This window comes from Podarcis raffonei, chromosome 5, assembly GCF_027172205.1.
Source record: "Podarcis raffonei isolate rPodRaf1 chromosome 5, rPodRaf1.pri, whole genome shotgun sequence".
NCBI classification, from domain to species: domain Eukaryota; kingdom Metazoa; phylum Chordata; class Lepidosauria; order Squamata; family Lacertidae; genus Podarcis; species Podarcis raffonei.
Window position 1 is genome coordinate 49,603,803 of NC_070606.1, and position 72,089 is coordinate 49,675,891.

The 72,089-nt window shown below is 41.0% G+C and overlaps 1 protein-coding gene across 2 annotated transcripts; it reads left to right on the top strand.

Moving 5' to 3' along the window:
• The first annotated feature begins 29,039 nt into the window (after nucleotides 1-29,039).
• FAM204A (family with sequence similarity 204 member A) lies at nucleotides 29,040-53,165 on the top strand. Of its 2 annotated transcripts, none has more exons than XM_053389066.1 (8): nucleotides 29,040-29,157; nucleotides 32,137-32,402; nucleotides 33,553-33,643; nucleotides 36,392-36,428; nucleotides 36,822-36,921; nucleotides 38,822-38,911; nucleotides 52,389-52,495; nucleotides 52,816-53,165. In XM_053389066.1, the coding sequence occupies exons 2-8, from the start codon at nucleotides 32,139-32,141 to the stop codon at nucleotides 52,865-52,867; spliced, it is 741 nt and encodes a 246-aa protein (XP_053245041.1). In that variant the 5' UTR covers nucleotides 29,040-29,157; nucleotides 32,137-32,138; the 3' UTR covers nucleotides 52,868-53,165. The 2 variants fall into 2 exon arrangements, with proteins under 2 accessions (XP_053245041.1, XP_053245040.1); XM_053389065.1 differs by lacking the exon at nucleotides 29,040-29,157 and adding an exon at nucleotides 29,442-29,565.
• The last annotated feature ends 18,924 nt before the right edge of the window (nucleotides 53,166-72,089 follow it).

Below are 72,089 nucleotides of genomic sequence, written 5' to 3' on the forward strand. Positions count from 1 at the left end.
CCAATTGTTAAATATATTCCTTGTCTTCGTGCATCTTTTTTAAAAAAACAAAAAACTTTACGGAAATCCATTAGTGTAACCAATTTGTGTAATCCAGTTGCTGCTCCTTTTCTGTAAGTAATCTAAAAATGTTCTTAAAGCAGCTGATATAGTTCTGTCTCTGACACTTGAAAAGCTTGGCTAGTACCCAGATGGAAGATTGCCTGGGAACCTCATATATGCCTCTCTGAAGTTCTTGAAGGCAAAGCAGGTCATGAGCATGATGAGGGGGAAATAAAGGCAACTTTAGTCTACAACAGGGGCGGACAGACTATGGTCCTCCAGATGCTGTTAGACTACAACCCCCATCATCCCTGACCATTTGCCATGCTGGAATTGTTTTTGTCAAATGGGACCCAATGGTACACTATGGCCATGGGCAGTTTCTAGTTCTTGGGCCAGGTCTGGACACAAAGCAATTTGGTCTGGCCCAGGTATCCCCAACACAAATGTCTTCAGGTGAAAATAAACAGAATCACAGAATCATAGAATCATACAATTGTAGAGTTGATATGGACCCCGAGGATCATGTAGTCCAACCCCAGCAATTCAGGAATCTCAACGAAAGCATCCATGACAGTTGGCCATCCAACCTCTGCTTAAAAGTCTGCAAGGAAGGAGAGTCAACATTCCAAGGGAGTCTGCTCCATTGCTGAACAGCTCTTGCTGTCAGAAAGTTTTTCCTGATGTTTAGTTGGAATCTCCTTTTTCGTAACTTGAAACCATTGATTCAGGTACTACCCTCCAGAGCAGGAGAAATCAAGCTTGCTCCATCTTCCATGTGACAGGTGGCCATTTGAAGATGGCTACAATAATTCCTCTCAGTCTCCTCTACCAGGCTGAACACCTTCAACCGTTCCTCATAAGGCTTGGTTTCCAGACCTTTGACCATCTTGGATCCTACAGGTAATGTTACATCTGATCTGGGTGCTCTATTTATTTGTTTAACACAATGTATATACCGCTTGATTGCAATCAAACTTCTAAGCAGCATGTGACGTACTGAAGCTTGTGCTAGGGGGCATCAGCGTTCTTTCAGAGCCGACCATTGCTGTAATCCAGATCTCAGTCTGGTGGGCTAGGTGGCCCTTGAGTTTAAATAAGGTGACCGTCTCATCCCTGACCGCTGCCCATGCTCACTAGGGCTGATGTGATTTGTAGGCTGAAACATCTGGAGGGTGCCAGGTTGGGAAAAGCTGCAGTAGGATATCTTTGCATGATATTGTAATCTCAAGTATGGGTCGATTCTGTTCTATATTAATAGCCTGTGCTGGAGCAGCAAAACCAGACTCTTTCATCTGCCCCACCTGCAATGAAGCATGTCTTATCCCGTATCAGTATCTATAACCACTGGAGGCACTGTAACTCTCTCCAATGGTTTGATTTTATCTTCCATTCTCTCTTGAGACAGACAAATGCCAACAAACCGGAGCTGCAATTAATATATCGTTGGAACACTGACATATGACACAGATTGGTTGGTTGATTTCATTTATAGCCCACCTTTTTTCTCCAAGGATGGATCTGGCTGAGTGGAGATTTGAATGCAAGTCTTTCAGGTCCTGGTCTGACAATCTAACTACTACACCACACTGGCTTACAGTGTTAACAGAGGGATGTAAAAATTTAGTACCACCCAGATTTGCATTTGACTTCCAAGTGTGAGAAAAGTTTCTTTACTTATAGCTGTTTGGATTGGATTTTTCACTGATAAACAAACTTCTGTTTAGCCTCGAACTAAGCAGCTGAAATTTCGACTGACACCATGCATGAAAATCACATTAGCCTGCTTGTACAAAAAAATCCTGCTCTGGCTACCTCTAAAGTCCTAGTTATTAACTTACAAGATCTTAAATTGACTTGCTTTCTGAATACCTCAGAGACATTATGGGACCTTATACATCCTCGGCCATTTTCCTTTGGCCTCGGTCAATTGGATTAGTTCTTTCTGGCTGAAGACATTGAGCCACAGGGCACTTTAAGCTTTTGCTTGCACCTTATGAAATTCATTAACCACGGAGGTCAGGGTGGCTGACTTTCTGATATGCTCTCAATCGGAGATCAAGTGGTACCTTTTCTGGGTTGCTATGCAGCATCTGCAAACCTTATGTGAGCTTTCATTTAGATTTCTGTATCACTTTTTCCCTGTCAGGGTTCAGTCAGGCTAGAAATGTATTTATTTACTGATTTAAGAGCTGCTTCTCATCCCACTGTATCTTTTTGAACATACATTGTATTGAAAAATGATCCAGATGTCACATCTTAAAGGAATGAGACCCACAATGTTCAACTTTACCTTCATGAAGAGGACATTGTCACCAATAAAGATGCTTGGCCCTCACACTAGTACTACCTAGGCATTGATCACCTGAAAGGCTAAAGCAGGAATGAGGACCTTTGGGCCTGAGGGCCTTTTTGGCTCTCCAGGTCTCTCTATCCAGCCCATGGCACTTTCCCCAGACAATCCCTCCCCATCACCAGCTCTGCTTCACACCCTCTTTGTCTGGAATGTGTCCTTGAACTCTGATGGTGTTTCTTGTGTAGAGGATAGAGAGTGGCATGTGACTGCATACAGAAATTAGCCTAGTGTACAGAGGTAAAATTTGCCTTTGTTGCTTCACCCACTTTTTCTCCTGGCTCTGCCCACCAATGGCATGTGGCCCCCAAAGGTTGCTGAGAAGGGAAGGCAGTCCTTGGGGTACTGGGAAAAAAGGTCCCCCCAACCTTGGGCTAAAGTATGACTGGGCCCTGGCCCTGTAACCATGCAAGGCTCCTAGTTGTATGGAGGAGTCTATGTGGGGCAGCTGTCTCCTCTTCAGACCTGAACATAGCTGTCAACGTTTTCCTTTTTTGAAGGGAAATTCCCTTATTCTGAATAGGATTCCTTGCAAGAAAAGAGAAAAGTTGACAGCTATGGACCTGAACCACCTTTGCAGAGGCCAGAGTGACTACATACAACATCAGGACCAAGGCCAACAATGTTCCCTCTCTCTCCCATTCATGTGTTTGTAAAGCTCAGCAATTGGGTACATATATTATACGCTCACTGAATGTTGCATGTAAATGGCTGTACAAGTGCACCGCTCAGCTATCCGCACACATAGATTCACCCTAAATGTGATGTGTTACATCATGCATTTAGTGCATTATTGGACCTGAAACTAGCAAGAACTGAGGCCTGCAACTAAATATTGCAGTGTGGGGTGATGTTTTTCAGCTAGATACGTTCTTCCTGATGTTTAATAGGAATCTGGGTAGTACCAAAATGGTTGGTACCACCCCTGGAGCAGGGGCAGTGAGATTACTTAAATGTGCGCTAAGAGGAAAGGGGGTGGCAGAGGACACTGGAAGTGTAAATGACTACCAGACTTCGAAAAGCCAGTATACTGGATCAAGTTCATCAATTTTGCTTAATTACACTAAATGGTTTTGCTTATTACACTAAATAGTTTTAACAGGATTCCGAATAAATGTGCAATTAATTGTTACTGTTTTGAATTCTTTTTTGTTATCGTCTTCCTTAGCAAACCACTAATCTGAATAATGCTTTTTATAGGGTAGGATACAGGGCACTGGGGATGAGTTTATGGAACCAGTGGAGTAGTGACCTGAAAAAGTTTGAGAACCACTGAGCCAAACAGTCATTCCCTTTTCCATGACACTCCATTCCATCACCTCCCCTCTTGCTGCTCAGCTCCGAACTTTCCATGCTCGCTGATCTTCCCTGGTTCTCATTGGATTCTGTTTATCTGAGGGGGGTAACTCCTTTGGGTTCCTCCAAGTCTCTTTGTACTTCTGCAAACTTTAAGGTACAGTGGTACCTCGGGTTACATATGCTTCAGGTTACAGACTCCACTAACCCAGAAATAATACCTCAGGTTACATACGCTTCAGGTTACAGACTCTGCTAACCCAGAAATAATACCTCGGGTTAAGAACTTTGCTTCAGGATGAGAACAGAAATCATGCTCCGGCGGCGCGGCAGCAGCAGGAGGCCCCATTAGCTAAAGTGGTGCTTCGGGTTAAGAACAGTTTCAGGTTAAGAACGGACCTCCAGAACAAATTAAGTACTTAACCTGAGGTACCACTGTACTCTCCACACCTGCTCATACCTCCCTCTAGTGTGTGGATTTTGCTGACAGCAGGATCCGCACTCAGAGAATGAGTTCACCATTGGTATAGAAAGAATGTATTTGTCAGAGGCAAATGCTGGGAAGTTCTCCACACACGCTGAGAATAATCTGCATTGTTCACGCACAGCATTACTCAACTCATAGAATAAAAGAGGGCAGCTTCCATGTGAACCCCAGAACTGCAAGACATATGGTGGGTGTAGAATTTCACTTTCAGTCTGCAAGATACACTGGCACATTGCGTTAGGGAGACTTTCAAATTAGTAAGTGGCTATACAATCGAGATGTCATGCCTAGAGTGAAGCACTTAAAAATTAAGTTAAAACGTTAGCGTCACCTCCAGAGACATGTAAGACACATGCAGGTTTTCTGGTTTGAATTATTTTGAGTGGTTCATGATGGAGAAAAGAGGGGGAAGACATTTTAATAAAAAATGACCCAATGTGGTCTCCCCTGCCCAGCCAACTTTTCACAGAACAGGTTGACAGGGCATTACGAGTTCTTTTGTGACTTACTGTACACGGAAAGGGTCACAACATCTAGATTTAGTAGCATCCTAAATAGGTACAGTAATTTATTCTGGTTATTCCATTACATTCCCTCTCACTGGGAATGCTAGTATTTCTGAATGGCTTCCACACAAATGGAAACCAGCTGAAAAGCTGACCACGACCAAGATGTAATTTAAGATGGCATTTAAGTCCCTTTGTCTTCCCCGTCTCTGGAGATATCATCATCAAATAAAGAATTCATCAGGTAATGTTTTTTCTTCATTATTCAACAGCACAATTCTGAAGTGGGAAAGATAATTAGACATACAGTACTGTCGACACAAAGTTTATGGGGAGATTCTGATTAATTAGCTATGGTAAAAAGGGTTTTATAGAGTCATAATTAATTTATATTTCAGAAAAGGAAGGCCAATGCATTTTAAAAAAAATTCCTCCTAGCAACAGGTATCTCAAAGTGTGCTGATTTTCTGATTATCTGCTCTTTGGAGGAATTGCACAGGTGTACTTCTTTTCAAAGAAGCAAATGCAGCTTAATCAGTACAGCTCTGTTGGTTTCATGAAGAATAGGTCTATTGACTCCTATGAGCAATGATGTCCCAGAACATGGGACTTCTGCATACCAGATGCCAGAGCCAGTCTACCCATGAGGCAGGGTGAATGAGCTGCCTCAGGTAGTGGAAGTGCGAGAGGTGATGCCCCTCCCACTCCTCCACTGCCATTGTGACCCAAACCCCACTCTTCTTGCCCCAGGGTTGGAGAAGATGAGCACCGAAGCCTTGTGGAATGCCCACCACCACCACCAAGTTCAGCAAGAGGGAGTCATTCCAGCACACAATGTTGCCACTTATCCTTCATACTCCTGGTGCCAAGTCCTTGTGGAATGCCCCCCATCACAAAATTGATGAGAGGAGGGTGCTCTAGTGGCAGCAGAAGTGGCGGTGCAGGTGGAACATGCGATGGGTAGGGCTGTCCCTGCCAGATGCTATGGAACAGGAAAGGACTACTGCATCCTTTGGGTCTTGCTCTACGGTGTGAAGAAATTGGGCAGCCAGGATTTATTCTCCCTCTTCCATAATACTAGAGCTAAGGGTAACCCAACAGGAACAAGTCAGGTCAATCCAATCAGCTCAGTATTGTCTACTCTAATGGGTTGCCAGTGGGGTGCCACCCAGATGTTGTGGACTACAACTCCCAGCATCCTTGATGGTTGGCCATGCTGGCTGATGGAAATTGGAGTCCAACAACTTTGGCTGCCTTTGGTCTATACTGATTCATAGTGGCCCTCCAGGGTTTCAGACAGGAGTATTTCCCAGGGATGCCGGAGATTGAATCAGGGCCTTTTTTGAATGCAAAACATGTGCTTTTCCAGCCCATCCCCAATGAAATTGGTTGCCAGTCGATTCAGGACAGGCAAAACTAAACTACTTCTTTGTACAATGTGTCATTAATTTCCATAATTTACTATTACAAGAAACGGTGACAGCCATTGGCTGAGATGGTTTTCAAAGGAAACTAGATACAAAGTATTGGAGACTTTTGTCGGAATCCATCTGTCTCGGGAGACAATGGAGGACTGTGCCTTAGGGGGTGAAGTCAAACTGTTGGAGAGTTACAGCGCCTGCTGTGGTTGTAGAGACCAATACGGGAGAGCCATGTTTTGTTGCAGCTGGCTTATAAGGCTCACCAAAATCATAATATGGAATCCAAATGGCCAAAGTACTGGGAAATTATAGAACAGGAGGAGGGAAAAGTGAAATTGCAGAGCTATGAGAAACTGAAGTCAAAAGTAAGAGACTGGCTTCACTACTATCAGATAAATGAAGTCTTCAAACAGGACAGGAAAATTGGCTTCCAGGTGGAGAGGTCAAAATTAGAAACAGAGCTATTGGAACCCAATACTAAGAACTTGTCAAGAATGTATAACCTGCTGTTGAAATGGAATACACAGGATGAGACGGTTAAATCAGCTATGATTAAATGGGCACAAGACATTGGTCATAACATTATGTTTGCTGACTGGGAACAGTTATGGACCACCGGTATAAAGTTTACGGCATGTAATGCCTTGAGAGAGAACATTATGAAAATGATTTATAGGTGGTACATGACCCCAGTCAAGCTTGCAAAAATTTATCACATGCCCGATAATAAATGTTGGAAATGTAAGGAAACTGAAGGTACTTTCTACCACCTTTGGTGGACGTGCCCAAGGATCAAGGTATTCTGGGAAATGATTTATAATGAAATGAAAAAGGTGCTTAAATGCACGTTTGTGAAGAAACCAGAAGCCTTCCTCCTGGGCATGGTAGGCCAATTGGTGTCAAGGAAAGATAGGACGTTTTTCATGTACGCTACAACAGCAGCAAGAGTACTATTAGCGAAGTATTGGAAGACACAAGAACTACCCACACTGGAAGAATGGCAGACTAAGGTAATAGACTATATGGGACTGGCTGAGATGACCGGCAGAATCCGTGACCAAGGGAAAGAGACGGTGGAAGAAGATTGGAAGAAGTTTAAAATTTATCTCAAGAACTGTTGTAAAATTAATGAATGCTAAAATGTTTTGGGTAATGCAAAAAAGAATTGCAGTGATTAGCAATTGGATATGAGAAATAAGATCTAAAGAAAGTATTATATTGAAATTAGGGGATGCTGAAAAGATTGATAACAGGGATGCAGAAAGGGGAGGTATGGGGAAGTCGCTGAAAGAAGGCTTAAGAAATGAAAGGTTAAGAAATTATACGTGTTTATATGTTTGTATGTCTTGTATTGTGTTGTATTGTCTTGTATTATGTGTGGAAAAAACCAATAAAAATTTATAAAAAAAAATAAAATATAAGGCTCACCAAAATCAAAAGCAGTATGCCCAGAATGCTAGTTGCTGGGGAGCAAAAAGTGCAGGAGGTTAGCTTGCAAGCCTATCCAAATATACAGAATGTTGAGATATATATATATATACACACACACCGTATTTTTCGCCCTATAGGATGCACTTTTCCCCCTCCAAAAATGAAGGGGAAATGTGTGTGCATCCTATGGGGCGAATGCAGGCTTTTGCTGAAGCCTTGAGAGGGAGAGGGATCGGTGCGCACCGACCCCTCTCGCTCTCCAGGTTTCAGGAAGCTATCCGCAAGCCTTGCGAGCCGGTCTCCCAAGGCTTGCGGAGAGCTGCCTGCATCCCGAAGCCTGGGGTGCGCTGAAATTATTTCTTTATTCCCCCCCCCCCAAAAACCCTAGGTGCGCCCTATGGGCCGGTGCGCCCTATGGGGCGAAAAATACGGTATATATATATCTCTTAACCCTCTGTGCATTCTTGCATTTGTGGGAGTTCTCACCTCCACATGAGAATATATATGTGTACAATACATGTCACAACATTGAAAGTTGATTCAGCTTTTCACCTACTTAATGTTGTGGGAACCAAACATACATGGTGTGCAAGGAACTTGCACTTAACATATCCTTTTCCCATGTATTACAGCAGCTACCACAATCTGAACAGTCTACTGAAATACTGGTTGTTGTCTTAAAACAAAGGAAGCTGCCTAATATCAAGTAAAATTATGGTGAAGCAGAAGGGAATATTCATAAAGAGTGCCAAAGACTTGCTTCTATTTCTGAGCTAAGGTAATAAAGACTAGCAAAGAAAAAGAAATTAAGCTGCAGAGCTATTAATATTGCCCATTCAATAACTGGTGGTGCATATTGGAGATGTGTAGCATTACGCAAAATGGTTTGGAGCTATGAAAGAAAAAAAGCCCTGCAATGCTCAAGATTCCTGAATAAATAATTCTCAATTAAATGTTAGCACCTAATTATGTTAACTTACAGTAATTACCGATGCAATTATGAAATTGAAGATTAACCTGAAAATGTAGGCTAACTAATTTATTTTTATGATAGCTGGAACTTTAATGGGATGTGTAAGGCTTCTGCCATTCCAGGTATAGTGAGGTTACTTTAACATGTAATTTAAAGAGACTAATGAAGGTCCAGAGCATCCTACACTCTAGCAAACTTTCTCAGCAAGTGTATTCTCATTGCATCAAACATTATTTATCCTAGTATTTCTTCATAAATCCCGTAAAGCAGCAAGTTGCCTTGTATCAAGTCAGACCATGGGCCCATCTAGCTCAGAATTGCTAACACTGGTAGTGACTCTCCAGAGTCTCAAGCATACCTGGAGAAGCTGGAGATTGAATCTAGACCCCTAGGGGCCTGGATGGCTGCATTTGGCCTCCAGGCCTGGGGTTCCCCCTCTCTGATTTACACAATCACACCAGAGATCAGGGGAAGGGATTTCAAATCAGAGGTCTGTGTTTCCAGGTAGCCCCGTGGCCCAGCACCTGCATTTCTGTAAGTAAGCATGGCACGTGCTAAGAGCAAAGCAGCCTTAAACTTAAAGCAATTGGAAGAAGCAAATGGACCCATCAGAACACACTTTAACACATATTGCCAAACCGGGGCTTGAACCCACTTGTGGATTGCTGGGTCAGAAACTTGGCTGGCATTGTTATCAACTTAAAGCACATGTGGCAAGTGCAAACTGGGTAGTGTGTGCTGGCATTTGTTTTAATTAGGTATATTGATAACACTGATGTTTGCTTTTTCTGTTGTAGAGCTGCATGCTTATTAAAACAAAATGTTAAGACTATAGTATCTGCAAAAGTCATTGCCGAGTAGGTTTCAGAGAAAGGCAGGCAGCATGCAGAATATCGTTTTTGTATCTTTTTAGAAGGCTGATACTGATTATCAAGAATGAGCTATATAGGGTGGTTTTGGCTTTTTGCTATTGTACCTAAACAGCTGATGCAATTGAAGGCATCACTTGGATCATTCTGGATTCTACTTGTTTCTGAAAACAACTCTTGCTTATCGCTCTGCCAGTGAATCATGGAGCTGACTTGCTGACTTGCATGCCCTGTGACCCCCTCGCCCCCGATATATAGTAAATAACCAGAAAGGACAAGTGTAAGTGAGGCCTGGACAGGCCTTCTATTTATTCCCCAGGCATGGACCCAAGTGATACCTGCTGGTACAGTTGGCCCCATGGAGGTCCTGCACAGTAGCCTGCCTGACATTGGCCAATTTACAGTCAGACTATGATCTGACTAGGCCTCCCATCATGGGATTGTGAAGGGGGGATGGTGCCAAGCCACAATGTCACCTGCCCAATGAAGCGGTAAGCTGACATGGAAACAGACCATGTGTCTGATAGATCATTGATCTGTGATCTCAGTTTGAGGTCAAATGCATCTGAACTGGAATCAAGCCTGGCTGACCCACCAAAAGCAGCCAGTCTCCACAGCAGCCCCTGATCCCCCCTAGGCCCCAGAAAAAAGAGCCCATGTAGGTTGTGGATGGAGCTGGGAAGGAATTTTGCCATATATAGATACTGTGTGTGTATGTTGGGCATTTAACATTTCAGAAGATTTGACAATGTCATAACTTGTGATTGGTGACAAAGTGGGGGGGGGGAGGCTACCCACAAACTCTTGTGCTTCCAATAGTTGGGAACCATTCTTCACTGGAGAATGGCTACAAGACAGAGCCCAAAATTGGGAGCTATGGAAATCATAAGCAACTCATGACTTCCAGCTTCATTCCTAGTTTTCCCAGCAGGCCAGTTGGCCTGGTTTCCATCATCAGCAATGCAGCTATTGCTAACATCACAGTGTTTCTGTACAATGTGTGCCAAAGTTATGGAATCTGTATACAAACTCAATGAAGTTGGGATCCATCGTTGGTGTGTGTCTCCCTTTCTCCATTGTACAAGAACATATTCAACAAATGTCTTCATGAAGACATCCAGAGGATGAAAAAAATTGAAAGCACTTTTGCTTTGGTTTACCTAGTTTATTATTTCAGACTTTGGATTTTGATTAAAACCATAGAATTTGGTTTGATTGCATGCAGCCTAAATGCAAATGTCTTTCACTCATTAAAGATAGATTTTTTAAAGAACAAAATGTAGTCTACAACAAGCCGGAAAGAACGATGCAGTTTGACCGTGGATTTAGTTGAGTAGAAGCCTGAAAATTCAGGGAATGGATTAATAGTCAGCAAAATAAATGGAAGTAACATTCTTTCCTTTCCAATATGGCTTTACATGTGAACCTGCTCAACTAGACATGCTGAAGTCGAAAAGAGAGCAGAATGCAAGCAGTAAGCCAAACAGGAAATTGCATGCCCAATTTTGCAATCCCTCATCATCCACAAAGTCTCTTGGAAGTCAATGCTGTTGAAGCCCGATGTAATCATTTTATTTACTCCCTTATTTTTCAATGAATATGAATGCTCTAAACCTAGCAACAATGCCAAGTTTCAGTTGTGCATGGTATCTGCAGTATATCCTTGAAGTAACAAAGCACCAGAGATTACTTCACGTGTACAGATTATGCATTATTTGTGAGGTTGTCACTTGCACTGCTCTTTCTTTTGCAAGTGAAAGCATAAAACCATGTGATTAGCCATGACACACTATGTGTTGGGTTTTACCCAGATAAACGTCAGATTTAGATAATCCTACAGAATCTACGCCACATACTCTTAGGAACATGACTCTCTGAAGTTTAAGAACAAAAGAGTTTTCTCCCTTCCAAATTTTTACAGTGGTGCAACAGCATTACAGGATCAGGCAAAAGTTTAAGAACTTTCTAAGGTTTGCACCCCAAATTACTGGAGATTAAGATAAGAGCAAGTGGATTATGTTCAGTATGGAAAACTCTATTGAGCCATTTGAGAATACCGGTTTCTTGCTGTACTCATCTCAATGACAGCACATTACAGACTCAAGTGAAGAAAATATATTTATACCATGTTGGTTGAGACATCTGGATGAGCCGCTAGTAAAAAAAAAAAAGAACTGTGCTAGGGAAATGTGGGTTTTTAGTATTCATTGATAATATATTAATAACTGATGAGCTATTCATCATAAGTGCTTACTGTTTAAAAAAATCATTTTAATAGGCACCCCAGCATATCTGCTGGTGAATCTTCTACTTCTTCCACCCAAGAGGTGAAACCAAGCTGATGTCCAAAGTGATGGTCCAGTAGATGAATCAGCTCCCACCCTAGTGAGGTTTGCTTAGAAGATATATTAATATTAATACGAAAAAGATGAAATAGTTAATATGCAGCCTGAACATTATACTCAACTTTTGGAGGGTTGTTTCTAGGTGATTCAGCTACAATTGGATTATTGATCCTTCAAACTGAAGATACCAGCAGACATTGGCATGGTTTTTGGCTCTAGCAATCTGCCAGGCATTGGAAAGACAACTTTAATCCACCCAGTTTAGGATGGAAATGTGAGAGTAGAACAAAGAACGCCGTATCGTCCTTTGCCTTATACATCCAGCACTTTCTGATGACCCAGAATTTCTTTTCATTTACTTTTGACCAGTTGATCATTTAACCAGTCAAATTCTATATTTTAATTTTGTTTTCAAACTGATTCCCTCTGCCCCACATGGAATAGGTTTTCTCATCTGCTCTACAATATGTGTAACTCAGATTTCTAGATGTTTATTAGTACTTTTAACATCATTCATTTAATGTTTGCTGACATTTCTCTTTGTGCTATTTCTATTGTTCAAACATTGAATTTTGTTTTAAATGTAAAAATTGCATTTAGAGGAGCAGGGGGATGATGAATTTATTTAGGATGCTTTGTAATGATTTTAAAAGAAAAATAAAACCAATTATGATTCAGGCATGAGAAAGTGAGTTCTGAACATTTTCATTCGTAATGATTACACATTCGATCCCGTAGCAATTTTACAGCAAAGCAAGCTGAATGTGGTTCTGACAATATGCAAAGGAGCTTGAGTTTAATGCATGCTGGACTAGTGGATGGGACTGTGAATCCACTCCCCCACTTTATACTTAATTTCGAGTTATCAAATGTCCTAAAATATTGTGACTCCCTTTCCCATAGCTATATTGAAGGTTATTCAAAATTTAATATGTGTGATATACAAATGTGAAATGAAATAATTGCTGTATTTGAATGCCATGTTAGACTGTATGACACTTCAATCGTCTGATTTACCTAATGCTCTGTGTATCATACAGACAGAAGAAGCTGCTTTATATCAGCTCAGATCCTCAGCCCATCTAAATCATCATTGTCTACTCTGGCTGGCAGCAGTTGGAGGGAAAATGCATCACACAGCATTATTTGGCAATAAACTACAGGATAACATCATGTATACAGAGTCAAAAGACAGGGATAGGAGTGCACTGGAACCAGAGTAATGTGCAGATTTAGGGCAGTGCAGGCAGTTCCCATCCGGAGGGTGCTGAGCTGAGGGGGACACAAAATAATAATAAATAAATAAGGAATAATTTGAAAATAAGAAGTATTGGGGGCGGGGGGAGGACATGCCGACCTTCTCCTTTAATTCCTCATGGAACAATGCTACAATTTCCTTGGGTAATAAAAATGGTGGTCACCAGCCAGCAGGCACTGGGGAAAGCTCTATTGCAACCGCTGTGAAATTAGTGATAGTGGGGGGGAAAGGTAAACCAGGAAAAAGGTTTCCATCCCTTTCCCTCCCCTCTGAAAAGTTCCCATTGGAAAACGTCTGCTGGGCATGGAACATTCTGTGAAAAAGCACTCCGGCTGAAGAACACAGTAAAACAGAGCACAGCATGTGCATTAGTTTTCCTGATCCTGACGATTGGTCCAGTTGTTCTGATTAAGGATGCATGCATCTGTCAATTTGGCAAATTGATCAGATGTGTGGACTACCCAGCCTCTTACCCATTTTGACTAACAGGCGTAAGTCAGTCACAGAGGTTTCATCCAAGAATTGGTCTCTGATCTCCCCATACCTCCAAGTGACAACTGCAGGGTTAGAATTGCAGCTGCTGTTTGCACGGCAAGACCCACAATATCAGTTAGCCTTGGTAAGTGGCAGTGGCAGAGGAAGGGGGTGCGGTAGGGGCAGGTTGCCCCGGGTGTCACCACTGGGGGGGTGTGAAAAAATGCCGGGCTGCACTCACCGCGGGGCCAGCAGTGCACCTGAACCACGTGTCTCTCCTGAGAAGCAGTGGCTTAGGCATGCGCAGGTTCTGTGATGCCCAAACGCTCTGCCCGCTGCTTTCCCCTCAGCTGTAGGGTGGCTGAGTGGGAGGAGGCAGGCATGCTGGCTCCTTGGAGGTCCTGCAGAGTGCCCTGCCCCGGCTTGCCCCGCCCCGCAGGTGGCTGGCCCCACCTGCCACCCCAGGTGCCTGATTGGCTTGCTCCACTGCTGGTAAGTGGCCTGGGAGGGGAGAAGGTGCTGGCCTGATTGGCTCCTGCCCTCTTTAAGAAGGGTTGGATTTGCAACAATCAGCAGGTAAAACTTTTTGTGGCAAAGAATTAAACATTATTACCACCTAATTAATTGCTGCAGATCTAATGAAGGCTGATCGCCGAAGAATTGGTGCTTTGGAATTATGGTGCTGGAGGAGACTCTTGAGAGTCCCATGGACTGCAAGAAGATCAAACCTATCCATTCTGAAGGAAATCAGCCCTGAGTGCTCACTGGAAGGACAGATCCTGAAGCTGTGGCTCCAATACTTTGGCCACCTCATGAGAAGAGAAGACTCCCTGGAAAAAGACCCTGATTTTGGGAAAGATTGAAGGCACAAGGAGAAGGGGACGACAGAGGGCGAGATGGTTGGATAGTGCTCTTGAAGCTACCAACATAAGTTTGACCAAACTGCGGGAGGCAGCGGAAGACAGGAGTGCCTGGCGTGCTCTGGTCCATGGGGTCATGAAGAGTCAGACACGACTAAACGACTAAACAACAACAATGTTAAAAGTTCAGCATTGGAGGTGACTGCTTTGAGTCCACCCCCACCCCCCGTATTACTGCAATGCAGCTGTATTATTAATTATTGTTATTCCCTCCTCTCCTCTGAACAGAACCTTTCAAGAGTCCACATTTGGGGAACATGAATACTTTTCCCCATGGCTGCTGTTGAGACTCAGACGGCTGCAATGAAGAGTTTAAAACAAAAAACCCCAGTGATTTCACATCCTTAAGATGGAATGTTCCTAAGATGTGAAATGTGACAGGCATGGCTTTTCATTCTCAGGGACCCTCGGTTTATTCTTTTCAAAAAAGAAAAAGAAAAGAAAGAAGCTTACCTCTTTTGAGGTTGGATTACGCTCCTTGAAAGCATAATCTATATCAAGTAGTAGTGTGTGGGCACATCATCCTCAGAGAAGCAACCAGGACAATTTTTTTAAAAAGTCATAGAGGAAACCACATATGGATCTGTTCCCAATGATGATCTCATTCATAGTTTTAAAAAGTGAATTTAGCTAATGTGCATGATGTTAAATGATGCCAGAAAGACTCTCAAACTTTGTGCCATGCAACTCTGTACATTAAGGGGGGAAAGGCTTGAGCCTCCTTAAGGTTACAGTAGCCATCTCTCAACCCAAATCTAGGAACAGAAAGATAAAAGGTGAGAAAGATTATATTAGTATTAGTATGCCCAGGTTGAAATCTTGCTGAGCCATGATGACTTGGACTTGTAGTGACTGTTTCTTCGCCTAACTTTTGGTTGTATTTCCTTGAGCCTTGAAAACATAAACTGTATCAAGCTACACTGAATGATACTGCTACATACCCAGTCTGGGTTTGGAACAGTTGCAAAATGTGTGGTAAAGTCTACAAAAGTGTAATGCACATTTTAGATGTGTATTCTAAAGTAGTATCATGTGTTCTGTGTTCAATACTACTGTTTTATATATGAACACTATGGAGGAGGGAACTTAATGTCTCTGAAATTTGCAGATTTCCTTTTGATTCCCATATACTGTACCTATTACGGAATTTTCCAATGCAAGCGTAAGAGGATTTTGAAGGTTCACCACTAGTCACACAGAGTTTTTATAGATTATTGCAACCATGAGTATCTTCTATCAATAAGAACATTAAATATGATACCAGTTTTTATTGTGGAATTAGAAAAAGCTGGTCAGCTACACTGCTGCATTCATAGGTTCAACAGGAAGGGGCATGAGAACAAGAGCCATTGCCTTGTGAATGGCAATTCCCGCCCCCTCCAAAAAAGTACACTATCCTTCTTTTCTTCTTCCTTATTTTCCACTCACTCTTTTGTTCACTTCAGTAATTGTGGGTCATCATGGCTACCCAAATTTGGCTGCTACTATTGGTAAAGTAAAACGGTTTAACTGCCAATACTCCCAGCTGCAAGTGTGCTATGGCTGATTGCTGCAGCCATCTGTAGAAAAGAAAACCTTAGCCAGTTCAGGAAGAAATTCATAGCTCTCAAGAAATAGCATTACATCTGGATAGTCAACAAGATCATATGCCAACATCTATCGGTGAAATTATGTCTGGAGGTTGGGGGTGGGGGAGTAGCCAAAGAATAAGTGCTGAATTTCTCAGATGACATTAGGAGCGGCTTTTAGGGATATAGGTAAGAAATGCATCATTTTTGAGTTAGTGTAACTAAGGCAAATACCATTGTTCAAGTCCAGAGAAATAGTATAATGTAGACTAGAGAGTCATCAAGAAGTGTTGTCCCACTGAATTATTGAGATAGAAGGCATCCAATTCCCACTAAGTCATGAAACATATGAGGTAACCAATCTATCTCAGGCAAACCTACCTGGCACGGATGTTGTGGTGATGAAATAGGAGGGGGCAGAGATCCATGCACATGAAAATGATGCATATTGGGGCAAACCACCACCAACAACCATATATGTTAATGCAGTCTGAGCTGGTGGTGATTGATCAGGAAAGAGATCTTAGGATTGTGGTAGACAGCATGAAGAAAATGTTGGCCCAGTGTGTGGCAGCTGTGAAAATGAATTCCATGTTAGGAATCATTAGGAGACAGACTGAAAATGAAACTACCAATATCAGAATGCCTTTGTATAAATCTATGGCAGGAGTGTCAGCTCCTGGGGACCAAGTCCTTTTGGCGTGCCCCCCAATATCCAAATATTCATGTCCAAGAAGCACGGAGGTGAAGCACAGAGCTTTAAAATGTGTGTGGGCAGGTTTGTGGTGGAGAAGGCTACAAATGCTTAGTAGTCATGATGGCTATATTATTGTCAGCATTGGAGGCAGTGTGCCTCAGAGGCTGGCAATCACCTGTGGGAAGAGTGCTGTTGCGCTCATGTCCTGATTGTGGGTCTTTCCATAGGCATCTGGTTGGCCACTATGGGAACAGCTTGCTGCAACAGATGTTAGATGGGTCTTTATTCTGATATACACTGCTTTAACCTCCTCTGAGAAAATGGTGGGATATAAATGTTCTTTATTGTTGGCATCCATCTGTCTCAAGAGACAATGAAAGAGTGTGCCGTCAGAGTTAAAGTCAAACTGTCGGAGAGTTTCAATACCTGCTGTGGCTGCAAAGACTAATATGGGAGAGACATGGTTTGTTGCAGCTGGGGCCGATAAAAGCGCCCAGTTTTGTTGGTGCAGATGCACCATGGTGTCCATTCATAGATGAGTCTTAACAAAGCGGGTATCTCTGTTCCATGAAGCTTCCTGGTTTCCTGGAAGTGAAAATGTCAACCTTCCTTCTCCTCCTCTGTCTTTATTATACCCATGTTTCCACCACAAGGGCAAGATTCAAATCTGACATTGACAAGGCACAGGGTTTATTATGACAATGTGGTGGCTAGAACTTGCAGGGCCATTATTTCACTGCCTACTGTATTTTTTAATTTTCCTGTGATAGAAGAAACTATTCATTTTGGTGGGTTATGGGAGAAAGAGAGAGGGAGGAGGGACGGAGAGAGAGAGAGACTGGATTGTTCCAAAAATGTAAAGCAGGATCAGCAGTGAAAGATGTTGAAGTGGCAGCATTTCCCTGAGAAGCAGCCAACTTAGAAGTGGGATGTGAGATTAGTGTCATCAGGAGCTGCTGAAAGAGCTGCGGAGGCAGCTTCTGATGGGGCACTTTCCCTTTTAGTGCAGCCTGGGAAGAAGAAGAAGAAGAAGAAAAAAAAGAGTGCAGCAGAATTGTTTAGAAAACTCCCTTTGAAATGTTTCCCATCTGTGTCCCTACAATATGGTTTTGCTCCTAAATCTTCTCTATATGTTCAAGTGACAGGAAGATTATTACATGCAAAATGTTCTCTCTCTCTCTCTCTTTTACACCACTGAGTGTTGTTCTTAGGGCTGAAACATTAGTGGTGCAGTCCAATGCATGCCTGCTTAGAAAGAAACCAAACCAAGTTCAAGAGGACTTACTTCCAAGTAAGGGCATAAAGGATTGCAGCCTCATCTAACAGCCTTGCCTCTGAACCCACTTGCCATTGGCTGATCTTGCAGGCAGACTAATTCAAATGATTCAGCCAGAGGGAGAGAGCTACAAGGTCTCCCTCTGCCTGGAATTTCTGGCTGTTGTGGCTACTGTGGTGGCCGGCTGGCTCCATCCTGCCAAGCCATCGACTGATGAGGAAAGTGGTACTCTTTGGGCCTGTTCTGGGGGGTCCCTCAACTCTCTCAAGGTGTTTTTGCAGAAGATGCTGGGTGATGCCGTGGGGAGGGGATAGTGGCAAAAAATGCCTGCCATCCTCTTCCTTTAGCAGATGCCTCTGCTGAATCAAAAGCATAACAGGCATAACAGGATGACACCCAACAATCTCGTGTTCTGCAGCAGCCTATGTTTTTGTTCCTTTCCCATTTGTGTTTAACATTTAAAGCACAATTAATCAATCCGCAAAGCATACAGCTATCTTTTGTGCTCCCAATACACTATAAAAATGCCAGGAAGAGTTCACGGTGTTGGCCTTTGAACATTTATGGCCAAGTGTGTGATTACCTGGAAAGTCTCATTCATAATGAGCTCCTCTGACACTTAGAAAGCATTTGTACAGCATCATAAGAAATGTGCAATACTTTCTCTTTTACTAAGTAATTATTAATGCATAGTTTCTTTCAAAGGATCAAGGAGTTACATTCCTTCTTTTTCCTTTAGATGATATAGACCAAGGTTTAATTATGTTCACCAATTCTTGATAATCACTATCTCCCTTGGAATGCACATATTCAAAGGGGAGGAGTGAAATAATCCAAATGTATTCTTATGAAAAGAAAAGGAGCTTTCCCCCTTGCTGAGGAACTGGAGTGATTTTAAATAGTCTTGCATGTTAAAAAAACATGTTTCTTTTATGACTGCATTCTGTCCAATCTGCAACTGAACGCCACAAATGCTCTCCTCATGCTACTATAAGGAATTATCGAGGCAAACATTTTAAAGTTCAACTACTCAAGTTAAGTCAATCCCACTGCATTCCCACCTCACTTCTTGATGAACTGTTTACTGAGCATTCATCCCAATTTGTTTGAGGGGAGATTATCCAGTCTAGTCAAGCAAATGTTGCCCAACACTTTCATGTAGGCATTTGGAGGTCCAACATGCTGGTAAAGTTTAAGGTTTAAGGTGGCCCTCACAATCCATTCTCCATCAAAAACAAAGCCATGTCCCCCACACTCATAATATTCTTAGGTGTGTTCCTTCTCCAGTCTTCAGTGAGTGACTGCAAGTGGGAAAACAGAAAAAGGTTCTCCTTTTCCTTCCACTCTGCAAACACACACACACACACCCTTCCACAGATCATAGAATCATAGAAACATAGAGCTGGAAAGGACCCAAAAGTCATCTAGTCCAACCCCGTGCAATTTAGGAATCTTAGCTAAAGCATCCATGACAGATGGCCATCCAACCTCTGCTTGAAAACCTCCAAGGAAGGAGATCACACAGATCCTTCTGGTGCCACCTTAACTGAAGAGGATGCAAACAGTAGCAGCAAGCCCAACAACCAGGCAGAAGCTGATTGGCTTTGCATTTTGCTTTGCTTCTCAGATTTTCCCAAGACCGAAGAAATCTGAATCCATGCTACCAAAATGGAGGATGGATTCTGCTTGAGGGTAACATCATGTGAACGATGCCTAGAGATCTTGAACTCAAACATCCTCAAACTCAAACAGTATAGCCCAGTGTGGACAAACCCTTAGGAGCTTCAAAAGAGGAATCAATGAATTTATGGAGGAGAAGGCTTTTGATGGCTGCTTGTCAGGGTGATGATACACTATGTCTAGGATCAGAGGAAGCATGCCTATGGATATCAGTTGCTAGTCCACAGAAGCAAGAGTGGACTACTACCGTCATGTGCTGCTTTTGAACTTTCCAAGGGTATCTAGTTTGCCGCTATGAAAATTAGATCTGGCAGGGTTCTTCTTAACAGCATTCCAGCACTGTACCCTGCCAGAATGCAGTTGGGACCTTCCATGTCTGAATGTTCCTCATTAAAAACAACAATCTATGTGCAACATAAACTAGCCAATCAAGGAGAAAGCTAGGGTCCCTCACACTGCTTATAGGGAGTTATTGTTTACGTATGCTACTATGTTATGTATTTTTGTGTTTGTACATTTGGACTGCCCTGTGGTCCTTGGATGCAGGGCAGTATAGATATGAAATGAATAAATTTCTAAGCAGAGAGGTTTGGCTCAACAAGGATGTTTGAGTGCGCCCAAGACATGGTCTGAAGGTACCTTCAGGTATAGGGTGGTATATAAATTCAATTAATAATAATAATAATACATGATGCAGCGATCTTGCTGAAACTTAACAAGTTTTTTGTCTGGTTAAAGCCTAGATGAGTATCTAGAAACTTAGGGTTTGCCACCATGAGCTGTGTCATGGAAGTACAGATAGGTAATGGATTAATGAGGGCTACATTAGTTCAAAGCAGTGTTTGAAGTACAGTGGTACCTCGGGTTACATATGCTTCAGGTTACATACGCTTCAGGTTACAGACTCCACTGACCCAGAACAGAAATTGTGCTCCGGCAGTGCAGCAGCAGCAGGAGGCCCCATTGGCTAAAGTGGTGCTTCAGGTTAAGAGCAGTTTCAGGTTAAGTACGGACCTCTGGAACAAATTAAGTACTTAACCCGAGGTACCACTGTATTAGGCACCAAAAATATGGAAGACCGCCTCCATCCCTACTGACTCTTTTGGGTGTTAAGATCAGCAGAGGGGACCTTCTTGCTAGTTTAACCACCCTCAGATGTTTGGGGAGTGATGACTCAGGAGAGAGCATTTTCTGTGGCAGTCCATAAACCATGGAATTCCTTCCCCACATCTGGCATCTTCACTGTATAGTTTTTGTCTTATGCTGAAGGCAAACCTTTTCAGTATGACCTTCGACAGCCTCTTCTTCTGATTTTAAATTATTTTAACTTCTTTCAGTATTGCATTTTTATATTGTTGTAACCTGCCCCAAGACCTTAACAGTGAAGGGTAACAGTGAAGGTTAAGAAATCAAATAAATACAATAAATAGATTCATATCCAAGGTTTCTTGCCGGCATATGGGGCGGAATAACAAAAAAAGAGTGTAGATAATATTGTGTGAGGATTTGAGAGTTGGTAGTTTTGATTCTGAACTCAGATACATGACAACATTGTCCTCATATTGGACGATTTATTCGTGTAGTTAGCAAATTAATCCATCAAGTCAAAATAAATGTTAACTCTATGGTTCCCCATTCACTTCAGAGGAGAGAGTTAGTTAGCCTATGAAACTGAATGGAGGACACCATAGTTGAATATGGTGACAAAAATCAGAGTTTAGATACGTTAACCAACTATCACTGCAAATATATATATATATGTATGTATGTATGTATTTATGTATGTATGCATATATATATATATGTTTACTTATATTTAGTAGTGCCAAGCTCCTTAAACAATTTAGAGTTAGGTATCTAAAGAGAAGGTTGGGATTTAAGATTCGTTTTTCATTCAAACTTACCTAATTTGCACTTTCAGAAACCATGCAAGACTTGAAACACAACCATCTTTCAAAATTCGCACTTCTCCAATTTTTGCAGTGCAGTGCTCCAGCCAAGTAATGTGTGTACAAAAATGCATGTACCAGTGAAATTTGTGCAGAGAAAGTCACATATTAGTGACATCAGCATACAAAAATGCATTGCATTAAGGACCAATTGCTTCCTAGAAATGTGTATATTAGGCAAAATTGCATACAAATGTGCATTTAAGGAGAAATTCACACTAAGATACCTGTGTGCTTTCATGAAGACTTCAGAAATACATATTTGCAAACTGATGTGGAAATGTGGAGAACTAAACCTAAGATTGAAAAAAAAGTAGAAACCCTGAAAAACTGAAATTTGCATATTTGCCCATCCTCAGCCATGGCCAATGTACTTTTGTGAAATATATTGGACTTGTTCCTCAGGAAAGGTGTATGTTCAGCCTCACATTCACCTCTACATGGTGCTGTTCCTGTTGGAATAAGCTACAGATTTTTTTTCCTAGATGAAAGGAATTTAAAATAATGCAAATACCTCTATTTGTCTGAGTTTTCTTTTAGGGGAAATATGTTGCAGTGGGGAGAGATCTAATATAATTGTTATATACTCATAAAAATGAGCTCAGCTTTAAACAGTCGTCTAACCCATTTTGTTCTAACATCTAGCAAACTCCAAGAAAATCTCTTTTTACACAATCTTTTGGATATGTCATTTGCCATTTATATTTGATGGCCTTAAGGGGGAAAAGTTATGAAAAGGTATTAATGCAAGTAGATAATAAAGCTGCATTCTATAAATCTATAGCAGCTTAGAGTAATCATTAAAGCATGCAAAACTCTTTCATCTATTCAAAAATATGCAGTGCACAGAAAGCCTGCTAAGGTGCATGACAAGTCAGAGTTAAATATATATTAATAAATGAATTAGCTTCATAAATAATAGCCATAATGACATTTTAGGAGACAATAAGTCTGAGGATTGTCAGAAAATGGTTGATGTATGAGCTTCACGTCTCAGTGATTCTTCAAAATGAATAGGCTTTGTGGAGATAGTTCAGACCCGCGACCAGCCTATTTCCTTGAATAATTTACTTGTTGTCAATTTGTACAGCCACATTACACATGCAAATTGTGTTGCCTATGCAAACACCACTTTGAGATGATAAAAACAAATTTACGAAGGCTATAGAGGAAGGATTTATTTCACTTTCTCGCCCAGGTCAAGCAATACATGTATCTGACGATTGTGTGTACCCAATTTTGTTGTAATTATATCAGCAAATTATTCTTTATAATCTTATTATTTTTAGCAGTCTCCTTGTGCTTGGGATAATTAGCTTTCTTCACTCAGTGTAAAAACAATTCAACTTGCCAGTGAGGCAGGGCACAGCTCCATTATCTGTTTTGGGTTTAAATTTATTCCCTATATTCTTGGACACTTTGTGTAAATTAAAAATTTCATAGTCCCTAATACTGTACACGCTGTTCATTCAGTGATGAATTAAGGTCCCTAAACCTCTACGTTTGCTATTAGATATCTCACCCACTTTATATGTTAATCTGTGCTAATGAATTCCACAACCCCTAGCCACAGCGAGATGACTAAAATTATTACCACTTACAGAGATATGCCTTTTTCATTTAAAGTTCAATTCAAATTGCTCCCATAAACAGTCTGCCACACAAAGATACCTCCTTTAAAGGAGAGTTACTTACCTGTAAGTAGAGTCTTCTGAAGGTAGCATTATCTTTGGATACACATTCCAAAATCACGTGACCTCTGGCTTCATAGCATGGGAAAACGTTGCTCTGAGCTCGGGAGACACACTTGCCAACTTGTGGAAATCCAAATGGAGATTTCGACTCCTCCCCTTGACCTTGGATTCCCCTCCCCCTGCCTTTACTACTTGACCTGCGATGAAAGGACAGCCGTTTTTGCATTAATGAGGATAACATCCTAAAAGCATGGCAGAAGCAACAACATGAAGATGCTGACCACTGACATGCTTGGAAGCAGAATAGTCGGAATCAGTGTTTAACAGCTGGCTTTTTTTGTCCTATTCTGCACATTCCAATGTTGGCTTCTCCTTTGAGGTCTGTTTGAAAGACATCAGCTCACCTCCCTAACTGTTCAGATGGACCACTTTTATCTTAATTGTTTTGCAAAGTTTACTTTATCAATGGCACAGCCTTGTTGCATATTTTTTTTAAAGACCTAAGAGCTGAGGTTGCCAGATCAAATCAAAGAACTCAGTCCCTTCTTTAATACCTGATCCAAATCCTAGTTGGTCAGGGTTGTATTGTTAAGTGTTTGGATTTGATTTAATTTGATTTGATCTTAGATAGCCTTAGACCCCAGGAACATTGGTTAGGGGGCTTTAGTGAAGGTGAAACTGAATGGAAATAGCAGATCTCAAAATGAGAAATGCACTTTATTACCCTAAAAGTGTGTAGTCTATTACATGAATATGATTGAGAGCATGATAAATTTCAGATTGAGCTCAGGAAAAAAAGATTATTTTCTAGTTTGGGGTTGGGGTGGGGTAACTTGCATTAGCTAATCCTATTCCAAATCAAGACAAAGAGAGCTAAACAAAGTGGGAAGGGTTCAATAACTGTTATATACCGTATTTTTCGCTCTATAACACGCACCAGACCATAACACGCACGTAGTTTTTAGAGGAGGAAAACAAGAAAAAAAATATTCTAAACGAAATAGGGGATATATGATTTTTGTGGTTCATGCTGTGGCCACAGACATGTGATCTGACAGTGAGTTTGGAGTAGCCCAATGCAAAAATCCTGAGGATCCATGTGGATCCATGCTTTGTAACCACGGAGGAGGGAAGCAAGGGGAACCATGGATCCTCTGCTCACGACTGCAGCAGATCCCCCCGCCACCCGCCTGCATTCGCTCCATAACACGCACAGACATTTCCCCTTACTTTCTAGGAGGAAAAAAGTGAGTGTTATGGTGCAAAAAATACGGTATGTATAATGCAGAAATTGAAAAAGAGTTCTGGGTGTTTAAATGCCATAGTAAGAAGGGCTCTACCAATGCCTTTTTGCAAGGAAAAGCAAAGCAAAAATTTAACCCCCTCTTGTTCGTCCATAATTCACCCATGAAAACAGTATGAAAGAATTGTTTGCTGAAATACCCACCCAGATTTCATCATATGGTATGAGGTATGAGGCTGAGGCTGGTGGGGCACTGCCCCATTTACAGTAATAGACAGCCTCCACAGTATATGCTTAAATCCTGTGGTCCCCCAAAACATCTGGGCTGCTGCATCTGTACTAGTTGCAAGTCTTTGCTGATATTCCACTACTTTGCTGGCATTTTGGCTGTGATCTGTTCCTGCTGCCAATATGGGAGGTTTTTTTGGCAGAGGGAGAGAAAAGTTGCTAAATGAATGGAAAAGCTTTCATTGCTAGCAACATAGGGAATGATATATGTAGGTCCCTGACAGTACAGTGATGAAAATGGTGGCTACTTACTTGGTCATCGTCTGATCTTCCTCAAGGTCTGCACCGCAATTTGTGGAATAGCACTGACAAACCAAGGAATGGATCTTATTACCAGCATAACCAGTCTTGGCATATGGCTATAATTATACTGTGTTTTGTGTTGTGCAATTTTTGCACTTAGCAGTATTCCCTATGACCTAAATGATTTTAGAATCCCATTACATTGCAGAAACTTCACTTTCCCCAAAAGCATAAAGCCTCTTTATCTATCCATTAAATGTTGATTTGAAAGTTATTGTTTCAAAGGATTAATACAAATGTCTAAAAAGTAAGTGACATAGTAAAAGGGCAGTAACATTTTAAAGGTCATTTTATTGTCTTGGCATCTCTTTCTAAAATCATTAGTATTCGTTTTCAGCAGGGGTTTTTTTTTAACACGCACACCATCACGCTAGACAATTTCCCATTATGTTCACAAAAATGAATACAGGGTAGATACTATACTAACACAATGACTGTAATCTACTAATACAATAAGTTCTTCAAACTATGTTTAAACAAGAACTCTGTCCTTGATTATTTCAACTTATTTCCAAAACACTATCTAAAATGAAGAAAATTAATATTCCCCCCCCCGCCCGATTTTTGAGTGAAAGGAACTTTGGATTCATTCCTTGCCACCTACTGTCAAGAGCATCTAGTGATGAGTGATTATTTAGTTAATTTATCTTAAATATACATTTTAACATCAGGATTATATAATTTGTCGCCTTTTGTGCAAATAAGTGCATATGTAAATTCCAAATAACATTTATTTCTATCTAACTGTGAAGTCACCAAGCACTGTTCCAGTCAACCCGTTGACAAGAGAGAAACTGTTTAGTGTTAAGTTTTAAAGAAATCCAGAATATATCTGACCAAATTACCTGACTTTGTCAAGTTTTTAATAATATAACAAGTAAAATGAACTCAACTGTGATCCTTATGATATCAAAACTTTTTTTTGCTCAGATTATCAACATTTCTTTGTGGAACAAGAAACAGAGAGGAAAGATGGATGGGTAGGAATGGTCAAAATTCTCATATGATTTCAGAGGAACATATAATGGTGGAGAGAGGAGACTGAGCAGCCATGCTTCAGAAGCACTCTGCTTACCAGGCTTGTGGGTTGGATAACTACTGTGAATGAGACAGAAAGAATCAGAAGTTTTACAAGAACAACGAAGGTTACCTCCAGACTATTAAGGCTACCTCCAGGCATTGTTAGTGGGTGGTTCCCTAGACTGGATGGATGGGAGGTGGCCTGTTGAGGTACGTAGCTTGGGGTACTCCAGAATCCTTTGCTGTCACTTGAGGCTCAGATGGCCTCAGTGGTGTGGAGTGCCTTCCATCACTTTTGACTGATGGCCCAGCTGCCCCCCTATCTGGACCATAGGCACCAATTCTATGGTGCCTTGGTCCCTTTGCCCCCTCCAATAAAATATTTAAGGGGGCTGGACCCCTCAATATTTTGTACAAGTTGGCACCTCCCCCTCTCCTCCCTTCCTTGGGCAGCCACCTCCCCCCAACCAGGCACCACCCTCTTTTCCCAGATTGCCTCCTAGGTTTGGTACCATTTTCAAGTGTTTCTAAGCCAAGCCAGGTGGGAAAAGGCAGACAGGCAGCTAGTCTGAACAGTAGGAGAGGCAAGTGGTTGGCAGGTGGGGTAGGGAGGAGAAGCGAGTGAACAGGCAGAAACTTATTGCACACAGGCAGGGGGCAAGAGGTGAGTGGGTGGGGGGGCAGGGGGAAGGGGGGAAGGGAGACCTGCCCTCAGTTGCATGTGATGGAGGAAGGTGCTCACTGCAGAAGTGCAGGGAGTGGGGAGAAGTGGGGGTGGGGGCCCCTGCTTCACCCACCTGCTTCGTCCACCTTTGAATCTCTCCCTGTCAGTCTGGTAGCATTCCTCTGCTCTGATACACTTACTAGCCAATCATTATTATTTTTATTATCTGCTGGAGATTTCATCAGATAAAAATGACAGGTATGGGACAAAGTCTGGATGTTTCAATTTCTCAGAAGATGTTAGGAAACTATCTTATGCCACTAATCCATCTACATCAGCATTGTCTATATTGACTGGCAGTGGTTCCAAAGAGATATATTTCCTAAGTGGAGATGCAAGAGGTTGAACCTAGAACTCTTTGCATGAATATGTATTGTGCCATTGAGCAAGAACCCCTCCATTAAGCACCAATATGACACAGCTGCAAATGAAGCAGTTCTAGTTCCAGTTTAACATCATTGTCTGCATGACTGCCTTTTATTTTGTAGAACCATTTCCTTAGTTGTGGCATCTGGATTTGTTCCCACACTCAGTCCCCCCCCCTTTTTCTTCTTTTTTCTTTTTGCCAAACAAGCCAAATAGACATGATATGTTGGTGGTGGTGGTGGTCATGGTGGCGGCGGTATCAGTCTATCTTGATAGACAATGGAGTGCACCTCCAGGGGTGAAGACAAACCACTGTGTTATCAGCACCGAAGTGACCTCTCTGGAGCACAGGCCTGGGCAGTGTGTATGGAGGCCGTGGTCTGCCCAGGCAATAAGATCCCCCTCTCAGCCTTACGGATGTGGTCCAAAGGAAAGCAGAGCAATATGTTTGGCACTAGCTTGGCTGTAGTTGCCAGAAGGAAGTGTACCATCCAACTCTACTCTAGATTTCTGTAGGGTTTACTCCTTAGCTTTTTCATCTTCTGAAGATGCCACAAGGCAGTGGAGGTTTAGGATCAGAGTTTTCATTTTCGTATATGGACTGTAGTGAGTGCTAAATAAGCACGTTGCCCAGTAGCAACAGCACCACCATAGGCATGATCAATTCTCCTTTTTTTCCCTTGTTGAAAAATGTGGTCTGGTTTGCTAATGTTCTTTTGTGTATCACACACTCTGCTACGGCGCAGGTGGGTAGATTAAAGTGAAAACTGGCACAGATGTATGATTTGCACAACACCCTGCCTTTTTATAGTTTGTGGCATTAAAATTTCCAGTAGTAGCATTAATAACTCCACAGCCTGTGCTTTAATTACGGTGCCTTGTTTTATGTTTGGGAGAATTCATGGCACATGACTCTTTCACTCATATAAATGATTGTTTGGATGAATACCAAGACCAGAATTTTAAATGAGAAAGGATGTTAGCTCTACTGACTTCAATAAATAGATCAGATGTCAAGCATTTAAGATACGGGGACTACTGTTGTGGCCAATTTGAGCTAACAAATGTATGTTTCTGTGCATGCGTTGAACTGGTGGGTCCAGAGTGTGGCGAATGTGCCATTAAGTGCTTGCTAGGGCACAAGGAGAACGGGACGACAGAAGACGAGATGGTTGGACAGTGTTCTCGAAGCTACCAGCATGAGTTTGACCAAACTGTGGGAGGTAGTGGAGGACAGAAGTGCCTGGCGTGCTCTGATCCATGGGGTCACGAAGAATCGGACACGACTAAACAACTAAACAACAACAACCTTTAAAGAGGAGGTTGTGCAACTGTTTCTGAAAAGACCACGCTGGATGCAGAAGCATTTGACAATTACCTCCTATTTCCTCTCTTTTGGAGGAAAGTGCTTGAGACGGTAGTGGTGGCCCAACTTTAGGGACTCTTGAAGGAAACCAATTATTTGGACCCATTAGCTAACCGGCCGGTCCTGGTGGTGATGGCAACGATGTTTTGAACATCACCAATGCAAAAGGCAGCTTGTAAAGGTTCTTAAACCTCTCTCGGCTGTCTTCACCAGTTGATTTTTTTCCCCTTTTCTTCTCTGCTTCATCATCATCGCACCTCCTGAATTTCATCCTTAAAAACAACACCGGTCCTCATTTTTGAATTCCGGGGGTCAGATGTATCGAAAAGAAGCTGCTTTCTTTATCTGAATGGTTTACACCAGCTCCTCTGTCACTTCCACCTCACGCCTGAAAGGCTATAGAAACGAAACCCGGAAGTTTTGTGAGAAAGCTATTAGGACTGCAGCCTTTGGATCGACAAACCCCACCCCTCCCCGCTTCGGCGGATGGTTGCTATGGGGACCGCCGAGCCGAGGAGCGCGGATTGGCTGAGGGGCGGAGTCAGTGCATTCGAGGGCGGGCTGTGCAAGGAGTTTCAAGATGGCCGCGATGTAAACAAGTGCGGGGGGTAAGTGAGGCGAGAAGAGTGAGGCGGCGGCGGCGGTTCTTCTCCGGCCTGTAGGACGTTATTGGGGCAGAGTTTTTGAAGGGAGGCCGGGGGAGCTTTCCTCCTCAGGTTGGCTGAGGGAGGCTGTGAGTTCTTCCTCTCTTCAGTCGCAGGTTTACGCGTCTCCTTTGTAGGAAGTCCCATAGAGTTCAGTAGGGCTTGCTCCCAGGTAAGGGAGGTGGGCGATTGTGAAGCTTGCCTTGCTCACGAGTAGTAGGCTGCCAATAAAACGGGTGCTATTTTCTCCCATGCCAACCCCTTTTCTGCCCGCTTTCCGTTGCACTTTAATTACAAGGCAATGCAAATCGCCAGCACCGAAGATCACGCCAGGCAGGAGGAGCCCCATAACCGCACCTGCCCTTCTCGAAGGTAGCTTTGTGGTTTTACTTCCAGCCCTGTACAAAGGGCGTGGAAACTCGTGAATCGATCGCCACAATCGTAACCGGGCTCCTAGGAGTAACGTATTTCACAGGACTGCAGAGAGAGGTGCTGCATAGAAGATGCAACCCTGAGCTGTGCCTGTTAGATAGGAGATGGGGAATCTGGTCCTCCAGATGTTTAGTATTTATTTATTGAATTTATATACCGCCCTATACCTGGGGATCTCAGGGCAGTTCACAGAATAAAATCAAGATATAAAACTGCAAAATACCTAATAAAACTAAAAACAACAACCCAATATCGCCCCCCCAACCCCCCCACATTTTAAAAGGGCATAGGATGTCAATCAGATCAACCAAAGGCCTGGTTAAAAAGGAATGCTTTTGCCTGGTGCCTAAAGGTTTATAATGAAGGCGGCAGGCGAACTTCCCTGGGGAGAGCGTTCCACAGATGGGAAGCCACTGCAGAGAAGGCCCATTTTCATCTTGCCACCCTCCGGACCGCTTGAGGAGGAGGCACACAAAGGAGGATGTTGGGACTAGCATGGCCAAGGCTCAAGGATGGTGAAAGCTGCAGCCAAGCTACATCTGGAATGTTAAGAAGTTCCCCCACCCTGGATTAGGCCAAGGTTAGATGCTGAATCTGTGGCAGGAAATTATTTTATTTTATTTTATTTTGCAAGTTTTAAAGAACAGCTAGTTGTTACAGCTGCATTCTTAAGCATAAAATCCTGTCTTATAGCTGGGGAACTCTGAAGTTCATAGAGATACAGTTTGACATGGATCAGGGAAAATAAGTACAGAGGACAGTAACTTAGCTACAGTCCTAACCTCATTTACCTGGGAGTAAGTCCCATTGAATTCTGAGTTAGGAAATGGTCATGATTTGTCTGTTAGTTTAAGTACAGCTTCTTCAGCAAGAAAACCAGGCCCTGTGCGTTTTTATTGAGAAGTGAGCCTCACTGGCTTCAGTAGGCCTTACTCCTAAGGAATGGTGTACAGTATATGATTGCACAGAATCCAACATATTAAGACATAGTAGAGAGTAAGATGAACTTCAAACAGCACAGATATCCACGTATACTTCCAACATTTTACAGATACAAATTAGAATACTCCTGAATATAAGTGTGTGACACCAGAGACTGAGAATCTGCAGCACGGTGCCTTTCCTTCATCATATTACAGGAAATAAAAACATAAACATGCTGTTTATTCTGTTTATTTCATAGATTTTATATACTGCTTGATTTCTAGCACCTTCAAAGTCATTTACAAAAAGAAAAAATGAGAAAATCAAGAAAAAATTACATGCAACAGTGGAAAATGCAAAATCTGTGCTGGGGATTATTAGGAAATGGAATGAATATAACTGGTTTATCATATCTACTGCTGATGACCTTCATCTGATGCCAAGTAGAGTGGCCCCTGCAACCTGCCATTCTTCACAGAGTTGGCATCTTGATAGAACCCAAGGGAGAAGCCACCAAGAAGCCCAGGGAAGGCTGCTGTGTAGACAGTGCCCTGACTTATGAAAGGCACCTGAGAATGGGCAGCCCCTAGACATCTAATGTGCTCTGGTCCATGGGGTCACGAAGAGTCGGACACGACTAAACGACTAAACAACAACAAAGACATCTAATGGAAAAAATGAGGGCATTTGTACTATGCACAGGTTTGTGCTCTGTTTTTAAGGCTGGGGTGGGTGGCTGCTCAGAAAGAAGCAGCTCTCATCCTTCTCCTGGTATCTGAGATCCAGAGAAAAACAGGAGGAAGAAGATCAGGGTGGCTTTATAATCCTGTTCCCAACTGGCAAAAGGGAGCATTGAGTGGCAGACAGTAGTGTCCCTGGGCAGGACAGGATACAGTTAGCAGCATACCCTGCCACACTTTGCTTATTTGTAAATCTGTTAGTGGCCACATTTGGAATACTGTTTTTTCACCCAATCTCGAAAAACATACCCAAATGAAGAAAGTTTAAAGCATCTGATATAATCCTGGGGTCCCCAGTGCTGCACCAGTGGGCAGTCTCAGGTCATAACTATTAAGTATATTTGACTTATGGGTCTTTTATGTTGCCCTTACACATGTGCCACTGCCACACACCCCTGCCCCGGCATCATACAATTATGGATTATGGCTGCCAGACCCTGCCAAAACACATCATCATAATATAGATATAAAACCACTGCTCAGTGTAGTTGCATAAACTGCCTGTTTGATAAACAGTAAGATGTTGGACATTAATTCTAATAAGCCTGTGTAAGCCACTTAAAACTTCAAATAAAAAAATGATTATTTTTGTAATATTGTATTTTTCTAATTCTCTTTTTATGTCCAAAGGATTTGTTTTCACATTCTGTTTCCTTGGATCTTAGAAAATCTGAATTCACTTTGACATTGATGAATGAATAGTTAAGAAGTAAGATGCACAAGAAGTTCTGACTCTGTTTTCATTGCTGCTGAAGAGACAGCGAAAGCCCTAAAGACATTTTAAATAACTTTGTTAAAGATTTTTCCACAGTGGTAATGTGTATGTTATCTTTCATTATGTACCTAGAGATGTGGAGTGGACTGTTACCTCCTGGTGTGAATGAAAGTGATGTTGACACGAGTTCTGATGATGAAGGAACATGGGATGGGCCTGGGCCTGAGTCCATCTTAAAAGAGAAAAGAGAACAAAAGGATCTGAAAGGCGTTCTGTCTTCTAGCTCTGAGATTCAGGAACCTGAAAGTATCACTGAAAGCAATCCTTTTACAGCAGTGGCAGATGAAGGACAGGAATTCCAAACATGTCCTTCTGGAGTTTCATTAGATATGTGGAAAGTAGGTATGATTACAACTCTGCACATGACTGATACTGTGTTTGGTGTAGTAGCTCTTATAGCTGATGTTTACGTAGGTAATCATTTTTGAAAGAACACGTTGAAACAAGAAGTAAAATTATGTTAAATGGAACACAGTCTCCATCTTAAGCTGTTCACCTATGGAGAAGAAAGGTTGCTCACTTAAATAGGAATGGAGGGAGGTGTGATTATTTCTCAAGATGTGTGCTGGTGTTACCATGGTTTATCAAGTTATGGTTTTGCGTCTGGAGATCATGGAATCAAACTTGAGGCTTGATTTAGTAAGCAGGTTTGGCTACTGTCTGTTGATCTTTATCAAAGTTTCCTAAAATGCACACTCTCCCTTCTCTTTTGCTATATTTTCTAGCAATTATAACCTGACCATCCTTGAGTACTCATACTTTATTTTTCAACATATTTCATATTTGTTTTATATCTTCTCCGAGTCCAGAAAACAGCTCAAGCAATTCTGCATGTCCAAATGGATTTGGGAATTAGGTATTTGAAGCAGCTGCCCCTCATGCCATATAATGAACATTTTTCACACTGGGAGGGGTTCAGAAGCAGTTTGTGATATGGCATGGTGAGGCAGTCTGTTTTTCAAAGAAAAAAAAGTAAATCTCCTTGGCTATGCCCAAACCTTTAGGTATGCTAAGGGATCTTTTTGGGTTCCAGCCTTTATGCAGAAGGTTGAAATTGACTCCGAAAAATATGCCTGCATAGTTAATGCAGGAAGTGGAAAAATCACATAGAGATCTGTGTAGACTGTCAGTGTAGTCCTGAGGCTTCTTGCATGTGTTGAAGCTGAGATAACTGCATAGAGATGCTGTGCATGCATTGTTTTTCCTTTTCACTGCCATGTCATTAACAGCATACACATTTCCCTTGCGCTCATGCAGCAGCTACCATGAACAAGGAAGTCCATGTTGCTTGGGAGTTCCATGTCCATTTTAGGGTCTGCGGGCTCTGATCCTTGCCATTTTGGACCTTTGAATGCAGCTTGCTTCTATCGAGAGTGTTTTATACAGTAGATTTCTGTAATAAGTTGGTTTTGTACATTCAGTGACTTCACTGTAAAAGCAAACAAAAGAACATAGTGTTTCTCAGTATGTGTTTTTCTCTTTCAACAGAAATTTCAGAGCCTGCAAAAGAAAAACTTTGAAATGAAAATCCAAGCCAGTCACAGTGACAGGAGGGGAAAGAGAAAGCGTTCCAGAAAAGGTGTTCTGCTTAATTAACAGAAGTCTTGGGAAATGTTGTTGTTTAATAGCTGAAAACATTGTGCTTAGTTGAGTCCAAAAATGGTTAAAGCATGGATTAGGTGGCGGTAGTGACACCGCATACATTGTGGAATATTGAACTTGAGGATTTTTCTATAATTTGGTTGTGATTCAGAGGTATAAAACATAAATAACATTATTTGTTATGGTCAGGATCCAGAGAACACAACTAGTTCCAGGTATCCAAAGGACATCTTTCCAGAACAGCAGCGCACATGCCACAAGCAGATTATTAAATCTGAGAGCAATTTTAAAAGCAGTTTGTACTAAGGCAGGAGGGACTATACTTCAAAGAAAATGCCAAAGGCCTTTGGGCATGTCAGAAATAGCTCTTTGAATCTTGGCCCATTTATGTAGTGCTGCTGTACAGTGTTTGTCATTTATTCTTTCTGTGACCGCATTACATAGGTCATTCCAGTTTTATTGGAGAACCAAAGCGAGAGAGAGTGACTTGCCCACAGACTCCCAGTTGACTGAGCAGGGATTTAATTTCAAGTTTGGGTCTTGTACACTACTCCTAATTAAACCCCAGTGGTTCTCATGTGTATTTTTATTCTTAGGCAATTCAGCATTTTAATTATTAATGCCTTTTCAGGGTGGCATTTGAACTAGCACTTAGGTTTTTGTAGATTACTATGTGATTCAGCTCTCCAAACCTCTGTGCCCAAACCATCCTACTAAGCTTAGTTGTCTCCATCATAATTATTCTCTGTGGGAAAACTGGTTTATGCTCACATCTTGCCCCTTTGAAATCCTACCTCTATGCATTAAAAGGGGCTCTGTTGGAGGAACTAGGCAGCAGCATGATGGCAGAATTGATGCGCTGATTGGGGAAATGAAGAAACTTAGTCCATGTACCACCACCACCACCAGGGAGATGTCTTTGGGTTAGGGCTGGTACACTGAGACATGTTTAACTGAAGCCAGTAGAACTGACTTCTACGTAAATCGTTTGGACCTGAGTATGAAGGGGTTGTATAAATCAGTAAGAATAACATCAATAGTTATTTTGTACCACAGTAACAATAACTTCAAATAGCTATTTTGTACCACAGTAACAATAACATCAAAGTTATTTTGTATCACAGTAACTAAGCATGTAAGTTCCACAGTTGACTAGAGCTTATTCCCAGTTGTGTATGCTTTGGATATCTATTTAAGATACAGTGGTACCTTGGTTGTTGAACTTAATCCATTCTGGGAGTCCGTTCAACTCCTGGAACTATTCAAAAACCAAGGTGTGGGTTCTGATTGGCTGCAGGAGCTTCCTACACTCAATTGGAAGCCGCGGAAACTGCATCTGGAGTCCGGCTTCCAAAAAAGGTTCACAAACCAGAACACTTACTTCCGGGTTTGCGGCATTTGGGAGCCGCTTTGTTTGGGAGCCAAGCCGTTCAACAACCAAGGTACCACTGTACAATGAGAATAGTACAGTCTCAATCCAGTCTGATGCAGTTGTATCAGGGGGATTCCAGTGGAATATAAGACAATCCTGTTCTCCTCCCCTCCCTCCACAGCTACTCAGACCAAACCGTTTGTTATATGCATATTGGAGATGTGTATAGACCTCCAATTCCCTGTAAAATCAGACACATTCCAGCACATTGCTATGGATGTATGTGCACCTCTGTAGAAAAGGGGGGAAAGATTATATTGTGCTCTGTGACGGGGTGACTGTCCCGCCCCCTGAGGGGGGGAAAAGGCATCAGCTATTTTTTCTGACCTTAGTGAACCTTCTTCCTACTTGCCACTGTGCTAGAACCACTGTTTGCTGTAAAAAGAATTTTGTGGGTGTTATCAGAAGTGCATAGAATAGTTGCTGCACTGCCTCTTCCTTATTGAGTGCACTTCCACCACACTTACCTCTGCCTATTAACCTCTGCCCATGGTGCTTCCTGTAGCTTTGCTCCCAAAGAGATGTGATCTCTGACTGGAGCAGCCAAAGCATGAAATGACAGGAAGCCAATCAGATACGAGCTGTGATGGGAGCAGCCAAAAGCCAACAGCAGAGGGAGAGCCAGAGGTTGCCTGAAGCAATAAGCAGAGGGAGAATTTGTGAAAGATTGCCTGTTTAGAAATGTTGCAATATTGGTTCCAGAGACACTCTCCTTATGTGAAAATATGAGATCATTCCATCAGACTGTGTGATAAAATTAATGATTTGGCAGATGATAATAGTTGTATTGGAATTTGTTTTCTGTTCATCAGCAATTGATGAGACAACTGACATAGCCAACACTGGCCAGTGGCAATTTTGTGCATGTAAATCTCATCAGATTTTGAAACTAGAGAGGACTTGCTTGCTTTGTGGCAGCAGTGAATGATGCTGCCAAAGGAGAAGATACATTTCAGAAAGTTATGTCTGCAGTCCAACAGATGGATGCTGATGTTTAACAACCTTAGTGGCCTTTCTACAGATAGAGCACTAACCATGGCGAGAACTCAGAAAGGATTGTTTGCCCTTATAAAGAAAGTAATAGAGTGCTAGAGTGGTGACACAGGTGAGTTAATTGTGTGTCACTTCATTACCCTCTAGGAGAACCTGTGCACAAAACTTGAATCTGAGATGTGTGATAACAGTTGTTTCATGTATTAAATTTCATGTATTTCATGTATTAAATTTACTAAAAGTCAGGGTGAACAGGAATTTATAACAAATACAATAACTTAAAGTACTTTCTTTCTTCAGGTAAATTAAAAAAGAAAAATGAAGAAACAACGGAAAGGTATTTAAGAACTTTCTGTGATTTTAAATTTATTTTACAAGTATAATGAAATAAACATAACGTTAAGTTGCAGTGAATTTTACTTACTTTTGTGCCTTCAGTATATGAGGGATTATGGCCTATCTAATGAAAATATATGTACATATTTATATTTAGTGATATCAGGCTAGACTTCCTTAGTTAGTTAAGATGCCCTTGTATATCAAAAGTACAAAAGTAACAAATCTTGATTACAATCTAACTATGTAAAAATTTCAAAATATCAAATGTGTAGAAGCAGCGTTTTATTCTAAATACGTTCTTTAAAAGGACATTTTAATACATGTTTCAGTAATGCGTGTTTCTTTTCAAATGAAATAATAATCTCCTGAAAATGTTTTTCCCCCTTTGTAGCCAACAACCCATAAAAGAAAGCCAGTTGGAAGAGCTTACTCAGTATTTTGGAATCAATGATAGGTTTAAATCAATTTCAAGCAAGGAAGCCCCTCCAAAGGTGACTTACTATACCAAACTCCTAACTTTAATGTATACTTTGTTATTTTCTGAATAAAAAAATAGGCATAACTTACTCATACCTTTGATATGCTTTCTTCCAAAGTTACATTCTGAAGAGCATTTCTCTCTTTCTCTGGAATGTTATATTTGCCACTAGTGTTTTCCAAGCAATTGTTCACAACAATCAAATACAATGGTACCTTGGTTTACAACCATAATCCATTCCGGAGGTCCGGTTGTAAACCAAAACAGGTTGTAACCCAAGGTTGTAACTCTTGCCAATGGGGCCTCTCCCCCAAAATTGGTTGTAATCCAAAAAAAGGGACACACACTTCCAGATTTGACGTGGTTGTAATCCAAAATGGTTGTAATCCAAAGCGGTTGCAAACCAAGGTACCACTGTATCACAAAACACTTTTTTTTAAAAAAAGTTCCTCATTGTGGTATTTGTCCAGCCGCTGGAGTTCATGTCTGCCTTGCAACTGCACCCTCTGGCCTGGAAACCTTTGTTTCCCAATCCTAGATTACATGAGGCGCTGTGGTTACTATATCTAAAGACTGAGCCAGCAGTGTTTCATAGATGCGCTTCAGTTGTACTGTAGAGGAGATGTTGGTGTTGCTTTAAGTATTTGTGAGTCAACTAAGATTCAGACTGAAATTACAGAAAAGTAGAAAGATCTCCATCTTCATACAAAAACAAACAGCAATATTTTTTTCTTACAGAATAGTCCTTTACAGTGCTATCTTATAAATGTCTCCTCACAAGTAAGTCCCATTTAGTTAAATGGAGCTTGCTCCCAGAGAAATGGATATAATATTGAAATCAATGGGACTAAAGCATGCTTAACTTCCTCTCAATCCAGCCCATCTATGGCCAAAGAATTTTGTTCCATTTGGTGTGTTTGGAATAGGAGTGTAAAACCAGCTGTCCTGGTAATAAATAACACTTTATTTTCTGCTAGCCTTACATTATTTGTGTTGCATCTTACAAAAGCCCTAGAATGTTTATTAATGATCAGTAACAAATTATTTGTTTTCTGCTAGCAATAGATAACAAAATAGATGGAGTGACTAGCAAATGTATGTAAAAATAAATGTAAGTAAACTGAGATGCAGTGAATATCTTCTTAATTGGAAGATGACATTCTTCTAGTAAAGTCTTGACACATCAACTTGTAATCAGCATTCTATTTCCTTCCCCTCCCCTCAGATATATTACAAATAGAGTGTTCAAGAAAGATGAACCTAGAGTTTCAGGGCAGAAATCTATTACATTATTATTATTGCATTCATTAGTGGGCCTTCATTTGTAAATGTTAACTCAAGACAAGTTAGGATTTGCCTGTGTTATTAAAGCTCATTCTTATTGCTTGTTTTTAGAGATTAAAAATGTAGTCCTCTCCTCCTTTATAGTTGACAATTTGCAGGCTTGAATTCAGTAATATGGTAAAATAGTGAAGTGACAGCATGCCAGAATTCGTTTTTTGGATAAAGATAAGATCTAAGAATTGTGAAGACGCAGTGGTAATTGGCATTCTTCATATATTTGACACATACACATATTCAGGGAAGCTCCAGGGATGGAACAGATAAGTCAGATATTGAGATAAAATTTTATTGTGACAGGCGTAAACTAGCCTATGTAAATTTTTTTAAGTGCTGTATTTATCCAACACATAAGGTGGAACTAATACAATGATTTCTTCTCAAACAACCATTCTGTGGATATCTATGTACTTTAAACTACTTTCCAAATACATTCTGTATGCGATTTGTTACACACAGAAATTACAGCTCTGCAAGTGAATATGGTTTTGTACATATTGTGATATTGTTTTTGCAAAGTCCAGTTGATATTCTACTGGGAACTTTCCTTTTTGTCTTGATATTTCTTCCAGTCTGGCCTCGAAATCAGCATAGACAGATCTTTGGCTGAAGGAGATATTGCACAAGCTGAGGAACTAAGTGATAGATTAGCTACTCGAGAGGTAGGTTGAGCTTTTTCGAATATCTTCACACAAGTCTTATAATGTGGATTAAAATATGGTTATGGGATTGTTTCTGTTTTCTAATCCTTTACTTCTTTTTGGGCAGCCCTTTTTTCAGCTATAGTATATGGGGGAAGGGGATTCTTTGAGAAATGTTATGAATATAGAATGTTGTTGGGACAGACATCACCCTGAAGTCATTCAGGGGTAAAATAAACCATGGAAACATACCCAGAAAGTAACCATCTCTGTGGGACTTCACAGTTATTTTTATGCGACAGCAGTTCCTCACACCTGTTGTTGCTGCTATTACATTTTAAAACTCCTCCTCCAGGGGGCTCAGGACAGCATACGTGGTTCTCTCGCTTCCACCAACCATTTTATACCCAAAGCAACTGTGCATACCTGAGAGATGGTGAATGACCCTGAGTCACCCAGTGAACTCTATGGCTGGGTAGGGGGTTTGAACCCAGGCCTCCACACTGCTAGTTCAAAATTTCACGTGCCTTTGAATAAATTGCTGTTAATACTCAAAGAGAAGGAATAAAAAGTATGACATGTGGTATGGGAACTGCCATTAGGAAGTGTAGGGAGGACAATACCACTGACCTGTACATAAAGGCCAGTTGATGCACCAGTCCTGAAAGACCTACATTGGCTCCCAGTACGTTTCCGAGCACAATTCAAAGTGTTGGTGCTGACCTTTAAAGCCCTAAACCGCCTCGGCCCAGTATACCTGAAAGAGCGGCTCCACCCCCATCGTTCAACCTGGACACTGAGATCCAGCTCTGAGGGCCTTCTGGCAGTTCCCTCACAGCGAGAAGTAATTTTACAGGGAACTGAGCAGAGGGCCTTCTCGGTAGTGGCACCCACCCTGTGGAACACCCTCCCACCAGATGTCAAGGAAATAAACAACTATCTGACTTTGAGAAGACATCTGAAGGCAGCCCTGTTTAGGGAAGTTTTTAATGTTTGATCTTTTATTGTGTTTTCAATATCCTGTTGGAAGCTGCCCAGAGTGGCTGGGGAGGCCCGTCCAGATGGGCCGGGTATAAGCAAAGCTTTTTCTTTTTGGACTGTATTGATTCAGGGTGCAAATGCGGAGTTTCTATAATGGTCTTACATAGGATGAAAAATACTCATAGGTTTAGAAAAAGAAGATCAGTTCATCTGTTGACAAGCTATTTTTTCTGTGTGTAAGGAGCATTTTTAGAGGAGACCATTTAGGACCCCATCGGTGACCTGGCGTGATGTGGTCCAGGAATAGTTTTGCTGTTTAATGCTATTCATTTTATAAACTGATCCTAGTTTGCTGCATTTTTTATTGCAATTAATATCTTACACCTTAGCAAATAATTGTATGTTTTAAAGCTTATGGCAACCATTCACAAAAAGGTTAAGCTCAATTAAGCTGCTTTAAAATGAGTGGAAGCTAAGCAATTTCTCCAATTGCCCCCTTTGTGAAGAAGAAACATGGCCAGTGCTATAACACATGCTCTTGCTTCCCCATAATAATGTGTAGCAACATGTTTCAAGTTGGGATTCTATTTCTGGACATCAATGTGTGAGAGAGATAAAAAAAAGTTTGAGGGCTTAACTTAAAACAGCAACCCTATATATTACACTTGTGCTATGAGCTCCTTTCCTCAGGGAAGGTTGCCTTTCTTTCCATTTAAAAAAAATAATTCTATAGTATGAGAATACATAAGAGTTATGTTGGATCAGATCAGCATTCTGTTCCCACAATGACTAACCAGATGTCTAGGGAAAACAAACAGGACCTGCACTGGAGGTAATTCTAAAAAGACAATAGAAACAGCACCTGAGGGCGTTTGAAAGGGTAGATGCCGCCATGTGAAACCCTCAATTCTGACATTGTGCAGAGCAGACCTTATGAGATGGTATCTGCAGGATGTCTTCTACAGAACACAGTGACCAGTTGGATATATCCTGGACCTAAGCTGTATATGATGTTTTACACTAGTACCAGCACCTTGAATTTAGCCCGGTAGCTAATTGAGAGGCAGTGCAACTATTTCAGCAGCTGTCTATCATGGTGATATTCTGGACAGTGAGCAGCCAAGCAGACATATACATATTTGTACTAGCTGTAGCTTGCAGGTCAACTTCAAGGTTACCAGCACATGGAAAAACAGTGGTCATGCTATCCCAGTCCATAAACAACCATGACTGCTTTACCACCCAAAGCTGGCACAAGGAACTCCTAGCCACTGAGGTCACCTGGGTGAATAGTAACAGGTGGATCCAGGAACATCATCACAGCATGTATCTGCTCCTTCAGGGGGAATATGACCCCATCCAAAGCAAGTGGTTGACCAGTTATCCAGGCTTGGGAACCGTTTGCCCACAGTGCCACCACCCTGCTAGGATTCAGTCAGTTAGTTAGCTTTCATCCAACCCACCACTGAGTCCAGGCACTGGTCTAGCTCTCACATGGTATTTCCTAATTCAGATGTTACAAAGAAATAGAGCTGGGTATCATCAGACTAATACTACTTCACCCCAGAAGTTACAGCTGGCTCACATTTAGTGCTTGTCTCTTGGAGTTTGTTCAGTAAAAGGAACTTACCTTTCACTACTGGGTTTACTGAGCTTGTGCGTTGATGTGTAAAGAGCTAGTTCTTCTTTCCTTACCATACACCAAAGTTCCTAAATTTTAGAAATATACTCATTTGTCCTTAATATGTCCTTAATATGTGAAATTAAGGGCATTTGACTATATTTATTTCACACTAAGTTCACCATAGAAACAGATACTATAGGTGCCAATGACAAAGGGTAACTTAAAACTAGAAGATATCACCCATTTTTATTTTCTCACTAAATGAAAACCTGGGATGACCCGTATTTGTGGGTACAGCTGTTTAACAGTGTGATGGAATACGTGTTCAATGGATGAGTGTTCTTTGGAAATCAGGTGTATAGGTTTTTAATCAGTGGTATTTTCTTTTTCAAGAAGCAGTAACTGGAACCTGCTGATAAAGCCTTTGCTTTGAGGCACAGATCCCAGAGTCCTTAAAGCTGTTTCCTCCCTTAATAAGTGAAACTAATTTTTGATGTATAACATTTATAAGCCTGTGAAACTGATAGAACAGCATCAGTATTGGGGAGGAGGAGGAGAGCCAAAAATAAAAAGATGGCTAAGAAGAGGCTATGAAAACATGCTTTTAAAAGCTAGGGAATGCCAAAACATAGTTGTCTATCATTCTCTCACAGAGAGAACCAATTTTTATAGAATGGGGTTGCCTCAAATAAAAAAGGGATGTAAAGAATGTACATAATCTAGAGCCAGGCAGTGTAGAATGAGCAATATATATTTTTGAGATATGGGCAATTATTTGGCTCTCTGCAATGGGGCACTTGTTGCAGTTGTATTTGGGTGCAGGCAGTTATGCTGTGGCACTGCTCTATTGTTTTTCAGGTGTTTAGTGTTCTGTTGATGCAATAGAGTGTGTCAGGAAATGGTTTGATATCCATAGGGCTGTGGGTATCTGCCTGCAGACACTTGGAAGAGTCTTAACTGTAAACTTCTCTCGGGACCTTCTGGTATCATCTTGAATTGTCTTGCTAATTTCTATTTCTCCCTGAGATTATAGGATCACGGTGGACTTGGTTACAATATCTGGTACACAGGCAGCAACCATTTTAGGCATGTTAAATTTATGCCCAATTGCTGATGCATGAGTCCTTTTGGACCCAGATGAGAGGTGGCAGAACGGTGTGGGGCATCCTTGTACATGCTTTGCTGTCTCCTGTGGGGGCCTGGAACAGAACTGCCACGTGAAATAGCTGTCACCTGCAGTGTTGTCAGTTCCTAGTTATAACATGGATTATATTGCACCTGTTTGTGCTGGTAGAAATTTCAGTCATGTTCACAAAGCAAGGGGGCAAGATTACTGTCAGAGTCATTGATGTTTCCATGTATTTCTCCAACATCAATATAATGAAATCGTGGTAGCAGTTAATGAGGGACTTCATCAACAGCTGTTCAAAAATCTTGGTACCGTATTTTTCGCACCATAGGACGCACTTTTTCCCCTCCAAAAATGAAGGGGAAATGTGTGTGCGTCCTATGGTGCGAATGCAGACTTTCGCTGAAGCCTGGAGAGCGAGAGGCATCGGTGCGCACCGACCCCTCTCGCTCTCCAGGCTTCAGGAAGCTATCCGCAAGCCTTGCAAGCCCGGCGGGAGTTCCCGCGGGCTCACAAGGCTTGCGGGCAGCAGCCTGCAGCCCCCGTGAGTGTCCGCAAGCCTTGCGCGCCCGGCGGGAGGTCCCGCTGAGCGCGCGAGGCTTGGGGCGGCAGCCTGTCACCCTAAGCACGGGGAGCCCTCCAGAGGGCTCCCCGTGCTTCGGGCGAGTGTCTGCAAGCCTTGTGCGCCCGGCGGGAGGTCCCGCCGGGCGTGCGGGGATTGGGGCGGCAGCCTGTCGCCCGAAGCACGGGGAGCCCTCCGGAGGGCTCTCCGTGCTTCGGGCGAGTGTCTGCAAGCCTTGCGCGCCCAGCGGGAGGTCCCGACGGGCGCGCGAGGCTTGGGGCGGCAGCCTGTCACCCGAAGCACGGGGAGCCCTCCGGAGGGCTCCCGTGCTTCGGGCGAGTGTTCGCAAGGCTTGGGGCGGCAGCCGCAGCTGGGGGGGGAAATAATTTTTTTTTATTCATTCCCCCCCCCCAAAAAAAACGAGGTGCGTCCTATGGGCCGGTGCGCCCTATAGAACGAAAAATACGGTATATAATTCCTACTAGCTTGTCCCTGTTCTCATGTTTGATGGCACTCTCAAAGAACTCTAAATGGTTGGTGAAACAAGTTTCCACCAGTTTATGTGAGACAGAGTCAGAAATAGTTCTCTGCATAAAATTATCAGGTTTCCTTCATGATCAATATATTGTGAAACAGTTTCTTAAAATCCCTTACTTAAACCATAAAACAATATTCTTCAAATGTAATATGGAGGAATTCTCCCTTGAAGGTCAAGATGCACATGGTTCAGAGAACTGAGCTGGCAATGTAATTTTAATTGTTCATATTTTGTGAAAGTTGTGGGTTGTAGCCAGAAAGTCATATTCAGAGTAATAAAAATAAATGGACTTAGGTGTATTGAATACAGTGGGTCTAATCTGGAGTATGACTTAGTTGGATTCAACCCAGTAGGTTTAAAACTTTGTTTTGATTTCATGTGCTGTTCTTATTTATAATGGCATGGACTGTGCTCACACAGCATGATTTACCCAACCTCTTCATCTGTGCTGCAGCCTCAAGCAAACCCCGAAAAGCTACTCTTGAGGGTCCAGAATTACATGAGATGAGGTGTAGGGAACTGTAGCAGGAAGGGAAATTGGTGGGAATTAGAGGCCACCTTAAATCTATGAAAGTGTCTTCTGCTTGTACAAGTTCACTTTTGGATCCAAGCCAAAGTTAAGAATGCAGAATAATTAAGCTATAGCTAAATTATGTGAGGTTTCTTGTTAATCTTGGGTGTCACAGAAAATCGTACTACAAATTATTCATTTACATAATTATTCCTTTGGACGTGCTAAGAAATTTAGAATTCCAGAATTATACTGGCCATATAAAAGATACCCCATTTTGCAACCTACAGAAAGGCTTTAACAAGTTGTTATTAATCAGTGTAACTTTGATTAGTTTAAATTAAATAGATTGTTAAAGAACACTTTTACATCTCCGTGAAAACCTCCTGACTCTCTGGGCTGCTTAACAATTCATGTATTTAAATATTTTCTGAGTACTGTACAGGACTGACTATTAAATAATTTGAGCACATTTTCTTTTAAGCAATATAGTCTGTGACCATTTTTTAAAAGCTTATACAGCAGTATACTTACATATCTGCTACTGATGAATTCCCCCCAGCTTAGGTCAGCAGGGCCCACCTCAAACAAATAAGTTTGGATTGGCCTCAAATCTCCTCTGCTCTATCACGTTCCTAATGTCTCCCCATAACCCCAATGCTGGGGCTGGGCAGGGAAGGTAGAGCTGCTGTGCCCAGCATTGTCCATTGCTACAAGGAAGCATGGAGCTACAGTTTCCATTCTTCCTGGATTATCACCCAGGCATTCAGCCGGAAGCCTCTGCTGTTGGGAAGTCTACCTGTTGGGAAGTGGCTGGGGAAACCCAGGCAGATGGGTGGCGTATTATTATTATTATTATTATTATTATTATTATTATTATTATTATACCTGCCACTGGTGCTATCTCCTTCATCAGAGTAAGGTCAAGAAAAAGGGGCTCCTGGTGGTGTGGATTGGCAAGGACTGATGGGGATGAATCTCTAGGAAGGCCTCCAGCAGCCAAGGTTTTTCAAGGATCCAAATGGAGCATACATAGCAGCTCAGTTCCCAATACAGTGGAGCCTTGGTACTCGAACTTAATCAGTTCCGGGAGTCTGTTCGATTCCAGAAACCATTGAAAAACCAAGACGCAGCTTCTGATTGGCTGCAGGAGCTTCCTGCACTCAAGCGGAAGCCGTGTCAAACGTTTGGCTTCCAAAAAACATTTGCAAACTGTAACACTTACTTCCGGGTTTGCAGTATTTGTTCATCAACTAAGCCGTTCGAGAACCAAGGTTCCACTGTAGTTGGATAACTTCTCTGCTGCTCTGCTCATAAGTGACTCATGATTCACAACTTCTGTAATTTTCTATGGCAAGCTTGATAACTCAGTGCCATCACTATAGCTTTAGTTTTCCTTCAGTATTTGAACTGTTGAAGAAAAATATTTTTATTAGTAGTGGTACTTTAATTCTTCTATCATTGAAATTTGAGTGGTTACTTGTTTACTATGTGTGAAAGATCTCCTGCCCGATCCACCCTCAAAATACTTAATATCAAAAGTTTTTCAGTTACCTTGTGACTTAGTTCCTTTGCTCTGTTTTGTAATAGTGCATTAAAATTAGGGCAGTAACTTAAAGAGCAAAAGGCCCTACCATTTCTGACTTTTCCTGTGCTATCATTCCATTTGTTCACCTAGTAGTTTGCGCCCTTTAGTGTAAGAGATTTCACAAACAATAATTTGTATGTTCTTGTTTTAAATTTGTTCAGATGATTCATGATAATAAATATTATTTTAAAGTGTTCAGTCATTCCTGTACTATAGCCAAACTAGTATGTTTACTCTTCCATCATTCTAAATGTGTTGGATTGATTTTTATTGCCCTCTCTGTGATCCAGTCTGCTAATACTTAAATGAGCAGTCATTAAAAAAGGGGGGGTCAATTTTGATGATTGTGCACAGTAAGAATGTGGGTAGTGTTATCTTCATAAGATTTTCCTTCTGTACTTTTAAAGCCCCATTTTAAAGGGATTAATAGTTGTCAGATCCTACAGAGATCCTTATATTCAATGAACACATGGGGCAAAGTCTGGGAGTTATACCTACAGAAGACCCACTGAAAATGAATGACTGATGCTCTTTGCACAGTCTCTATAATTTATGTAGCAGATCAATTTCATTTCAGATTATTTTTCATAGACACAATTGATACACTGTACAGGGAATGGATGTGTTGTTGGCCATTGCAAATAGAGTTGGCAGTTTCCAGAATCACATACAAAATGTTCAGTAATACTTTACGTGCTCAAAGAAATTAAAAATATATATTAAAAAATGTAGAACAACCATGTACAATTTAGAAATGCCTTTTAATGTTAATGTGCTGGGGGAAATAAAGACAAATACAATATATTTGTGGCTAATTCTTCTGCCTTTCTAGTGAAGGTGTTTCTGAGTTTCTCTTCAATGAGGTTGTTTTCTCTTAACCTTTAGTATATGACAGGGGTTATCACCTAGGATTATATTCATATGCTCTCTTAATTATGTATATCTTCTTTTTAACAAACCTTTAAAAAAGATTTCAGATGTTACAAGTCTAATTAAAGAGACAAAGCACAGTTTATACTGTAGATTTTTTTCTGCAGTTCAATTAATCAGCATGTTTTCTCTTTTAATTAAAACCATTTTAGTAAATTAAAGCCCACAGCAAAACACATATATAATTTGTTTGTAATTAGCTCTTAATTGGTGGTAGTTGAAGCTTAGCACCCTTGGTTTCTTTCTTCATGATTGCCATTTTATTAGCAGCCAGTCATTAATTAATCTTTTTTTCTAATTAGCTTATAAAACTGTTGATGGCACATTATTGTAAATGTGATTTTAAGTTCAAAGCTTGTTAATAAGCTTTCTTACTTAGAAGAACAGAGATAAAGAAATTGCTGAAAACAGTACTACAGTTCTTTTTTTTAAAACAGCCTTTCTTACAAGGGGACTGTGTAAAACATCTAACAGCTTATGGTTAATTTTTAATGCTGTTTCTTATGAATGGAAGAAGTTACTTGCATATAAATATTTGAATCTAAAACAAAGCTCAAATATAGGAACAGTTTTTAATGTCCATGCTATATGACAGAGTTGTCCACATATACAGTAATTTGATGATTTAATACTCCTCTATAGAAACCCAACAAAGGTATTACAAAGTATTTTGTACTAGAAGTTGAACAAATCATTGACAGAAGACCATTCTCACTTGAAAATCCACTCAATATTCTTGTTTGCTTTATATAGTTAATATACATCAGCAATGGATAACATTCCACAACATAAAAGGGGAAAATCATAGCCGCGGGCAGAACCTGAAATAACTAGATTCATATTTGATGAGAAACTGTAATATAGTATTAAAAGGCTGTTTGGTTTCTCTGATAGACCACAGGATGCTTCAAGACTTGTTAGAATAGAGATGTTCTTTTAAAACCCCTTTGGGTTTAGCCTTTTATAGAACATGCCTACATATGACATTTCTGAATCCAGCCTTGAATGTCCTAGAGAGTATGTATTTTATAATGGGGTCTTTGAAATAAATCTTTATCTTTTGGTGGACTTTCATTCCACCAGCCCAGAGGCTCAAGGTGGCACCCAAAAGGTGAAATAATGTATAAACCTAACCATCAAATATAATAATACAAAATCTTAAAAGCAATACACAGCTCAAAACAGAGGCATCAGTCATTGGTCACTAAAGGCCAGCCTAAGCAAAATAGCTCTGCATTGCTTCCGGAAGGAAGCCAGACGTACTCAGAGATGCTTCCAAGAGGAAATGAATTCCATGGCCAAGCAGTTGCTGTGCAGACAGCTTGCTCCCTTGCCCTCAATGTTCTAACTTGGCGCATGAACCATGAGAGCATCTTCAGCGGATTTCAAGGGTTATGGTGGGTCATAGATGGTTCCCCTCCAAACATTTCATCAAGCATCTCAAGCTTTATTTGTTTTTTGTAACGTTTCCTGAAGTTGCAGTAAACACATTTTGCAGCTTTTAAGGTCGTCTATTTTCCTCTCTCTCCTTCAACTTTATTTACTATTTCAAACTTCAGCCGTTCCTTTGCTGCTTCTTCTTCTTTTTTTTAAAGGGTTTTATGATGCTGTGCAAGAAACACTAGAAAGGGATAGCTGACAAGGAAAAAATTAAAAATTGGATAAAAAGTAAATGAATAATGTCATATTACTAAAAAGATGAGAGGCTAATTTGTGCCGACTTTTTGCTAATTTTGTTCAAGCCTCAAAATGAGGAGCTGTCACCCGTTCTGTGTAGCACTGATGACAGTGCCAATGATCCATGAAATAAGCTGCCGCTGGCTTTGTTCTGATAAGAATGAACAAATCTGCACAATGTACGGCTCCCTGAATCTCATTTTCATACTTGCATGCAGGCTAAAAGAAATAAGCTGTTTGCAGGCTTGATTAATCAGACATTTGAGGGGGTTTTGTCTCTTTGATCTCTTTCGTCTCCTAGGTAACTTGCTTGACATTAATGTTGAGCTTGAGTAAAGACAATCAGGAATTGTAGACCAAACTGATATAAAAATTAAAGACCTTAGCACTTTAAGTACTTCAGTAATGGTTCCGCTTTACTTCAGAAAACATCTGTTTTCATTTAATTAAAGAACAAAAGCGAATAGCATAAATATTTTTCATAGAAACCTGTTATTCCACAAAAAAAGTTTTAAGTATGAAAATTGGTATTTTTAAAAAATATGTGCCTTCATATGGTTTGGCACGAGATGAGGATCCAGGTATTCTTCATGGCTATACAGGTTTTTTTTTAATGAAAAATAATGGATAGCAAGTTTGCCGTTATGCTGTATTAAGCTGCAAGAGCAAGATTTTTAAAATGATTATCTATGAACTTAAATTAGAACGAGTTTGCCCCCTAGAAAACTAACTTGATTTTAAAAGTTTGTCTCTGAAAAATATGTACTACATTACAAGGATGAGCCATAATATCTACATTACTTCCCAATATGATTTACACACTTTAAACCTATAAAATTGAAAGGATTTTTTTTAAAAAAAAAAATGTCGCAGTGCGTTTGCTTGAGGTTATGCAGACGCTTTTACAAATCTTCCAAGTGGCTGTAAAGATGAATGCCTCAAGGGTCTAGCCAGGGCCCTGCTTTTCCAACCAGCTAAAGCCCTTATCTTAAATCCAAGCAAAGTACCATTAATCTTTTTGAAAGACCTTTTATGGCTTTTAATATATCCCAAATTAGAACATTTTACACCCTTGGTTCCTGAAATGTGGTGATAAAAAGCCTTTAGAGCTTAATTTTCCTTACTGCGTGCTCTGACCAATTTGCAGTTCTTTGTGATAATGTTTAGACACCTTAATTAAAATGCAGCAAAATATTGGATGTTCTATATGGAAAATGCTGATACTTTGACTACACAAGAAATTGTTGTATGTATTTTTATTCATGTTTTATTGCTTCTTACAACATTGTATTTTGCTGTATTATCTGATGGCCTGAAACAATTTGTTTTAAAATATAAAACCAATTGACCAAGATTTCAGGGGCTTCTGTTAGGAAAGGAAGTGAGGCTGTATGTGAGGGTGTGGATGGGAGGGCAGTATGCTCACACTTGAATCAGACATGGCTGTGTCTGATTTATTCACTGCAGATTTGTCCTTTAGAAGTTGCATCAATGCAGTCCTTGCACAATAACATTAAGTCTGCAAAATAGTTCTCTCTCCCGTTCTTTGCAATAGTACGGGCTGCTTTAGCCCATTCTAGAACCATGCTTTGCCAAGTCTGTGTTACTTTACTCCAAAGATATCCAAAGAAAGAGGCAGCAATCCAGAGAATTTAGCCAGGCCTTATTAGCCGGGCAAACAAGTGCAAGCTAGCTAATAGTGGGTAAGCCACATCTGTGGTTACAGTGCCCAGATCAGGGTTAGAAGCTTGCGGGCATCCTAAGTACTTGAGTGAGCTTTATAGTTGTTTAAAATGGAGGAAATTAATAAATGGGTGTTCTCGGATATAAAAGGGGGTATCGGGGCAGTTAAAAAAATACTGCTCTTCTTAAAAAACAGTAACTTTTTAGGCTTTGCGGTGCTTTATTTATTTATTTAAACAGCTTGATTGTAAGAAAACCTAAGCGGTTTCCAAAAATATAATTATATGTTATATGCTGGCAGGGTTTCAGTCATGTCAGCCAGAGTGCTGCAGCGTTATACACTATCCACAGCTTTCGGATCAAGCACAAGCCCCACATAGAGTGCATTGCAGTAATCCAATCTTAATGCATATTCCTAGATACTTAGGTTGCTGTATGAATACAATTCCTGAGCCGTGATGCTAATTATCTGTGTTCTAGTTAAAACATAGTTCATAACTTGGGCAAGTTACTTCTCTATCCCCATTAATTTCTTCATTCAGCCCGGTTTTATTTATCTTTCAAATGTCCTACTTTTTTCAGTGATGTTGCTATAATAGTGTCAGTGACGTCACCTGATTTTTGGCATAGGTTTTGTCTACCTCTCAAGATAATCTCACCAAACTCTGCATGGGTGTTCCAGGAGTGGGGGCAGCAATCTTTGTTTATATTTGAAAGCTGGGCACCATTTTGAATCAAGATGGTGGGAAAAAATCATGACTTCACCAGATTTTTGACGGGAAGAATCCAGACTCACAAATTACACTATCTATTTTAAAATCACAATATTTTTTAGTTTCTAAAAGTTCCCAGGCACTCCCCGCTAGTATGTGTATATATGGAATTAATAAATATACATATATTCTTATGTCTATACCCCACCTCACCCCGCTTCTCTCCACAATCACCTGTTTCTTTCCTTTGGCTCTGCTGTCCTCTGTCATATGTTAAATGGCATTTTCAAGTTCAGAAGAAGCATGCCATAGAAATACCAGTTGCAGGGGCACAACAGCAGTGCTGGAGAGGGCTTGTTGCTGCCTTCATGCCATGTTTATGGGCTTCTCACTCTGGGAAACAGGATGCAAGACTTGATGGGTCTTTAGTCTAATCTAGCAGCACTCTTACATTCTTGTGGTACATCACTGGCAATTATGTAGGTTACCCCTGAGTTTGGTTAGTAACTTGGCTGAATCATCGTCCCTCAACACATATAGAACCTCTCTTTGTGGATCACTTGGTTCCCAGCCATTATATGTATTCCATCAGAGACTGGTTCTCTGATAACCCTGAATGAGTGGCCCTTGGATTTGTTTAGTGTAGGTTTAACTCACAGCTTAAAACTACAAGAAAAAGCTAACCTGCCATGGATTTGTTATCTATTGTCCTCGTCACACTGAACACATTTACTGAGAGAATCAGAATACTGAGATAAACTTTATTTGAATTTAATATTTCTGCTATTCAGAGCAGCTGGGGAAACCCAGCCAGATGGACGGGGTATAAATAAATCATCATCATCCTCATCATCATCAAATAGTATTTTTTCAGTTTATTTTCTTTTTTATATCTTTTTGTTGATGATGATGTCTTGTTGTTATTGTGACCGATCAAAAATATAATTTGGTTGTAGCTACTTTGTGGCCTCTAAAGGTGGAAAAGCAAAGTATAAATGTTTTGTGGAAATCAAATATCTGAAATGGTGCAGGGAATCATCTAAAAACCCAAGAAAATTGACTTTTCCTATGCCTATGCAAAGCCTGGAAAGCCCTAGTGGGGTCTCCTAAGCACTCAATTTAAAAAGTATAAAGAAGGCATGAATAGCCAAAGCAGTATATCCATTCCTGCTCAACTTCTAGAGAACATGTGCTGAAATAAAACTTCACAGCAACTTTGACTCTAATAGAACACCTATTATGGTGTTGTTTTTAGACGATTATCCCACCTAATTTTCAAACTGTGCCAAAACTAATTTGATTTCCCATGATTTACATCATGGCGGTTGGCTGCTAGGCAAATAAGGAACTTTTCTTTCACTGAAAATCAGAAGAGGCTTCACCTTCTTTCCACCTGTTGCTGAATATAATGTACCCAGAAATGTTCCATAGTAGATGCAGGACAGTTGAGTCAGGTACAAATGCTAAAAACATCTCAGACAAAGCTGCTTGAAAGGGGCGTTCTTTTTGTCTCTCTTTTATTTCTCCTGTGAACTCACTTGCTTATGTTCTTCTCTCCTTAGCTTGGTGTGAAAATTTCCAAAGCTGTTGCTTGTCGAAATTTTGTGAAAACAAAGCAAGATGCAGAAGCTTGTCAAGAAGCCCGGAAGAAAAAGAAGCTTGCATGGGGGTGGGTCATTGGCCTTCTATATTTAAGACTAATAGAGATTCTGAGTAAAATGTTTTCTGCCTTCAGATTGGCTTCTACTAATCCTTGTTTGCTTAATTTGACCTTGGCTTTTTCCTTGAGTAGTGCATCTGCTTAATATAGAGTCTTTACTACAGCTGATACATTATTCAAATGTTTATACTTTCCCTTTTGTGATTGCTAGAGTATTAAAAATCTAGTTCCAATATAGCCATTGCTGCTAAATGAAATTTGATTGAAAACTCCCTAAAGTGTACTTTGGTAGATACTGACATACGTTTTTTTTTCTTGTTTTTTTTCAGGTTTGAAGCCAAGAAAAGATGGGAAACTAAAAGCAACATGGGATACATGTAGTTAGTTGTGTCTTGGAAGGGGCGGGGGGTGACATTTAAATCTGAGGGGAAGTGTTTGTTAATATTGAAGATACATAAATTATGTTTTTCATTGGGTTTTATTTCCATTAGTTGTGCAGCTGGGGGAATCACCGTTGAGTAATTTAGGCTTGCATTCCATACTCTAAGTATCTCTGGTATGTCTCGAATATACTCTCTTTCGCCCTGGAAACATATCCAATTTATTTCCTTTCAAATATTCTAAAGGTTTAAATCTCTCGTTTGCCATGTAACTATTAAAATACAGTCTAGAAAAAAAATCTGTCTTAATTTTTTCAGTTATTTATTAACATAAAAAACAATCTTTATTTACAATAAAACACCATTTGGAAAGCATTATTTTTACATAATAATGAGACCAGGCAATGAAAATATTCCCTCAAAACAAAACCGCAAGCAAATTAGCAATAACTCTCACCCCCACCACGTTTCTTTAGATGTCAGTCACCTGTATGAGAGTTAACCTGGTAAATTTCATTTACTATTAAGCGAGATTGAAATATTAACTTAATGGTGATTTATAATATTTGAGTACTTTGAGCTAAAACATGGTGCCAAGAAATAATAATTTGAAGGTTTATGACAAGTCCAAAGTTTTCCGTCCTAATATGGAGTAGTTCTTTCTTGTTTGGTAGCCCTGAGGATGTTTGATTTTCCCTCTTTCACATGGAACACTATATTTCACAAAAGGAGCGTTTTCAGTACAGTAAGCTAAAGTCAACTGTAATTAGTTATATTGACAGTTAAATGTGCAGCAAAGCCTGTAAATCACTGGCCCAACAGGTTTGTACCACAAAGCCCCATAAATCAGCAAAGTCTTTATTCTGTACTCAGGGACTGTTTTCGGAGGGGTTTTTGTTTAGTGAAGAGAAGAAGCGAGTATTGTCGAGACTCTTAAAGTCTCAACAAACTTTGCTATCAAACAAAGTGGGCCTCTTAACTGTTGATAATGCCCAAATAAATGTTAATAAGACAGCACATACTTAGGCATACCACAGCCACTATTAATAATATTGCCAACGAATGCGGGCTTGCTTTTTTAATATTTCCAAGCCATCCTTTTTGTCTTCTGGTTCTCCAAGATGCAGTCCTGCAAAGATTGCATAACTGTATGCATTTAGAGAAGGACTTATGCATATAAGACTAAGGAGCATGAGATAAAGATACTGAAAAGGGAAGTCAAGTACTAGACTATGAGAGGCAGTTGTGTGTATAGGTGGGTCGACCTAGTAGTAGCAGCAGTGGGAAAGGTTAGAATTATCCCTTAAAGTCAAGAGGCAGACCTTAACACGCATCAACAGCCTTCCCTCCCCTCCCCCAAAACTTGGCAAGAGCTACTAAGGTCTTGTGGCACTGAGCCTGGAGCAGAAGCAGCCATGCTGTGCTCACATCGTGTGTTTATATGATGGATCCTGCATTTGACATGAGAGATCAGTTTACTTACAGGACTACAGTTTGCATCTAGCCCCCATGCTAAAGCACCTCTAGCTATCATGGGCTACAGAGGATAAGATTTCGAAAGAAATATGCCTTTACTGAGATCAGGCACAGATGGTAATAAAGATGATAGTAAAGATGGCATAGATCTGAATAGGGAAGTAAATAAAAAGAATACCGGTAATTTCTTAGACTTGGGAGGATATGTGCTGTTGACAGCATGCACAGTTAAGGACTATGGATGATATAGGATAAAACGGGGATAGTTCCCTCTGGAATCTGAAACAGGTGCAAGTGTGAGATTATTTGAATGTCTTTGCCATTTAACTTGCAGAAAATGATATTTGAGAAAGGGATTCATTCTTTTTATCGGACTAAGAAGAAACTGCAGTAACAAAGCATAGCTTGCCATGGTTAGCTGCTAGCCAAATGAAATAAGGTGCCACATTGTACTTCAAAAGGCCGTCAAGCTGCATAGAAAAGTGAATTCCACACTGAAGACATAAATGATAGGCACTGGATGGTCAATGGCAATAACGCAGTGCAGAGCCAAAATACTTTCTCTCCCCCATTCCATCCAACTTTGGCTCCCTATTCACAGATTGCAAAGTAGTTGGCTTTTAAACATGCAAAAGTCCCATCAAGTGACTTTACCCCATTTTTAAGTCCCAAGCTGAAGTACCAGTGGCAAGAGTTGTGGAAAGGTCAAAACAATATGCTGAAACCAGTATATTGATTGTGGTCAAATGCATCACCAAAAAACTAAAGGAACAGAAGTTTCCTGGCTCTGGTAAGTGTTGGGCATAGAGTCTCCACCAATCAGTATCCATTGAGGAAGAGGTCCCACTCATGTGCGTACCTTGCACTGCTCACTGTTCATACCTTGCTGGAGTCTCCACAGTTTTGCTGTATACACATTTCTCTGCTCTGAATTTAGCCTCAGTTGTAGATGTCAATGCTGATCTGCACATTTTATTCTTCTTTATGAGATCTAGTGCAGGCTTCCTCAACCTTGGCTCTCCAGATGTTTTTGGCCTACAACTCCCATGATCCCTAGCTAGCAGGACCAGTGGTCAGGATGATGAGAACTGTAGTCTCAAAGCATCTGGAGGGCAGAGGTTGAGGAAGCCTGCTCTAGTGCCTGTCTTTTAAATGCCTTTGAATTACTGAACGCAAGCTGCTGATGAAATAATGCTCCTGAGTTTGTAATAAAACCAATGTGTGGCATAATGTGACATAACTGTCACTGCTATACAGTGGTACCTCTGGTTAAGAACTTAATTCGTTCCGGAGGTCCGTTCTTAACCTGAAACTATTCTTAACCTGAGACACCACTTTAGCTAATGGGGCCTCCCGCTGCTGCTGTGCCACCGCTGCGAGATTTCTGTTCTCATCCTGAAGCAAAGTTCTTAACCCAAGATACTATTTCTGGGTTAGCAGAGTCTGTAACCTGAAGCATCTGTAATCTGAAGTGTGTGTAACCTGAGGTACCACTGTAATTGTCCTACTTGCCTACTTATATTGTCTTTCTTTTTTTCTTCCAAAAGAAATAGAAAAGCATAGGAAAATATGTTTGGCTTAAGACTGATATCAGGCCTAAAGCAACTATTTGTGTTTCTAGAAATAGAGAGAAGTTTGACCTATGCTATAGTAAAAGTTTTAAAAACACATAACACTACCCAGTTATCATGTGGTATTCAGATTAGGGGCAGATGTAGTTTGTTGGCCATTGGAACAGTTCAAAATACATTTCAGAGATCACCTGGGGCAGCCAATGCTTCTGCAACTGGGCTTCATTTGAAAGCTGGTACAAGTTCTATGTCAACTAGAATAACGTTTCCGGTGTTGAATTATTGGCTGCAGTCACAATTCATAGACAATTCTAGACTTTCCAAATTACACTTAAAGGAACTATCATGACCTTCTGAATAATAATTCTTGGTTGGCTCAGATTCACAAACAATTAAGCAGATGTTTCTTTTCAGGGGAGTTCATCTTGGAACAAGACAATCTATGAGTAAAGGTCCTGTTTAAAACTAGACATACTACAAGAGGATCTAGCATCAGGTGATGAAATGGTCCCAGACTCTTTAAAACAGGCAGCAATTAGACCACTCCTGAAGACCTGAACAACTGTAGCCCCATTGCAAACATGCCCTTCCTGGGCATGGTGTACAAGAGAGTGGTTGCACTCTTGGATGAAACCTATTTTCTAGAGCCATTTCAACTGGGCTTTAGGCATCTTGGTTGCCCTGAAGGACGGAGTGCAACCCTGCCAATTCTCTGGGACCTTTTGATCGAAGAAGCTTTTGATCCAACAAACCATGGTCTCCTGGAAAGATGGTCTCAGTTGGGTGTTGGAGGTAGTGCATTAGAGTGGAACTGCAGCTGCATGATCCTGCATTCCAGAAGGTGGCGCTCCACAATTACTCTTTTGCCCCTTGGCAGTTACGCTGTGGGGTCATCTTGGGAATCCATTTTCTCCCTTGTGCTGTGCAACATTTACATGGGAGTGTTCATCCAGAGATTCTGCCTGAAATGTCACCAAAGCATGATGCCCAACTCTCTTTTTTCCACCTGGGTAGGTGGTGGATGTTCTGAATCAGTGCAGAGAATGGTAATGGACTGGATGAAAATCAACAACTTGAGACTCAGCCTTGATGATGCTGATGCTGATGATTAGCCAAAGGCCTTGGACAGTGTTTCTCAACCTGTGGGTCCCCAGATGTTGTTGCACTACAACTCCCATCATTCCTAGCCAGCATGACCAGTGGAGGAATGGTTTTGCTTGGTGCATGAAGATATGTAATAGAGGTGCCAGGAGAGCTTCCCTAGAAAGAGCATTCCACAAGCGGGGAGCCACTGCAGAAAAGGCCTGCTCTAATGTTGCTGCCTTCCAGACCTCTTGCAGAGGAGGCGCATGAAGAAGAGCTTCTGATTTTGGTCACAGGGTCCGTCCAGGTCGGTTCCTATGGGGAGAGGGGATATGGGGATAACTTGGATGAGTTGTTGGTGGGTGGTTTGTTTGCCCAGTTGAGTTGTTGTAGCTAGGTCCATTATATTCTTTCTAAAGGCTCAGCTTCACAGTTGGAGGGTGCAACCATTGTTGCTGGTGACACAGCTGGTCTCAGTGGCACAGGGTGCCTTTTATCAGCTTAATCAGATATACCAACTGTGAGGCTATGTGGACAGGCTATTCTTCAGTCACCTCCCATTTAGATTACTACAATGGGTTATATGTGGGTCTTTGAAAATGGCCTAGAAGCTTTAGCTGGTCCAAAACAAGGCAGCAAGAATACAAACTGGGACTGGCTGTTCTCATCATACCAGGTCAGTATGTATGGGGTCTTAGGGGAGGGGTTGTACCTCTGGTGGGAGACCTGTCATGCTCCTTCTGGGGTAGTTTGCCCACCCTTGGTCCCCACCCTGCATTCAGCTCTCACCTGTGGCTCCTAGAAGCTGTCAGCATGGCCACACCCTGGAAAATGGCTTTGACTGGCTGGCTAAACTAGTTGAGGGTAGCCAATGGATCTCAAACCCTCAGTGAGTTAGGGACTTCCCCTGCATGAGAAGGCAGGCTGTGATGGATTGAGCAGATGAGATCAACAGTGAGCCCAAAAGTCAAGAAGGTGGTTTCTGCATGTGCTGTAGAGGCAAGTGAGGGGCAGGTGGGGCCCATCAACCTGGGAAGGTAGCCCATCTAGGAGAAGGAAAACTCTGATCCTAAATCTCCACCGCCTTGTGGAAGAAGGAAAGAGATAGGGCAACCAGAGATAGGGCCTTTTCCCACAGTTCTGGCCCTATTGCAGAAAGCCCTCCCCAGAGAGGCTCATCTGCTGCTTTCCCCCATCTTTTTAGAGATTCTCACTGTTTTCAGCTCTTCTGTGCTAATGTGTCTTTTCAGGCGGCTGGTTTTAGTTAGCTCTGTACTGCAGTTTGTTTTATTCTGCTTATTTTTAGAGCTCTTGTTCCATTTTCCTTCCTATCTACGGAGACAAGAGGGGGGACAAACATTGCACCAAGTAATGCTCCAATCATCCTATGCAGCATAGGATTTGTTGAAGGCACACCATATTACTTCACTGTGTTACAGCTGCCTTGCAGTTGTCATTGTTTTGGGGTCCCTTTGGTTAGCCGTCCCAGTAAATGTGGGGTGGTCTTATTTGTTGCTGTGGTATGTGTTTTTGTGTTCTTGTAATTTCTACCACCTTGTGGTCCTCGGATGAAGGACAGTGTAGAAATTTAATAAATAATAACAACAAAGGAACCTACCTTACACCGATTCAGACCAATCGATCAATTCAGATCAGTATTGTCTATTTAGACTGGCAGTGGTTTTCCAGTCAGAAATCCCTTGGGTTTCAGCCAAGGAATATTCCTGGCCCTACCTGGATATGATGTGGATTGAGCATGGAACATCTTGCATGCACAGCCTGTGCTCTGCCACTGAGCTATGGCTCTTTGCCAATGAACTGGTATAGGCCACACTATTTTTATTACTGATAAATGCCCTTGATTGAGTGTGGTGGTTATGGTGGTCTGAATGGGTAATACCAAAATGGCTTTGACCATACAATACAAGCTGACATGACTTGACTTGATCTCTATCTCCTCCTTAATGGGTAATTGAACCTTTCACAGGGGGAAAAAATCCCAAATGACTGGTGTGATTCATAGGCCTCCAACATTCTTGACAATTATTTCTGTAGTGGTTGTGGTTAAACAGGCACAACAGCATTCTAAATTGTCAATTTTCTCTCCTCTGCAATGCTTTCCCAACACTTTATGCTGATTATAGGAAGTAATTTCTGAAGCCTTGACTTCAACTATAATCAATCAATATTTTGACAGCATAGAGCACTTTAAAGGGAGGCTTGCAGTGAATGTTTTTAAATATCAGTCATCAAACGTATTTCTTCATTTCTATACCGTGCATGCAAATCACAAATACTTACTGCAAGACAAGTCTCAGGAAAGAATTCCTCCTCGTCGCAAGGTCTGTCAAGCGAATCACTGAAACTGTACCCAGATGTATTGTTAACATCTTGTTCTCCAAGTCACAAACTATTCCCTTTCTTGGATGCCTAAAAAGAAATGATGGTGAAAGCATTGTCTGCCATCAGTCGACATTTGCTACTCACTTGCCTATATCATTATCACATGAGGACCATTTACACATATCATTAGTGGTTCTGGTGCTGTCTTGCTGTGGTGTGCTCCCCCAACGCAGTGGTATGAATCTGAATGCCAGAATCATGTGTACCAATCCAGTTGCATGGGTTTTCCCCATGATCATTGACCAAGTGAGCAAGAAAACAATCAGGGGGAAGGATTCCTGTGATTGATCCTCTTCAGATGTGTGCTGCTGTGCTATGCAATCTACTTTACCCACTAGGGCAGCCTTTCTCAACCCTAGATGTTGTTGGTCTACAACTGCTATCATCCTTGACTGTTGGTCTTGCTAGCTAGGGATGATGGGAATCCAACAACATCTGGGGACCCAAGGTTGAGCAAGGCTACACTAAGGTATCTAAGAATTGCATGCAATTCACCTTCGTTTATTTTCAGAAATGTTTATAGACTGTTAAACATTTAACATGACCATAGTGGTGTACAAGATTAAATTTGAATGCAGTGAAACCCATGCAATGTAGTTCCCATGAAATTCTGCCAGTGAGTGGACTCGTCTCTTTGGGAAAGTCTGCAGAATTTTTTTTAAAAAAAAATGTTTAAAAGAAGGCTTATGGCCACTGTCTAATTTCTATGGGTATTGTGTTCCACAGCTCTGATGCTACTATAATAAAGGTCCTAGTCCACAGAGCCATAGAACAAACTTCTAGTGCATGCAGTTTACAAGGAAGCTTTTGCATATGACTGTAGTCACTGTGCAGGAATATAGGGAATAAGGCAATCCCTTGGCTATGAAGGGTGGTGCTGGCCAATGTTATGGGGACAACAGCCATGGCTTTAAAAAGGTTTGCTGGTTGCATTCCTGCACTAGCAATAAAAAGTAGGACTGTAGTATAATTTTATGTTGTGGCAATAACGGGGAGCAGTGGCAATCAAATGAAATCAATCTGCTTGTGTTCTTCTGCTTGATTATCCGGAGAATTTGCCTGAACTCTTTAGTATTTGTCATTTACCTTCCATGATAGTGATAAAGAAAAGGCTTTGCGTTGTTCTCTTTATTTCATTTTTCTAATGGGACTGGTAAACATTAGGGAAAGAAGAGGTTTTAATTGGAAGAAATATGGGTGTTAGCAATATATTGTGTGTTTCACAGGATAGTCATTCTACCTTTCTCTAAATTTCTTTCCTTAAAAGCACTGCTCCTTGTTTTGTGGCAATAATTATTGGAATCCTGATGGCAATGGTGTTTTGTTCCCTGCGTGACAGCATGGAGGGCATCTGTGTGATGTTATTTCACTTTGTGATAAACCACTAGGTCTGTACTTATCTGCACTGCTATTCGCATTCCTCATAATTCTGCCCTTTCAGCCAACTTCCTATACATTTTGATCTGTCCTTGATGAATTGCTGTGCAGTGACTTCAAATGGTCAACAGTTAATGAGACCAATGACCTCACACTGTTTAACATGTAGATTTGTCATTTGATGGATTGCTGTTCTGCTTTATACAGTAAGCAAGAAGCCATTAAACACGCCACTCTTTAGGTATTTATAAAACTCGGACTGGAGCCTTTGTTGGAAACACCAGATATGCAACTCATTATTTATATTGGGGGCTAAAGTTACCTTTTGGCACTGAGGCCAATTAATAAGAAGACATGTTAAAGCCATTGAATAGAGGCAAATGTATGTAAATTAGGAGCAGAATAATTATGAAGCTGCACTTGCAGTTTGAAACGTTACCCTGTCCTCCAGTGCAATTTTGCAAAAGAACTTGATATTGGCAAACGGATTGTTGATGGAAATAACAGCAAGGGCTGTGTTGAATCCTTCACTGCTGATTTCTGGGGTTGTGTTCCAAAAGTTAATGCCAACATTCTTCCTTTATTTTATTTTATTTATTTTATTCTTTTATTTATTACAGGTCTTAAACCCCTAAAATGTTTTCCAGAGCAACTAACAATAAAACCAACCATTTTTAAAGAATTGTCACATTAAAACGCAAAACAACATAGCATATGCACTGATGGCAGATGTCAAAACTGATGAAAAAGCCCAAGCTGGTAAAGTGCTCTGAAGATGACATCGAAATCTGGGTAGAGTCGTGTGGAAGCAAGTGGTTCTGGAGGTACACTGTCCTCTGTCTTAGCATTTCAATGAATCACTTTCATGCTAAGTTGCCTAAAGACAGCTACGATGCAATCTGCCACACTCTCAAAGCAGGGGCGGCAAACTGGTGACCCTCCAGATGTTGTTGAATGGTGACCCCAAGAAGTCCCCACTTGCATGGCCAATGGCCAGAGATGATGGTTCAGTGACATCTAGCAGGCCACATGGTAACCACTCCTCCTTTAATGTGATTTTAATGCGGAGATTATTCCAAAGGGATAGATATAAAAGTGCCCTCAGGGATGATGGAGAATGCTATCGTGTTGGCAGTGCTGAAGCAAGATTGAGCCAGTCCGGTTGGCTTCTGTGAATGGAAGGTGGAGGGGGGAAGCCATCTTGTCCTTTGCCTCAGGCAGCAAAATGTCTTGGGCTGTCCCCGATTCTCTGATTTTGAAATTCCTCAATGGGTAGATGCTGGCTTGACACCCATTTATGCTAAGACTGGCTCGTATCAGAGCCTTTTATCCTTCACTTCCATGAGAAGTACAATCGCTTAGAATTAAAGTAAAACACAACAAAGTAATTAATCCTGTATGAATGTTCAAACATTTCTGTGACTGCAGATTTTCCCCCTCCTCCCCCGAGACTCTGCACTTCCTCTGTGGGCAATCCAAAAATCTGGGTAAAGTGTTTTTAGTATGAAGAAACAGATTTTTTTTTCTCCCTCCAAGTGATTGTAGCATGATACTTTTACCTGAATCCTTTTCGATAACAAGCAGCATATTGTGTTTGGTTCATTTATCTCTGACTGAAGAGTGCAAGAGCACAGAAATGTCACTCAAGGACCACGCTTCATAGGCAGTTGATGATAGTCAGATCAAGGAGGGACTTACAGGCATTCATCTGGAAAGCAAGAGGATTGTATTAACAACAGTAACATCCACTGTGTCACCAAAAATAAATAAAACCAGGAGAATAAAGGGATTAAAAAAGTGTTCATATAAATATATTCCCAGATGTCTGTTCCGATTCTATAGTTCAGTAATACAACACTTTTCGGGCTCCATTTGCTCTATACATTTAAAGCAGTATCATATCACTTTAAACAGTCAGAGTTTCCTCCCCCAAAATCCTGGGAACTGTAGTTTGTTAAGGGCGCTGCTCCCTTGTATTTTGTGTTTTTTATATTGCGAGTTTATGTTCTGAACTGCCCTGAGATCTACGGGTAAAGGGTGGTATAAAAATCATAGTAACAATAAACTACAATTTAACAATCCATCTCTCTTCCCAGAGGACTCTCCTTAACCCCAGAGGTGGTTCAAAGCCTTAATAATAATAATAATAATAATAATAATAATAATAATAATAATAATTTATTTATACCCCGCCCATCTGGCTGGGCTTCCCCAGCCACTCTGGGCAGCTTCCAAAAGCTTCCAGCCAAAGTTCAGTAAGATATCGTTGAACTTTCCTGCTTTTCCAAGTATTGTACACAGGAAACTTGGGAGCAGGTTATCTAAGGGACTACCTTGGCCCAGAAACTACACTGCTCAGATAGGGCATTGCTGAGCATGCCACATGCTCTTGAAATGTGCCTAGCTTGTGCTAGAAGCCAGGTTTTAGTGTTGCAGCTCCAGCCCTCTGGAATGAATTACCACCTGTGATTGTCCAAGCCATTAATGACTTATTAAGTGCACATCTGCAGAAATGGATTCATTGTTCTTGTAGAATTTGTTGAAATGGTTTTACTGTTATTAGGCCTTGTGTTTTGTTCTACTTTTCTCTCATTCTTGAATGAGAATGTTTAGCAAGTGTGTTTTATGTGGTGTATTAATGTCTTTCATGCAAAGCATAATGACCTGCAGTTTAATAAGAGTATATATTTAAAGTAGATGAATAAATGAGCAAATTAAGTTAATTTGGGTATGCAGATATTAAAAATAAAGTTAAGGAACCGCAGAAAGAGGGGGAAGGAAGTCAAGTTTTGAAATGCTAGAATAATTGTAAAATTAGTGAAATGTATAAACCTGAAAATCATAAATAAAATTTAAAAAACCAAATGTACAACCACTCAAACAAACATACAAACATATCAAATAATAATTTAAGTTGTGACAAGACTCTTATTATTGAGATGCAAAAGTTATGTATTTTACGTTAAAACCATGGGAATTATTGATTGAGCTCAGAAACACTTATACGAAAATGTTTTTGTTTCAGTCCTTCTTCAGCAATAATCTGAGCAAAGTTTGAGATGGATCTGTTGATGATTTTATGAAAAAGTAGCTAAGACAATACCCAGGATGTACTTTGTGTTAGTGTTAGTTATAGCTGGAAGGAACACCACATTCCAAAATCCCAGAAGTCTTGCAATATCTGAAGAGGCCATTATTTACAGAATAGCCCTATCTACATAATACCAGCACGAGCTAGTTTCTTAGTTTCATATTAATGCATATTAGCATCCTAAGGAACCTATCTGATAATACTTATACACAGAGACTTAAGGAGCTTAGCAATGTTCACACCTCCATGAAAAAAAATAATACAGTTAAGTTCTCCCTTTAAATAAACTTTAGAAGCAAGTCTATTAACGGTTATCTATTATCTGCCACAAGGGGAAACATGTAGACAGTTCTGGAGTGTCTTCTAAATCTCTGGCTGCTGAGCGTTAGGCAATAAATTACATGAGAGAAAGAGAACCGCTCTTATTGGCTGAGCCTACTTTATTTCACCATGTCGGCATGTTGAAGTTGGATACAAGGGATATTATCTTCATCCCCAAGAATATTGACAATAACACTCCAAAAACGAAGCCTGTTGGGAAGGATATCCACATATTGAAAATGCTTTGATACCCACAGATCAGAGATGAGGAATATTGTTGCTGGACTCTACTAGCCCCAGCTAGAATGGCCAGTGGTCAGAGAGCTGCTGTCCAACAACATAAGGAGGACCACAGGATCCTTATCTCTAACATGAATCCATTGATATCCTTAACTAGCATATTGTAAAAAAACAAAAAAACAAAAACCCCATTATCCTAGTCTCCTGAGTATGTAAATTAAGAGGATCTATATAGATTGCTCCCCGGGGTACAAGCCTAGGCAATGTGTATGGAGGTCTTAGTTGGCCCAGACGACAAGACTCCCCTCTTGGCCTTGCTGAGACAGATGCCAGCAACAACAATACAGATTACTTCTCCAAAAATTATCCAAGCCATTTAGAAAAAAATAAGAACATCTATCAAGATAGTTTAGGGTCTCTCCAGACTGTTGTTTTATTGTAGGTATATTTTGTAGTGAGTTTTTACACAATAATAGTGCACTAGGGGCAGGTTGGTTCTGCTTTAGTTTGTTCTGCAATGCTCCCCCGGTGCTATTACTGTCCAGAGGTGCTATAGCATAACAAAAGTAGAAGAAGAAAAGTAAACCAGAACATTTGTGGTATAAGAAGTTAAGGGATTTCAGAAGGGAGTTGCACTGACTGGACATGAAGCAGTACTGAAAGTGAGATCACATGTGATCATCCCAATAGCCTCAGAAACACAAATCATCATGAATGCACAATAAGGCAGAGTGTCTGGAGGGGCTCTTAGTAATAAAAAGGGAAGATGGAGTCGTAGAGCTATCGTTGCCCATGGTGTGTATGTTTACCCACTGCTTTTAAGCTGCTGTCTGCTCTGCTAAGTTGGTGTCAGCTGGTTTGGAAGCCTACAGAGGCAACAGTTAAGATCTATGGATGAGGACCTGCCCAAAATACTGTTTGATATGGGAGCTAGGTTGACTGCCACCAGATACAGAGCAGATAAACAGAGGTACAGAATAAGAGTGTTACATAATGACCGGATCATTCCAGAATGCTGTGCAGTAGTTGGCACTTCTGCCCTATAAAAACAAGTGTGAATAGACCTCTCTGCAAGCTGTGGGGAGAAGAGGAGGAGGAAGGACCACCTCCAAAGAAGGAACCAGGTGTGTTGGAAGAAATGGAAAGGGGTCCCAACTCCCTACTTCCGCCATCTTGCTGTTTGGAATTAGCTAGCCTGGAAGTAGCTGGTGTGTGAGTTTGTGTCTGTAGGTTTCCATGCTGTTTCTGTCTGTGTTTGATGCAGATCCAATAGATCTCTATAGCATACTATATGGTTTTTGGACTTCTATTATGCTCTACTTAAATATTTGCAAATAAACAGATGTTACAAAGACGCTGTAAATTCCTGGCACTCTCTCAAAAGGAAGTTGAAGACCTTTTAGTGTTGCCGCTGGACTTTGTAATTCTTGGTGAAGTTGGAAGCACTTAATATCTCCAGCTAGTTGTGAAGTCTGCAAAAGTATTACTTTCCTGGACGATTACTGGCAAACGCTGACTAGAAATGTGAATGGATCCCACTCATTCCATTTTGCTTGCCATAAAGATAGCTTGAGCAGACCTCTTCAACCGCAATAGCACATACCACAGTTGCTCCACGTTTAATGAGAGAGTAGTCAAGATGAACTTACTTCGCAGTGTGTGGGAGGAACCTGCTATTTCATACTGCACAATTGTGGTCATTTTTAACATTATGTCTGGTTTCCTCAGATGTAAATATTGAAATTGTAAGCTTGTAAATACATTTTAATAATAGCAATTTAAATATGAAGGACCAGTTACCAAATTATCATTTACAAAACAAAAGGCTTTGCTAAATTTTAAGTGCTTTTTAGAAGTGGAGTTGCCATAACAACTTGATGCAAAAAAATCTTTGGTGGTTAACTTTGTACTGAAACCTATTGAAACTACATAACTATGCTGCTCTTGTGTTAATACTTAGCCAGCCTGGTAGATATACTATTGGTTGTGGAAAATTAAAACTTTTTAAACAGGGAAACTACTTTTGCTGAAGTAAAAGAAACCTCTTAAATGTAAGTGTTTTTCTACTTTCTCTCTCTCTCCTTTTTTATTTTTTTAAAAAAGCATAATTTGTCAGACATTAAAATAACAAAAGGTCTTTGAAAAAGGATTATGGCTTCTGATGTTTAGCCACTAGAATGGATTTACATTATGTCCCACTGATGTTGTAATCTTGAATTCTGAGGTAATGTTTTAGCCCTTTCTTTTCACATAAATAAAGATTTCAGTGATAGCACTTCATTTCTTCTCTGGAACGTTCCTTTATTTTTCAAACTCCTCATTTTCTCTTGCTTAAACCATTTCATCAGAATAACATACAAATTGGATGCAGTCCTTTATTAGGAGAAGAGGGAAAGAGTTAGAACATCAATGTATTCCGAAGCAACTTCTAAGTAGTTTTTGAATAGGACATTTTGGTATTATTTATACAAGGGGCCTTTCTGCGGGGAAGACAAAATTATTACGTTGAGGGGGTTCCCCCCTGCCTTCTTAACATGCACATACATTGGGGTTGTTGTTTTTTCCACATGCGCTTCTCTTTCTCTCTCTTTTTGAATTTTCTGCCCCTTGTATCACAAGACAAAAACAAAAGAAGGTCTTTTCCTGCAATTCTGAAGTATCAACTACTGATTGTGGAACTTAAAGCCCTATGTTTACATGTTAAGTGGTTTGTTAATCAGATCAACTCCATCCCCCTTTGAAACCCAGTGGCATGGATTTTGACATATCTCTCTAGGCAGCATAGATTTAATTAGGACTAAATCTCTTTTTAGATTCTCAGCCACTGCCTCCACTTCTCATAACAGGAAGAAATGAAACAGTATTTCTTTAAAAAAAAAAATTCTGGGAAAGGGGGAAGTAAAAGGAGGGAGCAACTGTATGCAAATAGAGAGCTGTTTATCAACAGAAGTGCAGAGAGGTCTCTCCACTTCCATCAGTGCTGAGCTCCCCTCTAAAGGAGGATCTTCACTTCAGCCACTTACCAGATTGGCAAGTTAAGTTTATTTTGCCGCATGCTTCACCCTTCCATCTGCCTTTGAAAGTAACATGCAACATGGTGTCATTCTCCGCCTGCTTTCCTTTCATAACAGTGAAGTAAAAGGGCGACAAATTTTCTGCTTCAGAAGAGCCAGCAGGGTAGAACTATACATTGTAATTAACTTAAAAGCAAGCAGTCCATAAAGGAGACATCCTCATGAAGAGAGTGGTTTCTTCAGGGCTTGACGAAACGTGGAAGGAGGCCTTGGCATCCCATGCTCCCACATTCCGTGTTAACGGCATCCCAGCCTTATTAGGATTCCCAATAATTTGGAGGTGCTAATTGTTCCGTCTGTCTGTTCTGCAGCCCACTTTTGTGAAGGAAAGCCTACCAAAACAACTAGTCTGAATTTAGCCTTGCTCTGGGGTTCTACAGTTTAATGGATTGTTGTTGCTTTTTAACTCAAATATGTGGTTTAACCTTCTCACATGTAATGACAAAAATGGTTCTTTTGGCCTCATTAACTGCCATCCTCTAACTGTGATACTACAAACTTAAAATATTAGGAAGAAGCTAAGCCCTGTCTCTCCTTTTCTATGAGGAGCAAAAAGGCAGTATGTATGCAATATGGTCATCAGAAAGCCAAATGTGCCAGCTGAGGTTTCATATATTTACCAACATTCTAAGAAGCAGTTTCGTATTTAGGTGTCATAAATCTGAATCTATATTGCTTAAAACACCTCATGTTCATAAATTTGGAACACATTAGCAAAACTATTAAACTGAATTCCCAAATAATGCTGGCTGAAGTGGCACAGTGAGCTACAGGTAAAACAGCATATTCCAATATGTTGTGCACAGTACTTTTTTTCCTTAAAAAAATGTTTAGGGGTTTTCTCATTTTCCTATTCCTATTGAAATACTGCCCCTCAATGAGGCCAAACTTAGATTCACAAAATATTAGGGGCATGTGTACCCCCGCATACTCCCAGTAAAAAAGCACTGGTTGTGCATATTGCAAAGGTTGATTCATACATCAATTAGATTCTCTACTATTGCTTACTATATGCTAACTTACTAGAAACTGAATATTTAAAATGACCTCACTGAACATTTGAGGTGGTATAAAGTGATTGGGGGGAAGGGAGATTGTGCTTCTGCTGATTCACACAAACAAACCACCAAATCCTATTACAGTAATTAAGCAATGAGTATGCATCAAGCAATGAACAAGCCTGAAAAAATATGTAATAGGTATCGTTTGAGGATATGCAATGGAAAAACAAAATGATCCAATCCAGTATCAAGGTCTCTCGCACATCAGACCCTATTAATGTCACCTATAGAGGAACAAAATTCCTACAAGATGTGGGAGAGAGAGGATTAGGCTGCTGTGCTGCATTCTGGTCTCCTCACTGTACAAACTCTAGGTGAGTGAAGCCAAGCGATATATTATCATAGAACGAAATGACCCTGCCTTATACCAGAGCTGCATTCACATGGCGGTTGGTTCCATTTCCAACAACAGCAATTTGTAGCCCTCTTAACCTGGGAAATCACGTGAGTTCTGTGTTGACAAAATTCAGGGTAGTATAACAGCATACAATTCTTTCCTGCTGTTTAAAATTTAGCACAACATCCTAGTATATCAGTAAGAGTCACCGTTCCATAATGCAACAGGGCACTGCGGTGTAAAAGGAATGTTAGGAATCAAGACAGAAGCTCTAGCATTATCACCAGTAAAACTAGCACAATAAACCCCACATCTGAATACAACCCAGGTAAAACTGTTGGTCTCTCTAGCTCAGTAATGTGGCTGGCAGTGGCTTCCCTAGGTTCCAGACAAATGTTTCCAATGCCTGCCTGGAGATGCCAGGGATTCAATCTGGAACCTTGTGTTTGCCGGGCATATGCTTTTACCATGGAAATGTGTGGCTGCTTTCATTTCTTTAAGGAAGCCTGTTTCCCCACCAAGAAGTGTGGCCCAATGACTTTTGCCATGAGAGGCTGGGTAACACTATGCTTAATGTAGGAATGAAACAATATGCTTCCAGTGTGACAAGAATTTATGTTTTCAAACACAAGGGGGAGCTCTCACCATGCCAATGTCTTCTGTGTGGGGAAGAGCTTTCCCCAACCAGTGTCACAAGATGGGCATGATGCTGGCTCTGCAAACTACTTTTCTCGGTTCTGTCCTCTAGAATCCTCTAGGTTATACTGGGATTCCCAAGAACTGAGAAGTAGGAAGGTACTAATAACCCAAGGAGGGGAAGAACTTCTTCTAACACAAACGCTGAAGAATTGCCTAGTAGGTTCAGAGCTGCAAGCAGTCGGTTGGGGCGGGGCAGGCGGGGGTCAGTTCAAAGGGATACAAAGGGGTCAGAGGCAGAGATATCAAAAATCTGGTTCTGAAAGTATGCAAGGCACCAGGAGGAGCTGCTTTGACCACAGAGCTATGCCTGGGACAATGTTATGTAAAGCCAGCAGTGCCATTATTGGCTCTCCAAGTCAGCTGACTCAGCTTAACTGTCAAGCTGCAATCTCCTTTTCCACCACTGTCTGTGTGGCGCTGTTGATCAGCAAGTCTCACCAGCTGTCCCAGTTCCACAGAGACTAAAGAGCCTCAGTCTTGCTACTCTGATGCCTCATCTATGCTTGTGTAGTAGCAGGTGTAGTAGCATGCTGATGGCAGGGAGCAGGGGTCCAAACCATACTATATTTCCACTTTCATGCCGTTGCCATTAAGTCAGCATAATACTGTTCTTGTGAACTGTTTACTATCTTTCCACATTCAGAGTAACCAACAAGTTTCCAAATACATTTTATAAGATTTTGTTCAGATGGTGAAATAGTGTAGAAGATGCACAACGGTGCTTGAGAGCAGGGAAACAGACAAGTCACTTCTTCGTCTTACCATCGGCAAAAGCAATGGAAGTAGTGGGAACAGAGTATATTCCCCCAAAACGGACCCTCCAAACTGGAGCTCACCAGCGGCCATTACACCTGAGGTATGAGGAGATGATGGACATCCCTGCTATTGGCCAATGTTTGCTGATAGTTTTATACTGGCAATGAAGAAAGGGTAGAGTGCATACCTGGTCTGCATGAAGTTGAAGGGCCAGCATCTCCACATATGCCTGGGAAAGCCGGGAAGCCTGCAAAGCTGCTTCCAGTCAGTGTACATGAGGAGCCGTTGGCCCTTCAGTTGTTGCTGGACTCCAACTTTCATCAGCTTCAGTCAGCATGGTCAATGGGCAGGTATGGAGGATCTTGACCATGGGTTGCCTTGTTAGATTCATACCATCCATTGAGTTGCATAACTCAGTGCTTTGAATCAACAACGAGCCCCACAATCATAGCGACCCAGTGACCTGTGAGAATGGAGAAAATGGATGTCATACAAACGAAGTGAACTGATTATGTTTACCCTCCCCTTCAAAACAGCAACTGAGTCAGACAACTAATTCATTTTGTTCAGTATTGCAGTAGCTCTTCAGGATTTCAGACGGATCTCTCTGAGCCCTACCTGGAGATGCTGGAGACTGAGCCTGGTACCTTTGTGCATGCCAAAGAGATGCCCTTCCACTGCACTGTGGACCTTGCCGCCTAAGACACCACAATAATAATTCAAGGCCCTGATGCTACTATTGGCTTCCTTGGGCTCATACACAATGATTCAGTGTATTTCTGCAGTCAGAGGTTATAGTTTTCATGCGAATGCCAATGAAAACTGTTCCTGCAAGGTAGCACTCCACAGTTAGTACCATAATGTTTGTACGTGTGCACCAGGAATATGAGATTTCTGCCTCTTCCATTCTATTAAAACCTCAGTTGCTCCATCTCCAACTTTCTTTGTTCCTGACACTAGATCGTTTTAAGGCAATATTATTAATTTAAGGGCACCAGATTCATTTTGAAACCATCCTGTCTCTTTATAAATGCTATAACTTTTTAAAACAACCATGTACATTTGAGATTGCCAGGTTCATTTCTCTCTCTCTCTCTCTCTCTCTCTCTCTCTCTCTCTCTCTCTCTGTCATATCTTTGTTGTTTTTCCCCCTCTTGAGATGTATGGCAGATTTATTGCTCCTAATTTTTAAGCACCAAGTGTATCTAGTGTTCTTATTACTCCTAATTAATGTGAGAATAAAGAATCAAAGAGGGTATTCCTCCAATGAGTTGTTTTTGAAGAGTGACAAATTAATCCCCTCGGATATGGCTGAAGCCAGGGAAGATCTCTTCTCTGTTTTGTTTCCCTAATAAATTGCAGCAATTAGATGTGCAAAACTCCAGGTCTTATTATTTTTATACCTGTTCCACTCTCCTTAGATGTGGTAGCATGAACACTGTTAATTTGAAAGCCAAAGATCTTCAAGCTAGCCTGAAGATTAAAGATGACTTTTTTAAAAATTGCACCTGGATTATATATATTAGCTCACAATTGTTCCCTTAGGAGCGAGACCTATCCCCATACCTGAAAAAATCAAGTTGTAAATAAGACTCAAAAGCTAAAAGAACTAGCCACTGCGATACACTTTGTGTGTCTTCTCGCCAGCCATTTCCCCTACAAGATGTTCCAGAACATACCAGGAATGGCCGATGCAAACTGCACTCATCAGGGGTGATGTCCCATGTTGATATA

Excerpts from the sequence above, each read along its gene's own strand:
- FAM204A (XM_053389065.1), top strand. The coding sequence starts at position 29,445 with ATGCCAACCCCTTTTCTGCCCGCTTTCCGTTGCACTTTAATTACAAGG. Across the intron at positions 32,403-33,552 it reads TTTCATTAGATATGTGGAAA|AAATTTCAGAGCCTGCAAAA; the intron begins GTAGGTATGATT and ends CTCTTTCAACAG. Across the intron at positions 36,922-38,821 it reads GCAAGGAAGCCCCTCCAAAG|TCTGGCCTCGAAATCAGCAT; the intron begins GTGACTTACTAT and ends TATTTCTTCCAG.